At 40.0% G+C, this 57,984-nt stretch overlaps 8 protein-coding genes across 11 annotated transcripts; 4 read left to right on the top strand and 4 right to left on the bottom strand.

The window, feature by feature from the left end:
• Positions 1-14,520: 14,520 nt before the first annotated feature.
• On the top strand, positions 14,521-14,998 carry RB195_000729 (uncharacterized protein; the record flags this gene model as incomplete). Its single annotated transcript, XM_064197221.1, has 2 exons — positions 14,521-14,661; positions 14,897-14,998. The coding sequence occupies 2 exons, from the start codon at positions 14,521-14,523 to the stop codon at positions 14,996-14,998; spliced, it is 243 nt and encodes an 80-aa protein (XP_064053102.1).
• A 12,520-nt stretch (positions 14,999-27,518) lies between these two features.
• RB195_000728 (uncharacterized protein) lies at positions 27,519-27,767 on the bottom strand (the record flags this gene model as incomplete). Its single annotated transcript, XM_064197220.1, has 1 exon — positions 27,519-27,767. The coding sequence occupies one exon, from the start codon at positions 27,765-27,767 to the stop codon at positions 27,519-27,521; it is 249 nt and encodes an 82-aa protein (XP_064053101.1).
• Positions 27,768-30,750: 2,983 nt separating this feature from the next.
• Positions 30,751-38,406, bottom strand: RB195_000727 (uncharacterized protein; the record flags this gene model as incomplete). The annotated part of the gene is made up of 14 exons (XM_064197219.1): positions 30,751-30,867; positions 31,053-31,150; positions 32,245-32,375; positions 32,451-32,582; positions 32,676-32,767; positions 33,797-33,899; positions 34,582-34,738; positions 34,863-34,939; positions 35,221-35,347; positions 36,194-36,357; positions 36,429-36,550; positions 36,650-36,738; positions 36,805-36,902; positions 38,312-38,406. The coding sequence occupies 14 exons, from the start codon at positions 38,404-38,406 to the stop codon at positions 30,751-30,753; spliced, it is 1,602 nt and encodes a 533-aa protein (XP_064053100.1).
• Positions 38,407-42,480: 4,074 nt separating this feature from the next.
• RB195_000726 (uncharacterized protein) lies at positions 42,481-42,717 on the bottom strand (the record flags this gene model as incomplete). Its single annotated transcript, XM_064197218.1, has 1 exon — positions 42,481-42,717. One exon carries the CDS (start codon positions 42,715-42,717, stop codon positions 42,481-42,483), a length of 237 nt encoding a protein of 78 aa, XP_064053099.1.
• Positions 42,718-44,426: 1,709 nt separating this feature from the next.
• RB195_000725 (uncharacterized protein) lies at positions 44,427-48,856 on the bottom strand (the record flags this gene model as incomplete). Of its 3 annotated transcripts, none has more annotated exons than XM_064197216.1 (5): positions 44,427-44,534; positions 46,809-46,929; positions 47,419-47,530; positions 47,679-47,744; positions 48,778-48,856. In XM_064197216.1, the coding sequence occupies 5 exons, from the start codon at positions 48,854-48,856 to the stop codon at positions 44,427-44,429; spliced, it is 486 nt and encodes a 161-aa protein (XP_064053096.1). The 3 variants fall into 3 exon arrangements, with proteins under 3 accessions (XP_064053096.1, XP_064053097.1, XP_064053098.1); XM_064197217.1 differs by having other exon boundaries at positions 46,809-46,902; XM_064197215.1 differs by lacking the exon at positions 44,427-44,534 and adding an exon at positions 46,493-46,510.
• A 277-nt stretch (positions 48,857-49,133) lies between these two features.
• Positions 49,134-49,334, top strand: RB195_000724 (uncharacterized protein; the record flags this gene model as incomplete). Its single annotated transcript, XM_064197214.1, has 1 exon — positions 49,134-49,334. One exon carries the CDS (start codon positions 49,134-49,136, stop codon positions 49,332-49,334), a length of 201 nt encoding a protein of 66 aa, XP_064053095.1.
• Positions 49,335-49,415: 81 nt separating this feature from the next.
• RB195_000723 (uncharacterized protein) lies at positions 49,416-54,260 on the top strand (the record flags this gene model as incomplete). Of its 2 annotated transcripts, XM_064197212.1 has the most annotated exons (4): positions 49,416-50,017; positions 53,877-54,026; positions 54,083-54,164; positions 54,222-54,260. In XM_064197212.1, 4 exons carry the CDS (start codon positions 49,416-49,418, stop codon positions 54,258-54,260), a joined length of 873 nt encoding a protein of 290 aa, XP_064053093.1. The 2 variants fall into 2 exon arrangements, with proteins under 2 accessions (XP_064053093.1, XP_064053094.1); XM_064197213.1 differs by lacking the exons at positions 53,877-54,026; positions 54,083-54,164; positions 54,222-54,260 and having other exon boundaries at positions 49,416-50,021.
• Positions 54,261-54,895: 635 nt separating this feature from the next.
• Positions 54,896-55,363, top strand: RB195_000722 (uncharacterized protein; the record flags this gene model as incomplete). The annotated part of the gene is made up of 1 exon (XM_064197211.1): positions 54,896-55,363. One exon carries the CDS (start codon positions 54,896-54,898, stop codon positions 55,361-55,363), a length of 468 nt encoding a protein of 155 aa, XP_064053092.1.
• Between the last annotated feature and the right edge of the window lie 2,621 nt (positions 55,364-57,984).

Raw genomic sequence — 57,984 nt, 5'->3', positions numbered from 1 at the left:
TAATTTACATTGTAATGATGCAAAGAACGTGAAATCCTGGGAAATGGTGTATGTTTCCCACGTTGTTGCGTGCATGTGGGAATATTTCCTTGTACGCGTCAAGGAATGCAAATCCTTGACATTTTTCCAAAAAAAAATCGTATTTCTCAAAACTGGGAGAAATTTTTTTCGGAAATTCCCACTAAAATTTAATCAACGTGAAATTAATTGATAGCAAAAATTTCTCAATTTAATGAAATGAATGAGTTCATTGAAGGGTGTGTCATGCAAAGGAGAGAGTTGCGAAAAATGCACTCGGATGTTCTCTGTCCTTGAATTTTTGGAAATTCCGAAAAGTCCAACTAAAATTTAATTAACTGTAAGGGCAAAAAAAAAATTCAATTTAATGGAATGAGTGAATGAATTTGATTCAAACATTCAATTTTATACTTGTAAATTTACTTTAATTTTTTTTTTACCACGTAACCCTTTTTTACCATCTAACCACGTATCCTAACGCAAATTTCAGTTTTTCTATGCTTCAGCGCACCTCGACGACGATTCGGCCTAGTCCCCCATGGAATTGTTTTCCGGCAATTTCATTACGTCTATAATTTCGCACGAGACACTGACATACGCTTGAAGTGTGAGTCGCCAAAACTTCCCAGGAGAGACAGAGACAGACGAAGAGGCGAACCTCATGAGGACTAGTAGGTGTTCGGGAATTTAGCGCCATTAGGAAGAATTACCGACGTCACTACCAGATGGTTCTGGATACGCTGCCATATAACTTCATGATACGGTATTTTTACATATTACCGTTGTTTTTTAACCTATTTGTTGTATAAGTGTAACTAAGAGCGAGAAACTAAGCAGATACAAATTGGAAATAAGTGAGGAAAGAAGTCACAATCCTATCTTTATAGAAAAGAGCAAAAGTCAAGCTGGGTGCAGTTATGTACATGTTTCCAGAACAAATAATCCTGGCGCATGGTATGTGGTGAAAAAAATCGCTTTATATTGAGTTCGAGCAGTGAAACCGGCCACTGTGACGTTAGTGAATTAACATAAGACAGTCTCAGCAACTACTGTGGTGCGCATGCGGACGTCGAGCAGCTTACGCGTACGTAGATCGTGGAATTCATAGCAGAACCTGGCGGAGAGAATGCAATGAAGCGTTTAATGGATACAGGTACGGTGGTTACCGGATGCTCTGAGATCGTGAAAACCAGAAATTTAGCCAGGAGCCTACTCTATAGTGTCTGTAGTGTCATTGTTTGGTTGGGTTATACTCCCATACCTATTATAAACTTGGATACGTAGTTTTCCTTTAAATATACAAGTATATGTAAAAAAGTAGATGATATTAAAATAAAAAAGTGGATAAATACGTAAGTAAATATAATAAATGTACAATATTAATAATATAGTTTCTCGACACCACAATATTATTGCTGATGAAAGAACTTCATCAGCTAGAGATCCCTTTTAAGGTGTTTTTGAGCCTTTATTGGCGGACATCGAGTCGCGAGGAAAAAGGAAAGTCCCAGAAATGTCAAGCAAAAGGAAGAATAACGGATAAATGATGAAGTCACTTGGCACCACATAGCTAGTCCCACTGGGAAGCATCAAACACTTTTCCTCTATCTTTTCCAACAAAAGCAAGGATAACTACTATTCTTCTTATTTTGAGAATATTAAAGGATAAAGTGTCTGGCGTTAATCATTCCGCTTGGGATCGCCCCCACATTCATTTCAATTCAGAATCGTTCTTGAGGTTTACAAACGTGTAACTGGCCTATACAATGACTTGCGGTGGCTAGCCGATGTGTCAAGTCAGTGTTTTTATCCTCGCAGACAAGTCCGGTACCATTTTGTCGACCCCGAATGGATGAAAGGCTTGGTGAGCACCGGGGCGGATTCGAACCTCCGATCGATCGTACTGGGAGCGGAACCACTGACCGCTACACTACGCCAGCTCCCCTTTAAGAATATTAATGAGAAAAAAATAGCTGTTTCATGCGGTGATTTGTTTTTGACAAAATCGGAAACCGAAGCAAAGGCTAGATTGTTACGCCAAAGTTCATCGGTAGTCAAGAATTCGAGAAATTAAAATGATCACGTCTCGAAGAGAAGATATCACATTCTCACAACGTCAGCGAAAAAATCGAACGAAGAGAAATGGATCAGCGAACGATCGGAACAGCGATTGCGCACCGACGGACATATCAGTCGCCACAAACATTACTTGTCCGATAATCTAATTAGTATCCGTCTCCGCCCTTACGTTACGCTACCATTCACATTAGAGGTACTTCAAGAGAAGAATTCGAGAAATGGAACGGCATCAAGAAATGAGAACTTGTTTTTGGCGTACCCGCACTAGCATAGAAATGGGACTACTTTCAAAAATAAAAGGATAAGGTGCATTGCGTTGATCAATCGCTACGGGAGTGCCCCTACGCGTTCGACTTCGATTCGGACATCGTTTAAGGAGATTATGAACGCGTGTGTAGCCTTGCAATGACTTGCGGGGGCTAGCTGATGTGTCATGTAAACCTCTATCCTGCCAGTAAAGTCTGGCACCAATTTACCGACCCTGAAGGGATTGAAGGATCGGTTTGCACTAGTACGGCGGTCTCAAACCACCGATTGATCCCACAATCACTGCGGAATCATTCACTGACTGCGCTACAGCTCACATCGACTTTACACTGGCCGTGATAAGCAAAAATAACCTTTGGATGACGAGAGAAACAATTAGGAGAGCAGACAGACAGTTCGAATGTACTATTAGAGACGTAAAATTACTGAAAAACGATAATGGGGTTTATTGTAGATGTTCACAGAACGTTGGGTTAAAGGCATCATTCCATGGAACTGAGGTGGTACGGATTTCAGGTGGGGTATTCGTATACAGCATAGTAGATTATGTGGAGGAGAGTAATCCCGTCCATTTCTTCCTAATTGCCGTAAGAAAACGACCCGGAAGATACGGCTTCGGGCGTCCCGGCGCACTATTTTCTACAAGGAGTTCGACTGGAGCGCGCCAGCCTTGTGCGGCATCTTCAGGGCCGTTTTTTACGGCAATTAGTATTCGCGAATATTCCACTTGAAATCTGCACCACCTCAGATCCTTGGAGTGATGCCTTTATTTGTTCAATTGGATCGATTGACTTCATCTGGATTGTTACGGTTTCGTGGTCCTTCGTAGTTGGGAAGGTAATCTGCTGCTCAGAAAAGAAAAGACAATGTCTACCAACGCCCAAGTGATACACAGAACTACTGAAACAGTCGCTGGAAGGATGACGGAAACAGAAGTCCGAAAACTACAAGGAATGGATGTTTTGCACTGAAGCTCTGACAGTAGACATTGATTAAAAACATCGTCTGCAAAATCCCGATGTTGAATTCTTCCCATGTCGACTGGCTGGATTGACGGCGCACGGAAAAGTTTTTAAGCATTTTATTGAAAAAGAAAAAATCAAACCAAATACGAGTCTCAACAATTTCAGGGAAACCAACAAGGACCAAGGATTATCAGAAATTTAAAGCACAACAGGGGCAGTGCTCGGCTTCACTTCACAGTGAGCATAGCAAATAACAGTAATAATTAATAATTAATAATTAGTAGTAGTAGTAGTAATAATAATAATATAATTATAATAATAATAGTATAATAGCATAATAACAACAATGACTGACACGAGAAAACGAACTACCGTCCTCCGGCATCCAAGCTTTGGCTTTGCTATGTTTTTTTTAGCATGCATACGGTATCTAGTCTTTTATGGCGTTCTTTAACCTGTGACTATATTGGAGGCCATCAAGTCGCAAGGAAAAAGGAATGTTCCAGAAATGTCAAGCAAAAGGAAAAATAACGGATAAATGATGAAGTCACTTGACATTGTTCAGTCCCACTGGGAGGCATCAAACTCTTTTCCCCTATCTGTGCCAAAAAAAGCAAAGCATACTTACGAAGAACTATGTACATACACACTCAAAGGCAGCATACTACGAATCTGACGTGAAGAGGGAGCCCTCGGGAAAAGCTAGAGATGATATTATGGGATCCGGGGTGGTTCCGGTCATCTCTTCCTGATCATAGTGAACACGGCATGAAAAAAAAACGATTTTTTACGGCCATATCAGTTGCACCCTTATGCAGGCCCTGCATCCATGTGCAAGCGATTGAATCAGGATCAGTGATGTATCAGCGATGTCTTCCCACCGGGCTATTCAAATGAAACTTATAAATAGACGGCTGAGGACACCGGAAAAGAATATTTCTTGAAATACATTCCTAGGACGGTGGAAAATGGAATCGAAGCGGAACGTGTATCCAGAACAGTGCTCTAACGTAATCCGTAGGAACTAAAACGGTGCCCACGCCGTTTCCTTTTTGCGACGACTAGGGAGAGATGAGTGGAACCATCCCGGATCGTGGGATCTACAACCCTTTTCCCCGAATTCCCCACATCTCATCAGATTCGTGGTAAGCTGCCTTTAAGGAATGTATATCTATCCCATGCCTATGTAGCTAATATAAAAGTATCCGTGATTACTCCAAGCTAATAGGAACCGCAATAGAATCCATACACTCTTCGATAGAACTTCGTTTGTAGCATTTTTGATAAAGATATGAATGTGGGAACAACATATATAAAGCTTAACTTAATGGATTTGGGGTGTAACCTACTGAAGTTGTAGGGCAGAGTTTAGCCGCAGTGTAGGGTTATCGTCTGAACGTTAATTTAAATAATTATGTTTGACAATTTTGATAGTTTTTAACGGTCAGTCCTCCATAACAGTTCTGGCAAGGATAAAGTGCAAATTCAATGAGTACAAGCAGATGAGCTATGAGAAACATCTGGAACTTTCCGTTCTCTAGGCGCTTTCTAAGGCTATAATTTAAAAAAAAGAAATAGGAGAGCTCATGATTTGACCAAAGCACCCTTTTAAATGCTCTTAGCACCGTTATCAAAGAATAGAAAAACAATCTGAAGCAAAAAAAGTTTTCTGTTGGCCAAAACTGAAGAGAACTTATGACAGTGAGGTTTGGAACATTTTGTTACCAAAATGAATGAGAAAAAAGATAAGAATGTAATACACTATGCACTTTACATTTATCATATTCACAGACGAAAAAAAAAGATTTTAATAGATTAGATAGCGAACTTTTATCTAACGTTCACAGAATAGCGTGATAGTGAAATTATTTGTAATTTCATTATCACGCTATTCTGTGAACTCTGCTAAGAAAAAGTGACGGAATTAAAATCCAATGAATTTAAACTTGTATTTGGCACCATTTTCATGGCTTCAAATTGAACAAACGGCGGTGGTAAAAGTGAAGAGAATAAAAAGTTGAAAGAAAAGATAGAATTCAAGGCCATCGTTAGCAATTTGCTAATTTAGAAACACTCCAAATACATATAAAAAGATAATTGGCGTACCGTGAAAGACTTGACGTTTTCCAAGCGTTGGACCTCAGAATACAATGCCGACAGTAACTGTTTCCATCTAGGGAAAAGAAGAGAAAGAAAAAGAAAAAGGAAGGAAGAAAGAAGAAAGAAGAGGAAATTAAAACTGAGAAAAAATCAACTTGATTCGAACAGCTACCTCATTTCGAGTTTCACCGAGAAAAATCAACGTGGTGAAGTCATTTTTATTTGAAATACAAACTGTATGACGTTTTAACATTTCTTTTCTCTCGTTGAGTAGTCAGTTTAAGTTCAAATTGAATTTTAAATTAAATTGGTAAGGAAAAAATTAGATCTGATGGTTGATTATTACGTAATTAGATTAATTACCAATCATGAGACAGAAACGGTTTCACCGAATGCGACCAACCGCTTCTCGGACGACGTTTTCAACAAAAACACCCCCTCAAAACACAAAATGCGCATATAGTTGGCGACTATTTTGATCAAGCGAGTGATCGTGGTGCGTCATCGATTGGCGGTTGAGTACAGAGAAGTGAGAGTGTTTGTCGAACAGAGAAAGAGAGTGTGCTGCACCGCGTCGCGTCCACATAGTTGAACAACACACACGTCGTCGACTACATGTCATAAGAACTTGAAACCCACTCATTTTCTCAGATGCTGTGTTATTGAGCGTTATTGATTGATTGCGACATATCTAATAGGTTCGAAAATGCCTTCAACTATAGAATTGTCGTCCCACCAACTTTAAAAACTCGTACAAATATACAACTCGTGCAAAAACTTTAAAAACTCGTACAAATGGGGAAAAACGCTGAAATGATATGTGCATAGTTAAGCAGCCGAGCTCACTTTCTGTCAATGAGAGCGTTGAGCCTAATCCGAGTGCATCAGAGTGCATTGAGCCTCACACTTAATCCATCAGTCAGCTGATAAGCATTATGGAAATCTATGAATTCAGAGCAGCAAAACTTGTTTACTAGATTTACTAAGTATGTTCTGTTCCACATTTATGTCTGCTCAGATTCACCCTTGATATATTCATTTGAGGGAAAAGAAACCTCTCGAACATCTCCTCAACTTTCTTTGTATAGGGTAGACTCAAGAAAGAAAACCTCAAAACTAAAAAAGGACCAATGATTCCCATGTGTAGACGTATTTTTACGCAGGTGAACTTGAAATTAAATTTTACAAGTGCGGGAAAGGTAGAAGTTTTCTTTAAAAAAAAGAAAGAAAGTGAGGAAGAGAAGGGAGGTTTGGAGAAATTTTCACAGCTACATATATTAACACCGCAAATCAAACTACTTGTGTGAAAAATAAACAAAGATGGAGAATTTCAAAATAAAAAACTTCCACCAATAAGAAAAGTAGTGGTAAAATGTCAGATATCATACGACGAAGGTTTGCTTCTTTCAAATCGTAATATCCTTATCTCTTAAAAAATCCCTTTTTCCCTGGTTTTTCCTGATTTTCCCTTTTTAATTCACTGAAATTAAGTATCATATGAGTAGAGCGGAGCATTTTCACACTTTCCACTTCTTCATCTAACCGCGTTCTGTTTAGAGGGCATCAAAGCGAACATTTTTAAAAAGGTTTGAAAAAAACGAGGGCTGCGCTCACAAGAAAACAAAAAAAAACAGCAAAAACTCATCAAAACCTTCTTTGAAGCATGAGAATTAGTTTTTCAATTTTTTTTTTGGGAGGAACAACAATGAAGGCGTTATTAATTAATTTTCAATGGTTTTTTTTCTGCTTTCAAAATATTGAGAAAAGAGGAAGTTTTCTTGTAACTGCGATCTGCATGTTATCTGTTTTTGAAGTAAATTTTCCTGTTCATTTTCGGGGAGCAAGGACCAACGGCGTCTGGAACTTCAAGGACGCCTCCTTTTCCGTTCAGTTTCAATCCCAGTTTCAGCTTTTCTATCTTTCCGACTAATAAATGCAGAAGAAAATTTGCTCCGTTTTGCCCACTTGGAACTTCATCTTAATTATCATTATTCATTATAATTACAAATATAAAAAAAACAAGAAGCAGGAATATCAAAAAATAAAAATACTACCGTAATGCAAAAAAATTCTCTATCAAGAAAATTTCCAATATTTTATGAATACCTTTCACTTTAAGTTTTTATAACGTAGATTTCTAAGATTGGTGGGAAAGAGGGCTCAAAATTTCAACGTAGTATGTTTCTCGGTCAGTTTGAATTTTTAATTGGCCGATGCTAAAAAGAAGTGACGTAACAATTTTTTGTAGATTATTATTGTCATTTTTAAAATTTCTCCAAATCAGTGAATTGTTAATATTATATATTGTAATTTTTATTCACTTTTTGGAGAGAATAATAAATAAAGACGAAAAAGGATGGGCTACGTTCTGAAGGCAATACTGCTTTCGTCAACCATGAACAACCTTTCGAGAATGGAACGAGGAAAAAATAGAAGGAATTTGTATTTCTAAGAAATTCGTAGGGTGCACTTAGTGGAAAGTTTTCTGCGAAGTTCATTTTGCACATAAACATATAATCGTTACCGTATAGCATGACTTAGGTGCAAATGTACTTTCGAAAAGCTCCTGGAACAGCATCGAATTTGTCAGCGGTTTGGACAGCGAGGGAAATTGAGCGAGAAGTCGTGCACTCAAGCGAAATATGTAGGTCAGTGGAGTGAGTGAGGGCAACGGTGACGGTGGTTTGGCGGCGGTGAGGCGGCGGCGACGAGATTTCGCACACCTTCAATCCTTGACATCCTAAGCGCTGACGATGGACGAATGAACGAAGCTTCAAGAAACAACGTCATCGTCGTCAGTGATTGCGGGCGTGGAAAAGTTCGCCACGGTGAAATGAGGGGAAATATTTTGTCGCGCTTACGACATAATACAAAATGATGAGAACGTTGTCTGACATGGATGTTTGGGTTTTTTCATGTAACTGTGATGAAAATTGCACAAAGAACTTGAGAGAAAAGAGAAGAAATTGCAAATGCGTGGGCGAAGGCTGATTCCGATTTTCCAGCCGCGAGAAAAGTTCCTCTTTTAAAAACGGGATGCCTGGATTTGGTCTAATCCCAAAATTTTGTCGCATGTCGTTTCTCCTTAGAAAATAATAGAAAATCTCTTGACGGAAGCTTCTTCAAGAAGAAACATGTGATTTGGACATAAACAACACTCTTAAAGAACATGCTCCGAATAAATGTAAACAAAATGCAAACAAGCAAACAAACAAAACGGAACGAATGTAGACGAGTTATTGAGTAGGAATAAAACCAAGTCCATAGTATATTGAGTTTTTTTTTCAAATGTGTACAAGTAGAGTAGTACGAATAGTTCCTCTCCTCTTCGTCGAGTACGAATAGTTCCTCTCTCCTCTTCGTCCAATTTTGCCTTATTCGTTTATTAATCATGGCCATGAATAAGGTGCGAATGTATTTCACAGTGTTGATTGACATCTAGCAGAGAAAAGTTTCATAACTATGATTCAGTGCTTGGCATTGAAATGTTTTTTCGAGTTTCTCTACCAGTGCAATGAATAAAATAACGCAGTGTTGCTAATAACTCTTGAAATTATGCACCGACTTCATTCAACCTCATTTTTTTTTTGCCTTTAACAACAGCGCGGCTCAATGCTGAGCCTATCTTTTCTTGATCCCCATGCGATAATGTGATTCACCAGTTACCCACACACTTCAACGGTTATTTTTCATAATTTCCTTATTTTTCGAAGGTTTTTTGTACTAATGGGTTCATCATTGGAGGATAAAGGATTAAGTTTCTGGCGTTAATCAATCCGCTTTTGATGCGCCCCCACGCTCACTTCAATTCAGAATCATTTGAGGTTTACGAACGTGTAACTGGCCTATACAATGACTTGCGGTGGCCAGCCGATGAGTCAAGTCAGTGTTTTTATCCTCCCAGACAAGTCTGGTACCAATTTATCGACCCCGGAGGAATGAAAGGCACTGGTGAGCTCTAGGGCGGATTCGAACCTCCGATCGATCGTACAGGCAGCGAACCTCCAGCCGCTACACCACACCCGTCCAGGTTCATCATTATTTATGATTAATATTTATTTTCTTTTCAATTTTAGCTAATAAAAGTTGATTGGCGCCAGATATGTAAGAAGGCGGGCTGTAATCAACAGGTTAAGATATAACTGTTAGTGAACTAATGATTACAGTTACTACTAGTTCTTATTACTTGTTACTATGACTATCACTAATATTACTATTATTACTAATATTTGTAACAATCAGCTAAATTTAATCCTATTGAGCATTTGAGATGTGTGTTTGCAAAGCGAGTTCTCCAAACATGGGATACGCTAGCGAATGATAAGTCGTAATTTTAAAGAGTTTACAAGCATTACTCAACATAAATATCGCCACTGAATTTTTTAAAGTAACATAATAATAATTGAATAAACATAAACACAAACAAATATTATAAAAACATAACAGGACACATAACCTGTAGCATGACATTAGTTTTCACTTGAGACAGTACGGCAAAAAAAAAATCATCTGAGAAATATTGGAGAGGTGGATGGATGAGCTATTCTCTTCGTGTCCGAGAGAAATTACGTTAACGGATCGTTTATGACAATTTTTCTGTTGGGTTGTTTATATTTTTGCAATCGTATTTCACGTACTTTTTTAGTTTATTTTATGTTTCGCAAAAATATGTGACATAGTTCTCAAGAACGGTTGAAAAGCAAGTGCGATGCTGTACAAAAATCAGTGGTAAGAGTGCTCAACTTTTGTTATAAAACTACTCGCTTCACGGTATTATCGGCCCACCATTCCTAAATTTTATTACTTTATTGATTCGTCGTTCTGAAACAATAGATTTTATTCATTTATTCTTTATTCTATGCGGCGGGTGTGGTGTAGCGGTAAGAGGTTCCGCTTCCTGCACGATCGATCGGGGGTTCGAATCCGCCCTAGTGCTCACCAAGCCTTTCATCCCCCGGAGTCAATAAATGGGTACCAGTCTTGTCTGGGAGGATGAAGATACCGACTTGACGCATCGGCTAGCCACCGCAAGTCATTGTATAGGCCAGGTACACGTTCGTAAACCTCAAACGATTCTGAATTGAAGGGAACGTGGGGGCGCATCCCAAGCAGATTGATTAACGCCAGAAACTTTATCCTTTTATTCTTTATTCTGAAACAATGTCCTTAATCTTATCTACACACTGGCGGTGAAATTTCTTAAGATTAAAAATTTCTTGAACATCTTGTTTAGTGAGGATTCCCCCCTCCCCACTTCAGGCCCTGGATACCACTATTCTCATAAGGTTATTGTTATCAGTACTCTTAAAGGAGAGATTTTTTCTGCAAACGGATCAGTGACATAGTCTTATGTTTACAGTAGGTAAATACTATGGTGATTCTTCTTTGACGGCAATAAAGCAACGTGCAATGGCATCGGCATCGGATCGGCAATTTGCGTCACTGACCAACTAAAAACGGCAGTAAATTCTGAAAGATGTCAGAAGGTGAACAACAATCACACCAGAAGTACATGGAAATAAATTTGCTTCGATTCTATTCACTTGTAAATGGCTCAGTAGGGGAAAGAAGCGCGGAGGGATAGGTTCTCCATTCTCATTTGCATAGTAATTACGCAAGTACTTGTATAGTAATTAAAAATTATAGAAATGATTTTTGGCGCTGTTCTAATGTTTTGTGATGATGATTGATGTGTTTTCTTCGGAATATATGGAGGTTTTTTCAGCCGCAATTTTCTTTTTCCAATAATTTAATAGTTGCACATTTTCCATAAGATTAATTATTTTCTTCATCTATCGTACTTACGTATTAATAAGAATTGTGAGAAAAAAAACTCATAAAGCTGCTAGACTAGAAATTTATTAATGGATTATCTAATGAAATTTTCCAGAAAAATCCTTTGATGAAAGTACTGTAATGTAAAAAAAACTACTTGAAAAAAAAACTTTAAAAAAAAACTTACTGAGAAAAAAAAACCAGGTGTTCGAGAAAAAAAAAGTATAGAAGATACGATTCCTATTAATGGAAGGATAACTTCTGAGGAAGGGAGTAGATGATGTATACATTTATAATCCGTTTTTTAAATGCCTTTTCAAATGCTCGCTAATTCGAGAAGAAGATAAGAAAGAGGGTGTAAAATTTAATCAGTGTCATATGTTTACTGAGAGTGCAGATCCCAAGGACGAAGAAAAATTGCGTTACGTTCTGTCTACTCGCTTTGGAGCACGAATCGGGAAGAAGCTTTACGATGTAGAGTGCTTACAAGGTATATTCAGAATGATGCAGGAGCTCTGAACCCAAACCTGATTCCGTGAAAGAAGTTTGTTTCTGCATCTACGGAAAGGGTCAAGAGCGAAGCAGTTTGTGAAAAGCCATGAGAAGGTTACTTGCCTGGGGAAAGCATCTGCTTTATCAAAGTACTGTAGCGGCAATATGAAAGGATGTTCTCCACTTCTCAACACTGCCAGTGAAGTAGCGTTGTCGATGATTCAACCCCACCAATTTCGAGGGATCATTTCAACGTATAATTGTAGAAAAAACGCTACTCAGATCAGTATGGTTATTTCCAGAAGCAAAAAAAAGTCACTGAAATTGAAATAGCAAACTAAACTCGTTCAGAGGTTGGTGTACACGTTATCCTATCAAAGCTAGTAGTCTCCGTGGAGTTATCACGCTTCTGTTCAATCTAGAATACTTGTCATTTAGAGCCTCACCCTCAATCGTTCCATTTCGTTCTCCTATACCTTCGGCTACTACTTTTATTCGCATGCGTAGACGTGGTTGCAATGAACGTTTCAAAGATGTTATGTAACTCAAAGATGGCAGATCACGAAATGTCTGTGAAGATTCTTTCAGGTGGTTACGGGTGTGGCGCAGTCGGTAAGAGGTCCGGCCGTGACTGCAAGGGATCAGTGGTTCGAAACCCCACCGAGTGCCAACCAAGCCTTTCATCTCTTCAGGGTCGAAAAATTAGAACCAGCTTCGTCTTGGAGGATAAAAACACTGAAGAGGCCCATCGGCTGGCAACGCCATTTCATAGACGAGCTTGTGTTCATGAAACCTCAACGATTCCGAACCGTAGTCAGGAAAGCGTTGGCGCATTTCAAGCCATTAATTCACCAGAGACTTTATCCTTTGTCGTCTTTTATCCAGAAAAAACTGTTTTATCGCCCCTTCCCTCTCCCTCGACGAGTAAAATTGTAACCTCTTCGTCTGCGAGGACAGCCATACGCACTGCGCCTGGCAGCGAGCAGGGCAGACAACGTAAACAGCTTTTCGATTTCCTCGCAAACGCGATGCGTATGCCTGTTCCGGGATGTTATTAGGCCCCTCGTTGGGGAAAGTTGCGACAAGACCGTATACGATGATGTTTTTCTGGATAACTGGAGAGAATTGAGAGTGATTGCGCTCGTACTCTTGAGACGAGAAGGTCCTCCACCCGGTCTGGACGTTGTGGAAGATAAACGTGGCTGTAATGATTGCTGCGAACTTCGATCATTTTGATGTACTCAAGTCATCTGAACCATGCGAAGAATAAAATAATTTGAAATTTTTGAAAGGATCTGATAGTCAACGACATTCTTCGATGTGCAGTTCTCGGAATTCGAGAGAAGTGGGATCGATAAACTGGCTGAAAGATAGCTGAAGGTCTTGGATACAGATGGAGAACATATCATTGCTTGAAATTGGACTTTGTTGAATAAAAATCCATCCAGAAATCTCTCATTTGTAAGGAGTAACTTTTTTGCCAGACATTCGACGCACTGAATGAGCAAAAATATCAGAGTATGAATCTGAATGAATAATTGTTTGAAGTGTTAAAATGTCCTGAAGATTGGGGAAAATATGGATGAGGCCACTCAGAATATCTGCTGTCAAAATTCTGTGAACACGTACGTATGAGAATTTTACTGAAAAACTGCCTTCAACTGTTTGGTTGAGCGAAAAAAAAAACTAGACTGGAAAAGAAAAATTGGGTTAAGATGATGTCCTCCACACTTTTACAAGGGATATTAACAAAAAAAAAATAAAAGAAAGCTTATCACATCTTAAATTATTTCTCTACACCCATGTTTATCATTTATTGAATTGAATGTCCTACGACAGCACATCATATCTGGATTCCTGTACTCAATTAACGTCACGATTAAATTCCTGGCCATTGACGCAATTCATCTTCTGATAAGAACCAAAAAAAGAATCCAAAAAAATGTGTTATGTTCTTTAGTACATAGGAAATATCGTTGCAAAATCTAACAATTATCAATTGGATCTTTGGTCACGATCCATTTATTTTATTACATCGTTTTATTACATGGTTTTATTTCAGGAATAACTGCTCTTCCGTCGTTATCAGAATCTCCTTCGCCCTACGATAGCTCCAGGAATGGAATAAGAAGCTATCCTATGCTGCGTGTGAAGTTTTTTTTAAACCTGGAGTCCTAGCGCTAAAGGGTACCCAGTTCCCGAAAATCTTCAGAAGAATTTCGTAAAGTGCTCACGCTCGCATCAACAATGGTTTTTTTATTTGTTCTCTTCATTTTCCACATTCCTTTGCAAACCAGATAAAGTTTTTTCTTTCTCATCCTTCCCTTTGAAGTTTAACTTGGTCTTTTGACGATGGTCTTCGTCGTCTGTAAGTAGAGTCAAAGCGTTTTGATTTCAATCCGGAACCGTTAAAGGCATCACTCCACGAGTATGAGGTGTTCTGGCGCACTATTTTCTACAATGAGCTCGACAGGAGCACGCCAGCCTTGTGCCGCGCCGCATCTTCCGGGCCGTTTTTTACGGCAATTAGGAAGAAATGAACTGAATCACCCCCCTCTCCATAATATATTATCTCGTATACGAATACTCCACTTGAAATCCGTACCACCTTTGGGATTCGTTGGGTGATGCCTTTAAGGCTTACGAAACGAATTAGACACATTGAAAACAATAATGGGGCCAGGATGACAGCGTAGAGCAGCAAGAGCTACAGCGTGTGCAACCTAACAATGAATTGCGGCGGCCAACCGTTGACAGTGTTTTTTTTCCTTCCAGACAAGCCTAGTACTAATTTATCGAACTTGAAAGAAAGAAGAAAGGAAAGATGGAAAACTTGGCTGGCACTTGGACGCTTTCGAACCATCGATCGATCGTGCAGCCACCGCCAGACTTCTTGCCGACTGCGCTACATTCATCTTTGACGAACCATATCTTATCGAATAATGAAACAAGGAATTGGCATTGGGTAAGCCGGGCGAGTTGTTTATTCACCTCGTATCGCAGTTATCGTACAGCTGTAGCCGGACCCTCTACCGACCGCGTTGCACATGCCTACTAGTCTGTTTACTAGTGAATAAATACTATGAATAATAAATGATGGATATATATAGTAAATGATAGATTGTACTACTAAATTTTCTGAAAAGTAGAAGTGGAACTGATGGGTTCATCCATTAAAAACAGTGATGAAGTACTTTCAGGTGAGGAAAGAGTTAATTGCTGTTTCATCGACACCCACAACATCACTCATATGTTGTCGGCGGAAGTTTTTCCTAATTTTCGCAAGAAATCACCAGTCGTGACCAGATTTGACAACAATGACAACAAGAAGAATGGTATCAGATTGTGTTCGTGAAATTTTATATAAGGTTCAGAGATATCTCTGCATCTTAAATAAGGCTTTTTATTGGTATGGTCTAGTTGACTCAATTTTTCCTCACTAGGATGAACGCGAACCAGTCGTCATACGAAACCCGTTTTTTGGCATTGTGCCAAAAAAACCATGGATGGGTACCTAATCAGTTATATTGAGCTACCAGGAATAAGAAGAAAAATAAATAGCCACAAAAAATAAACAAAAAGATACGTTTTCTACTGGTGTGCCTGCGAGATTTTTTAATGGAACTTTTACTTGCCCGAGGTTTCATCTTCTTAGCCGTCCTCGAAGACCTGGGTAAAAGTTTACTGAAATAATCTCACGTTTATTCCGTCAAATCCCACACTACCCTGGGTCATTGTTCCAATATTCGTTCAAAGCACTAAAAACGGAAGCCGTATACGATGAAACTAGTCTTACGTAGTGTTCCACCGGATGTGCGGTCTCCGGTAGCACGCACATGTCGCCCCACTGTACCAACGGATGAATATTGCTGTGTAGGACCACTAGCGACGACATAACATTTAATCGATATATAGGCAGTTACAGAAAGCTCAAAACGACATGAAGCACAGTGCAGTGCTTAAGTAGCTGCGCTCGGAGCGGTGTGGTGGAGCGTAGGGCCGAGCAAGGACCCCTGCTACCACTGTTCATTGCTGTAGTTCGCGATTGTACCATTTCAATTCCAACCGCTATCTCAACCGCGCCACTTCGAGCGCAACCACTTACGCAACTACACAGTGCTTCATGTCGTTTTTTCTCGACTGCATACGTTACAGAGCGTTACAGACGACAAGTGCTCATTCGTTATCGGCAAGTATTCATTCTTATTACTCGTTGAAAGGATCTTTTCAAAGATCCATAACACCTCCAACGTCTTTCTTTCCAATATTTTTGTTAAGTGAGCCAGTATAACGCATTTGTGTTTGCAGGTAGAACCTGTGGTGTCTCGTAAACCAATAATGTATTGCAGATACATTGATGACTGTTGCATCATAACATCAACACAACCCGACATGGGTGAGTGTTTCTGAATATTCAACCAACACTCGCAGAACATAAAACACACCATAAATCTTACCCACATATCATACGTGCGGTGATTCGTAATGTGTTCAAAATCAGAAAGGCAGGAAAGAGAAGAACAGCTTCGCAGCCATTGGCACAAAATCGCATGTGAAAATGACCACACTGTGAATAACAATGTCCCTCTTTGCCTTCTCTTTATTTCTGACAGCTTCAGTGCCGCTGTTCGACGCAGCACTGTTTGAGTACAGCTCCAAAATGACCTGATCCTCCCAAATATCCCTAATGCGTACATCAACGGCCAGTTTACCGGAAACAGATTATACGAGAGATACTGTATCTGTGAAAGATGTGTTATTTGTCTGTATGCAGAAAAAAGAAACAAACGACTGTTTGCTACCGACTGCACGAATGGGGTGATATATGAGATTAAACGCTTGATATGCAATCCAACTTACATTGGGGAAACCGGAATCAGGACTCTTAGGGACAGGATTAAAAGGCATGGCAAAGAAACGGCGTGAAAGCTTTAGTTAATACCGCTTGGAAGGCATAGAACGGAAACTATTATGATGTGAAATGCGCTGCACCGGCTCACGAATCAGAAACATCGACTGGAAGACGTTGAAGAAGTTCTTGGTTTTTCAAAGGAAGTCTCCAATCAATAATATGAACGAATAATTGTAAGTAACGAATCTGTATCGTGCCATTTCTTCTGCTCTGTGATTTATAACTGCCTGACATTGGGTGTGTTGATCATATGTTATGTCGTCGCTGATGATCCTACACAGCAATACCCATTCGTTGGAACGCGGGGGGGGGGGGGGGGGGGGGAGCGACAAGCGCTTGTAATCAGCGCAAGCATCCGGTGGAACAATAAGTAAGACTATTTTCAATGTATATGGCTTCCATTTCAACTACCCTGAACAATTAGTCGAAACAATGACCCAGGATAGTGTATGACTTGAAGAAGTAAACGTGGTATTAATCCGATCAATCTCTATTTAGGCCTCTGAAGACGGCAAAAAGGCGGAAAGATCATTTTTTTTTTTTTTTTAAAACCTTTTTAAAATTTTTTAAAAAAAACATGGGGTGAAGTCGAAGATTCCAAGACATGAGAATATTTGAACTGTAAGAAAATGACTCCTTTACAGTTTTCAACGGAACACATTTTCTATCTTCGGAAAAACAAACGTTGTTATTGGCATAGCGAGAACTTCTAATTTATATCTGTGGTGGTGTAGCAAAAAATGATAACAACGGTGCTGTTGTTAGTTACGATCTGTTACGCGCTGTCTTAATATCTTCAAAGGATTTCCCAGTCGTCAGGCTTCTTGCACAGTCACAGATACGCAAACATGAGCAATTACGACAACTTTCTTCGTTAAAAAAAGGTTAAAGAACACAATTCTGGCGTAATGACAGAAAACAGAAATATGTACAACCTGGGAAGCGAAAATTCTAGAGTTTTCGCTACTAGTCCAAGATTTACAGAATTTCACAGCTGACTAGGTGTTTGTTGAGGAATGCGAGAAGTAAGTCAGCAGCAGTGTAAATGGACTCGCTGGCATTCTATGGCTCGTAGATTGAAGCGATGATTGAGGCGAGCGCATGCGGTGGTCTGCTCTCGTCTCGAAAAAACCATTAGCAGAAGGCAAAGTTCGCCGAGAACACGTCAAAGCTTATACGTTACGCCATCGCCATTTAGAACAAGCTCCCATTGGCGCTCATATAATTACGGAGGCTCGGGGAAGTAAGCGCGTACGCAATTACACAAAACGGTAGCGTTTTTCTTCTCCTCGCTAAAATATAGCATTCAAATATGCTCAACGGAAATATAGCTAATAAAAACGATTCGAAAAGGAAAATGAGCGTCTAACGATGAGAAATGCAAGTGGTGTTGAGAGCATGTGAAGTGTTTCTCTCATGAGAGGTTATTTTTCAATTATGTGAAAAGGTTTGGCTTCTAATCCTCTTTCCGCGTGCAGATGACTGAACAGAGGCCACTGAGAGAGCAAATCTGTTGAAAAAAGGCGAAGGCGAGGTCAGCACCATAAATGTCATGTCAGGAGAACAATTAGTAGCTGTTGAAGCTCCTATGTCTTCTATTTTTCCTATTTATTTTATTTTATCTTTTTTTATTTTAATAGGGATGCACAAGGATGAGGTTTCAACCTTTTATGAATAGTTCAAGGAAACAAAGAACATTCTTACTTAGAAAAAGTGGGAAAAAATAGTAGAGCAAAAATTTGTATTTTCTCGTTGTTGAGCAAGCAGCCCCATAAACTAGCCGAGGACCCAAAATAAATGGCACCTGAATGAAATCGGCTCGTCCGTCCCGAAAAGGGGCGGGACAGTGGTTCACATGGATTAACACCACGGTCTCCAGCCGAAAAGATATCGATATTCGGAATAGAAGAACCGGGGTTGAGTTGAATTAGTGGAACCAAACCAAGTTTTTCCTTTCCTTGCGGACTGCACGTGCGGTTATCGAACCGAAAAAGTTGTTTTGTTGTTAATTTACGTGCCTTCATGTATCATACATGGATTTGATAACGGTCTTACCTTACAGAAGAAAATTTTTGGCGAAAAAATTTCTCGGCTTTTAAAAAGACAAAATTAAATAAAAAATAAGAAACAAATTACAAAATTAAACAATAAATAAGAATAGGAAGTACTAAGCATAGTATGTAGTAATTATAATGTTCAATAAATAAGAAAAACAAGAAACATAGTAGTAATACATGCTGTAGAAATCACAGGCCGAATCACCTTTAGTCTCTCATTTCCTTTCATCTATACAGGCTATACCTTCCAATATTTTCAAGTATGTAAGTGTTCTTTATAAGAATATAAGTAAATGAGCGAAAGCCTTCAGCCATGGAATTGGATCCTGAATGGTGAAAATTGGCGCATTTCAGTAGAATAATGAGTGCGCTCATTAATGGATGCATAGGAAATTGTGTTTCTTGGCTGGCCAGGCTCACCACGTAGCTAAAACCACCTTATGGAGGACTTCACAGACGAGTCGAAGATCTTGGCGCACTGTTCCAATGAAATAATAAACTTTGTGCAATTTCTTGCTGTTAGCACGAATTCAAAATTCTATCCGGAAAAAAACTAACATGTGCACCTTACGATCGGATATCCTATGCAGTTTTCAGGGATTTAAATAATATATAGCGTAGGTTATTTTTGTTCGTTTTGATTTTTTTTGAAAATTTAATTATTGTTGTTTTGTTATTATTATTTTATTTTTATTCGCAGCCTTGAGAGAGTAGAAAGCTTACAAATAAGCAAAATCGTTTGATGATATTACGAAGCAAAAATTATTTCGTTTCGTACATGAAGCGTTTTCGTGGTCTCCTCGGGGGCAGTAGAGGAATGGCATTGAATAAGGATTAAGACGTTAACTACTCGTAGTCTGTATGATGATAAGTACAGAGTAATTTACAACATTTCATGGATTCATTTATTATTCACATTTCATGGACCTAAAGGTGGAATTTGGAACCGGTTTTTTTAAATTGCGCTAATTTGGAACGGCTATCTATACGTCACCACTTCGGCGGGTGGAACGAATTCGGTAAGAGGTCCTGCTCCGTCACTTTGCTAACTCTAACCTTTTGCCTATAGCAAAAGAAAATCCCCAGTAATTATTTAGTACCGGGATCAACTCTACAGCAGGAACAGTAGCAACTACAGCAAAAAAAACCCTACCAAAAGTATTACAAATAAAAGAAAACCAGCATAATCAATAACGGCAGTCTAGAACTAGGAACTTGACGGGACTAATAAAAATTCAGGACTTGTTTGAATTATAAGGATGATAAGGGCAGATAAAGAAGTGAAAAGAAGAAAAGACTTCTCTCTTTTCCTCCTGAACTTTCTTATTTTCGATTTTCCGCTAATACACCTATGTTGTTGTCTGTCCAAAAAAAAGGGGGCCAGTGTTCTGACGAGATAATCACAGGAATTTGCAAGCTTCCGCCTTACTCACATACCTCACATACTCACCAAGTGTTCAGCGTAGTTAATAGATGGCGCGACGGGGTTGGGAGGGAACGTATCGAGAAAAGCACACGAAGTGGACGCTGTAATGATGGACCAGAAGCAGGTAGCCGAGGTGTTTGTCGTCAGGATTAACGATAAGCAGCACCGGACTCAAGAAATTAGTGCCGGACAATGGAATCAAATGCAAACACGAACAGCTGAACCTGAACAGCCCAGAATATCAGCAATTTTTGGTTTGCGTGACTGTATGCATCTAAATAGGGACGAGTTTATACTACATGGTATTTCTGGGCGCAATTCTACACGAAACATTGACAGCTTCGCAGGAAAGCAGTCCAGCAATCAGTCCGCAAATCTAGGCTCCTTGGATTGACGCCAGAGTTTCAAAATGAGTCGTCTTTCGGTTTCGCAAAAACTCGCGCTATTTCTCGGACGGATTCCACGATTTGAGTGAGACATCCAAATCTTTAGCCTTTCCGATCATTCAACCATCTCTAAAACTCTTTTTAACTGAGGTGAGCACCTGGTATAGTAGCCAGATTTGGAGTCGAAAAACGGGATCAGAGACTTTTCTGTCCGGCTCCGTGAGACAACATTTTGGCCGGTTTTCGGATCAAATCGCCTATTTTAGTTTCAGAAGAGGTCAATTAACAATTCGCCCAGCTTATCCACTGTCAATACACCGTTTCGTTATGCTAAGGTCCGTCAAGGATAACTGAAACGCAATCGGTTGTTATTTAGAGCATCACTCTCAATCGGTCCATTTTGTTCTCCTATACCTTCGGCTCTTAATTTTATTCGCATACGTAGACGTGGTTGCAAACAAAGTTCTCAGAGATTTTACGTAACCTAAAGAGGGCACACCACGAAATGTTGGTGATGATTTCTCCTGGTGGGCCTGGGTGTAGCGCCGTCGGCAAGAGGGCTGACCGTGACTGCACACGACCAGTGGTTCGAAACCAAACTAGTGCCAACCAAGCCTTTCATCTCTCCATGGACGATGAATTAGAACCAGCCTTGTCTGGGAGAATACAAACATTGAATTGGCCCATCGGCTGGCCACTGCACACCATTTCTTACGCGAGAACCGAGAATCTTACATACCACGAAATTAGTGTGAGGATTTCTTCACAGGTGTAGCGCAGTCGGTAAGAGATCCAGCCGTGACTGTGCATGATTAGTGATTCGAACTGCCAACCGAGCCCTTCATCACTCCGGGACCAACAAATTGGTACTAGACTTGTCTAGGAAGATAAAAACACCGACCTGAACCATCGGCTAGCCCCTGCAAGTCATTGTAGGCATGACATGCGTCCGTAAACTTCAAACGATTCCGAATTGAGGTAAACACATTCCAAGCAAATCGATCAGTGCAGGACACTTTATCCTTATCATTTTTATTATCACATTATATCATATCATATCATTATATATTATTATTATTCATATCATTATATTATATCATCATATCATTATATATTATTATTATTTATATTATTTATTATTATTATTATTTATCCACTTTACAGTTCGTAAAGAATCGGTTCTTGCCTCAACCATATCCCCAAAATTAGCTCAGCTGTTACCTTCATTCGTCATTGTGAACCTTCTGCTTCTCCTTCTCTATGCCTGCTCCCTAATTCTGGCTCGGCACGCAACTATTCTTAACATGGACATAGAAGACATCCCTTCTGCGCATGGATTCCTGTGTTTGATAGTTTATTAGTTCTTCATTTGCATGGAGAACAGATCAGTGTTAAGAAGTTCATAAATATTCTTGCTAATCTCCCATCCACTCCGTAGGAAATAAATTTCTTGCGATGCCTTCAAGCACCATTTATCAATCAGTCCATGTCAGTCCATGAAAAATAGTTTCCAGGGATTCGGCTTGGAAAGGAGTGTTTTCCCTGTGCCCGAACTCATCGCAAAAAAAAAAAACTTCCTACCGAAAATTGCCAACAACGAACGATGCACGATGACATATAGCGTGTACAGCTGGTAGTTATCTTCGGGATAGAGAGCCTTCTATACATCTTCACTGAAAGCTTTGTTAGTAATTAGATCCCGCAGTCCCTTTTCCGACTTGTAGTCTAACAATACATTAAAACAGCCGATAATTTTGGGAAATCAAAATAGTTCACAAAATCTATGCTCTAATATTTATTTAAGTAGACAAATAAGGAAAGATCCTTGATAACATCTATTATTCCTAAATTTCATTTTCCTAATAGAAACGCAAAAATTTGAAAGGAATGTCTTGTGGATTCAATAGTATATCCCACATTTGCCAATTTTTCAAGTCACTTTCTTTATTTTTAGTTCAAAATTGCAATTAGAACTCCATTAGATTTGGTACCCAATGCGTTAATCAAGGTAACCAGAGGAAATGCTGCTGGTCTTTTCTTCCCTTTTGAAAAGTAGTTAAAGGCATCACCCCACGAATCTGAGGTGGTACGGATTTCAGGTGGAGTATTCGGATGGGAGACTACGGAGAGGGAGGTGATTCCGTCCATTTCTTGCTAATTGCCGTAAAAACTGGCCCGTAAGATACGGCTAGAGACTGCCTTTAAAAGTATGAGGTTCGTGATTCTAAAGTAGAAAGCAGAAGAAAAAACAGCAATCAAGCATTATCCACTTTCAATTATTCGAGCACTTTTCTGGCAGCAAAGCGAAGTGAAGCGTAGACAAAGAATTTTTATCGATGGACTGTTCTCTGCTCGTCTGTCTCTTCACGCAAAAAACACTAATTTTTGAAACAAATTTTAGTTTTTTCCTCTTCTTTGTTGACAGTAATCATTCACAGTAATGATTTGATGTTGCAAACTCTTCGAATCTCGTTATGAAATATTTGTCGAAAGTCATTCAAAGTAGAGGAAATTATTTAATTTAAATGATCTATTTTATTCTATTTTATTTACTTATTATTATTTTCTTTTTTTTTGAGTAATTTAACTTAATTTATTTAGAAAAAAACAAAAGAAATCGCTACGATATGTATGTTTTCTTCCGCGAGACAATTGTCAAGCTTTCCTCCAAATTTTACTCTTAGAAGAAAATTTCAGTAGATTTGTCGAAATCCAATCATTTGCAGTAGATTGCATTTAAAATTATGTACATATAGTTCAGGAAAGTCCAGTTACTAAAAAAAGAGTAATCTTTGAGGTTTTTCGATCTCCTTTCCTTTTGGTCAATGAAGGGCAGGATATTATTGATCGATAGTAATGCGTACTAATTATATTCTTTGTAGTAAAAGCAAACGTTTTGGGGGACAATAATTCTTCACCATTTCGGAAAAAAAATATTATTGCTGAAGAAAACTTTACTAACCACAATTCACATACTAATCAAGAGTAAATAAATAAATAAATAATAATGTAAATATAATACATGATACAGCAGCAGTAGATACAAGAACAGCAAGAATTCATTCGCCGATTAATCTTTTTTTTCTCAAAAGTTTTTGAAATCTATTATCCGTCACATCCAAAAAATAAATAAATAAAACAACGTTCTCGTGAAAAAAAAACCCGCCTTCACAACATATTTTGAAGTGAATAAGGGTCTTATAAGGTATTATTCTCACACTTTCAATCACAGCGTTCATTGCTGACGGTAACTATGTAGGTTTGCCCAGGTGGTCCCTAAACGGACACAGTAACTTCTCTTCCTGACACATGTCCTCGCTGCAGTTTTCTTAACGTGTTATCGCGGAGTTAACAGAAAGGATAATAAATTTCTGGACAAGATTTTTGTTTTTTACAAAAAAAAATTATGTAAGAATAAATTGATATAATTTTTTATGGTAAACCAAGAGTGAATGTTTTTGCTTTTATCTTGTCTTTTTTTCAGCTTACATGAAGACAAGAGACACCTTATTATTGTTAGCCATCTTTCGTAATTAATTTAATGAAATAAAAATAAATTCAGAATGCAAGAGCTTCAGAACTATACTTCAAATTGGAAGACACATTGATGAATTGTTAATTTATGAAGCTGAAAGGATGGCGGAAGACCTGTGACGTAAAATGCTGCAAAGCTATTCATCGTGAAGATGTATAGATGAATATCTTGAAGGGAAGCATCGGTTGCGTAAGCGACTTGTCATTGCATGGACCTGCTGCCAATACTCGTCGTTTCCATACGCGAAATATATAGATAGGAAGATTCATAGGTCGTAAAACATGGATGCACCCCTTTCCCGATTAAACTCTAACCACCTACAAATAGGAGTACTTAACTATGAGAGTATTTTCGCTCATTACTCGCGTTTTAATAAATAATTTGCTTATTCCTAATAAGAATTTGAAAAAAAGATGCAACGGCTTTCTAGAACCAACCACTGATCTGGTCGGAGCAAGAATTGGGAGAAATTCACCAACCTATGTATAAGCTGATGTCGAAGTAGCTACTTTATTGTGATGAATATTGAACGAATAATAGATCCTTCTAACACTCTGGAAGTGCTACGAAGAATAACGTAGACTAACAAAAAATTATTAGTTCATAAAAGATTCAAAGTAGAAACTGCTAATCTATAGTACTACTTCGCTACTAATATACCATGCAAGAATAATCCAGAATCCACGAATAAACTCTTCAAAAAAAAGTCTAAGCATCAATTCATTCACTAATGACAAAATCAGTACAAATCCTCTACATAGCAGTCGCCTTAGCAAGGTTTATTAAATTTCTTTCATTTGCCGCGTGTGGCCGCGTATACAAGTCTAATTGTTATCTGCACGTGGTGACATTGCTTTCACTAAACGCAATCAGGCATCTGGCTGTACGTCTTGGGAGTGTACGAGCTATATAACTCGCACTGTTATACGGCAGAAGTTTCCTATATATTGCAAGAAGGTGTTTTCGTTCAGCAGCCTGCCGTACCCCGGACGGGACGCAGAATTTTTGACAACAAACATCCGTCTCGCAACGTTGAACTGCCGAACACGGTCGAGTGAACTCCAACAAACCGCCCTATCCGGGCTTCTACGATATCATTGCGTGCCGTTAGCTGCGTTGCAAGGAACAGTCCTCAGAGATCGCACGTCGTTTTAGAGATCGTCATTATCTACTGCGGTAATGCTGATCAAAAGAAGACAGATGAACTCCAACAAACCGCTCTGTCCAGACTTCTGCGATATGCACACCATACTTAACTATGCACAGAACTTGCCCTGTTCGTGTTATTAGCGGTAGCAGATGTGAGAGATGTTCAGATATGATGTGCTAAATTCAATTCGGGATCCAACTCCTCGATCCAGTGCCTCTATTCGACCCCCACCCATCTGCGAGTTTACCTACACGCAATTCGCCCTAACATGATATACATACGAATCGGAGACATCAGCAGCACTCTGAACCGTGATGGAACAGCTCAAATGCATGCAAAAAAGCTGTTCAGATGAACGTTAGGCTACTTTTACCCGATGGCTTCTCATGACGAAGAATTTAACGCAGAGGTGGAAATGGAGTAAAACATCAGCATCTTACCCAGCTTACTGAAGTACGTAGGCTCAGAAAACCATTTTCACTTCTTTGGTTGCGTTACAAGGAAATAGGTCTGATGTTCTTCTCCAATTTGCCCTGAGAGTGTTCCCCTAGGACTCAAACTGAGAAGAACCTCCTGGTCGTATAAGAAAGTTCTCAACGGCGATAAAAGAAGATTTGAGGACACTTGGTGTTAACGGGCAGCTCGAGACATCACGTTCCACAGATTACGGAACAGCGATGGATGGATATATTCTATGCAAGCTCTAGCTGAAGGCTCGGATCTCGGATACGACGGCTGCGTTAAGCTGTAACATCCTTACGTCATTTAAGTGAGTAAGTAAGTAAGTAAAGTCATTGAACATACCATTGGTGATGTGTGAAGTAGCCGGCAGCAATTTTACTCAATTGTGAACTCAAATTCTGTGTTCTCTCATGTACTCGACTAAAATTGAGAGAAACCCAATTTGTCAATCCAATACCGCTTGATTTCTCTGAATTGCGCCATGAAAGAACTTCTGTTGGGCTTTTTTTTAATAATGCGAGCGTAAAAAGCTTCGGCCTCTGGCTGCAGCTATTCGTACCAAGCAATTTTCCTGTTCACTCAGCTGTGACTAGTGCTTTTGCTTACCAGTACACTTTCAGATCTACTAAGGGAACTTCAAAATTGTCGGATTTTTACAACATTACAGAGAATAAATCGCTGAATAGCTATGCAACTCAGCTCATCATGCACGTTTCGAACTGAAAATAGCTGGAATTGGCGCTCACGAGGACGGCTATCGACATGTATGCGAATAGGAAAATAACGGAAGCAGGACCCGGAGCGGATTTGCACGGGCTACTGAATGTGAGAAAAAGGAAATCGTTGGCTATTTCGTGTGAACATCCTCAAAAACGCATCCGCACAATCGTGAATTGAAAATTGAGAACTGAAATAAGATCCTGTGGCATTTTGTATACAAAAGTACATATGCAATAGTGCACTGAGCCGAATTAACTGCTCGATCGAAACCTCCATTTTGTCAACAGCAGCCGTCGAAAAGCCCTGCAGCATGGAATTGTCGAAAGTCTATGAGGTAACAGTTTCTGGATATGTAAGGAAAGCAGAAATCGATCGAAAAATTCGTTTCCAATGTTGGAGAGTGGCCTTTCTGATTGACTCTCACGAATGTTTTTGAAGTGTTCCAAAAAACTGCTTCTTGTAGGAAATAATTACAAATTTGAAAGCTTATTGCCGCAGACGATGGGAAAACAAAATCTGCTTTTAAAAACAAAACAGCAAACAACCGAATAGGTTGAGAGAATTGCAGGTGTAATTTTAATTGTAGGAAAAGCATTCTAAGAATTAATAGTCTTCCTCATAAACAAACTACGATTTAATGGATTGTATACTTGTATAGCGCATTTATACGCTACTACAACTACATCACCGTGATCTCGAACGGTAGCGGGCGCCAGTAATCTTCCATTGCCCGATCGCGTGCCAGAGTAGCCCATGGTTCCTCCTTCGCGTGGGACACGAGAGCACATATTTTCTTCAAGGACTTCGGAAAAATCGACCATCGGGTCGGCGGTCTCCATGCCTAATATCGCGGACCAGTCGCTCACGGCTCTGGTCCAACGGTTGTCATCAAAGCGCATCACGTGTCCGGCCCACCTTATTTACATTCCTTGGGGACGCGGCGGCGTCTCTAATCTTCGATCGCACGTAAGAGAACTTGAATCCCGTCCCTCACTTGCGTGAAACGGGATACTCCTACATCACTCTCTCAATTGCGCGTTCAATGACGCCACCCGTTTTCTCCTGCTGCGAAATGCCCAGGTTTCGAAGCATAGGTCAAAGCGGAAGTACGGTGGTGTTGAAGAGGAGCACGGAGCCGGGTGTTCCTGGTCTTCTCAGTACATCCTCGATGCTCTTACGCTCCCCAAGCCGCTCGCCTCCTCCTGCCCAGCTCGGGGGTCAGGTCGTTCATCATGTCAGTCCCGACCCAGATAAACGTAGCTGGTGCATCGGATATGTCTTCCGTTAGCGGAATGGGGCATCCGAGATCCATCCGTTCCGCATGAACATCGTCTTTTGTAGATTCAGCTGAAGACCGATGCATCCACATGTTTCGTCGAATTCGGTCAGCATCTCCCGTGTCGTCCCATTCCAACTTTCGCATTGCGTTCTCGAGGGTGGCTGTGAATATTTTGGGTGAAATTGTATCACCCTGTCGGACCCCTACTATACTACTATATTACATAATACTATAGAAATATTGGGTGGTGCGTGTAGTATAGCGGTTAGAGGTTCCGCTTCGTACACGATCGATCGGAGGTTCGAATCCCCCCAGTGCTCACCAAGCCTTTCATCCCTCCGGGGTGGATAAATTGGTACCAGACTTGTCTGGGAGGATAAAAACACTGACTTGACACATCGGCTAGCCACCGCAAGTCATTGTATAGGCCAGATACACGTTCGTAAACCTCAAACGAGTCTGAATTGAAGTGAACGTGGGGACGCATCCCAAGCGGATTGATTAACGCCAGAAACTTTATCCTTTTTTACTTTCATACAAATATCATAGCCTTGTACTTTGAATTAATTCATTCAAACTACACATATATGTGCTACAATTAATTTAGTTGTAAAAAAAGAACAAGATAGCCTGGTAAAATCTCCTCTACGTCATCTTCGGTGGATCTGCTTTTCGTTTCGAACACATGGTAGAGTTGTTCACTCCCTTTGCATCTGGAAATTCTTTTAAACGAGATATTTTCGATATTATCACAAAATAATATCGGTTCCACAATAATCTATGTTTTACACTATTTTATGTGTCAACAGAAAGGAACCTTGCAAAGTTGCAAGCACCGTATTCGAGCTGTAGTCTGCTCTTTCATGGTGTGCTGGAACGTATCGTGTATCGAAATTATCTGCGTGTATCGAAGTTGTCGTGCATTGAAAACCTCGAATTTTTAATAAAGATCAAATTTTCAAAAGTTTCGTCGAAAAATAATGTTTCACCAATGGCGTTGGTAATATAAGAGAACATAAAGTTGCAAACGTTAAATAAATCTCGAAAATCTTAATGATTTGGATTTAACATTATTTAATACAATTTAACAATCATTCTTAGATGGAAACATCTATGAAAATACTTTTTGAAAGCTATAAGCATGTTCAGTGGGTTCCAAGTACTGAACCAGATAAAATAAACCATAGAAACGTGGAATTTTAGTTAATTTCGTGCCTTTGTCTTTATTTTCAACAATTTCAGCTTTCAATCTCCTTCTAATTCTCACTTTTCAACAGCAGTTCCTAGTTCCTAATGAGAATTTTGATGAATAAAGAAAGTTCCCATTGAGTTCTTTCTGAAGTTGAGCATAGCACCTTTCAGAAGTCGTAAAAACAAAGATTTTATTTCTTTTAGATTTTTTCACGAAGTGTATATAATAGAAAAAGTAGGTAAAGGGTATGGCGTTAATCAATCTGCTCCATCAAGTTCACTTCAATTCAGAGTCGTTTGAGGTTTACGAAAGTGTAACTGGCCTAGAAAATAACTTACGGGGGCTAGCTGATGGATCGAGTCAGTGTTTTTATCCTCCCGGACAAATCTGGTACCAATTTATCGATCCAGGAAGAATGAAGGGCTTGGTGAGCACTACGGCGGATTCGAACCTCCGATCGAACGTGCAGACACAACGGAACCTCTTAAAGGCAGCATACCAAGAATCTGAGGTGGTGCGGATTTCAGGTGGAGTTTTCGTATACGGCATAGTAGATTATGGAGAGGGAGATGATTCCGTCCATTTCTTCCTAATTGCCGTAAACAACCCGGAAGATGCGCGCGTGCACAAGACTGGCGCGCTCCAATCGAAGTCCTTGTGGAAAATAGCGCTCCGGAACGCTCCAAGCCGTATCTTCCGGGCCGCTTTTTTACGGCAATTAGGAAGAATTGGACGGAATCACCTTTCTCTCTATAATCTACGATCCCGTATACGAATACTCCACCGAAAATCCGTACCACTCCAGATTCGTGGGGTGATGCCTTTAACGACTGCGCTACACCTCAGTATACAATATGTAGTATAATTCTACAGTTCCAAGCTCATGCTTTCGAATCGAAAACTTTTTTGTCATAGTTTCTAGTACTTCCCCAAGTAAAGCACGTGTGAAATCATTGGTACATGCATAATGCTTTTAGGAACGCATTGTAAAGTCTAGCTATGCGTGCTTCCTGCACCGCTGAAAACAAAAGTTCTGCAACGGTGTTACCTACGAATGGACAACAATTGTGAAATGCTTTCGGGAGGGTTAGGAAGCTAAGTCACAGTATCAAAAAGATTAATCGAAACTGTCACTTGAATGATAGTGAAATTAGACGCCTTTTCCGCTCCAAAAACCTTCGTATCTGTGCCAATCGATCGATAACCAGGAGCCGCCCTCAATTTGAACAATTCACTTGCTTCAGCAAATTTCCAACCACTTATACACTATATATTTTATTCGTAGTGTAGGCCTTGTTAAAAATGAGAGAGGAACGGCTCAGTTTCTATACACTGTAAAGGAAATAATAGCTACAGTACCAATATTAACTTTTTCGAAGCAGAAAAAACACTTTCTGGGTGAAATACACTTCTTCTTATGGATGTGATAAAATAAAAAAATGGAGTGGATTGGAAAACAAACAGTAATAACACGTTCCCTAATTTATTAGTTCGTTATCGCCAACCTTGAGACCAAAACTGCTTCACATGTACATCCATCTGCAGGAAACCATACCGTATCTGCTGATTTTGGCCCAGGCTCAGCAGATACGGTATGGTGGACGTGGCTCACCACGAATTTCATGATGATCTCCTGCGACAGTTGCTACTACTAGTGTCGTTTGCATTACTCACCGTTTTCAGATATAAATTTTTAATTCAACCGCTGAGAATCACGAATATGGACATGCGCATTCCATTTAAATGTAACAGAAACAATTATGCTTGATTAGAGGAAATCAAGGTGGGAGAAAAAAGGCGGACCTCATCCGTAAGACGAGGTAAGCAGCAAGACATACAAATAAAAACGGAGTGCGCAAAAGCAGGGTTGAGGAAATCTCGTTCAGACAAAACACCAGCATAGTATCAAACTCAGTACAAAACACATATGTATGGTTAAACAGTAAATTCTCCTGCTAATAGCGCTTTTGACTCTTCTTGTACAAATGATGCTCGTTGCGTTCTGGATGTTGGTTTCTCCTTGTCAGCACCATTTCCATCCATTTCCATTAGCTGAAAATTTGCCGTCAAACTTCCTTTCCCAATGGGTTCGGGTATGGTTGGTGCCAAATGTGTTCAACCAAGTGAGCGCGACGCGCGTCAAGCAGAGAGCTCCACACGCGTCGCGTATATCTGGTTGGACACATTCTGCGCCTACTATGTAATGTAAGGATTACTATTTTGCAATGGAGACTCACCTGCATTGGTATCGCTGTATGACTGTGTACTGTATTTTGAGCACTGGCGTGATTGCTTGTAATTGGTTGATTGCTAAGAGCAGGATTATTTAGGTGATCTGGAAGAATCGGTTATTACAATATTGCTGAAAGCTTTACAACAGTACTCGATTCCTCTTCCTCAACGATCTCCTCAAAGATCACTGTAATTTACGGTAGTTCAGCACAAATGCAAATGAATGGATCAATTTCTTACACGCAACGAATCAATTTTATGCATCTACATTCACTTTGCATTCATCTCTCCAATTTCTGACTAAACTTTGCATCGGCTCAAAAAATGACGTGGAGCAAAAATTGTGCAAGCACCCTTCTTCGCACTTTCCACCTCGTTTCCCTTTCATCCCTCTGATTATATGTGACGTGGTGTGGTGATGCAGTGAAGCGGCTCAAAAGGAATATTCGGGAAAAATCTCAGTTTTCGGATATCACCAGCAGTAGGTAAAGGCCGAAGCGTCGTCTAGAAATATTAAGTGTAAATGGGGAACGTTGTATCGAACTAAATGAATAGGTTCTTTTGTCCACTTTTCAGTGACTTGCTTAAAGGCCACATTTGAAGAATTTTCCACATTTTGTGAGTTCGTCTAAGTCGTGTAGTTTGACTTTTTCAACTACATGACTCAGACCAACTCGAATTTTCGCAGACCTCGCGCGAATTGATGTCTGTGGGTACTGCCGATGCCACAAATCCAGTAATTTGTGGAAGAATTTGCACGCTTTCCGTAGTCCTACCTATTGGTGGAGAGATCCTGATCTCGTGAACATATTTTCCTGAACGATCCCCTCAAAGCTCACTGTAATTTACGGCAGTTCAACGCAAATGAATGGATCGAAATTGTTTTATTTTATTTTACAAAATATAAAATATAAAATGTTCTTTTATTCTGTGCTTTAACAAGAAGGGAAAAGGTTTGAGATTAAGAAAAATTACGACTGAATTTCATTTTCGGAAACTTCAGCCACGGATATTGACGACGGATGATGCAAAATGAAAATATGATTCTCTCGAAGATCTCAATAGCTTTTTTTGCAACAGTTTCCCCTTTCAGGATCTGTGAAGAGTTTTTTCGACTGATTTTCTCTTCCTAACAACTTTTACACTCTAACACCTGAAAAATGGTCTCAGAAAATCAAAAAGCACAAGCTCACGCACGAATGTCTTCTCTGATTTGCCGAATGAGTTCATCGGTATCCGCTTCTACTAGGCTATCCTTAGTCAAATGATGGATAATTCCTGCACCAAAACCATCACCCAATACATTCACGGAGGTACGGATGCGATCACTGGAATTCGAAGTTTAAATTCAAATATATAAACTTTATTTTAGGGTGGAGGCATGACGAAAATTTTGAACTAACAGCAACCAGTCGACAGTAAGCAGCAAACTGAGATCCTTTGCCGGAAGACCAACAGTGGTCAAAACGATTACAATCGTGTCGAGACCAGCCGGCACGGAACCGGATCCAATTGATGCTACGGTAGTGGTTACACTGGAAAATCAGAACCCTCCTAAACTTAGGCTAAAAGAAAATTGATGACTAAAAAAATTAAGTGGGAAATACTCGAATCCGATCAATAAGCACCTAATTGTCAATAATTCCAGGAGTGTAAGTTTGATATTGTGAAGTTGAGCAATAAAGATGACGGCAACTGCCTCGTAAAGAGCGGTTCCATCCTGAAAATACGTACACCTTGAGTCCATTACTGAAGTAACCACTTGAAGCACTGATCTCACTAAGAAATTCTGGAAATAAACTATGTAGGAATTATTTTCTGCATAAGAGAGCGGCTTTTTTCTGTAGTTGGAGGGTATTCTGGAACAATAGTTTGACTAACAAGTCCTCAAGATGGAATGGCTCCTCTTATCTGAATCTGATGGCTGACCTATCAACAAGAATGTGTTTATAAACAATCATGTTGTAAACAAAACAAGCGGAATATCTCTGACCTAATTTCATCAGTCACAAAAGAGAATAACTGCATACTTAAAATTCGGTCAAAAGGAACCCATGAAAAGTTTTTACAGACCCTAACTCTTCCTTTAGCCAGTCATATTACTTATGGAAGAGCTTAAGGTTATTGCTATAGAAATTTTATAGACTGGGCATTATCTTGAATACTTTTCCAGTTAAAACCAGAATATCACAAAACTGACAATGTTTTGATCTCTTTATGAAAGGAACGGGGGGCGTAAATAACGAGAATTGCGGGCGTAAGTAACAAGTATGATTGTAATCACGCTCAATTCCCAATTATTCTGAAAAAGGGCGTGGGAAACGGTCTTGTCGACCGAACTTTCATACAAGACATCTAGCAACGGGTCACGTATGCTTACTTGCCAAGTCTTCCTGCGTATGGGAGCGACAATGTCAGTGGCGTATCCAGTGTCCGCTCGCTCACCTTCGCGGCACGTTTCTGTGCTTCTAAGTCCTTCATGCCTCGGAAAATTCGATCATTTCCCACGCCTCTTTTCAAGACATATAGGAGGAATTGGACATAATAGCGTTCATACTTTTCATTTACACGCCTAAGGGTTCCTATGCCTTCGTGAGAGTACCAACATTGTCAGTTTCGTGATGTGGTGCGTTTGGGACCATATCACCATGTCAAAAGAAAAGAAAATAAGCGATTAATGTTTCATGTTTCCTAGACACGTCATCATAAAAACATTTTTTGACAAGTGGTAAGTATTAAATCTACTCACCATAGTAATGGTCGCACCAAGGGGAAGAACGAAACGAGTAACTCTCCTGTCGATCTTCAAATTTTCTTCCAAAGCTCGAAAAGTGACAGGTAATGTGGCTCCGCTGGAATTTTCAATTCAGATTACATAAGTGAAATACGTGTTGTTATTCCGGGGTACGAAGAACTGTTTCTCAAGGCCAAAAAATTGTTCAATAAAACGAGAGGTGCCAATTTTTGTCTTTTCCCCTAGTTAGAATTTTATCAAGCATACCAGTTCGAACTTCTCGATTTTTTTAAACCTTGCCCTTTAATCTCACTATTTCTAACTAACTATCCAACTCAGCAATCTAAAGCGCCGACGAGACTAGAATCTAAAGCTAAAAACCAAGTACTCGGATTGAAATTGTAAGGCTAGTCGTTCAAAAGCATCAATGTCTGTAATTCATTCCCATTCCATTTCCTGCAAAGAAGTTCACGTCTTCTTCAGAGTTCGCGGGTTCAAAATAGAACCATCAGAACGTAATCTTACTATAACAAGGGTCAAACTCGGATAATCTTAAAGATATGATCATTATATATAACAAAGAGGATTTTTCTGTAGACGAAAAAATTCCCTCTGCCAAATTTAAACTAAACTAAAATCCACCAAGCAGCTAAAATGCATGTAAAACTAGGAACAGCATTGAAATAGAGCTACCAGAAAAATATGCAGATATTTCATATTTCATTTCTAAAATTTCTTCCTCTAAAAATTTTATTGAGGATATTAGTAGAATATATATTCAGTAAAAAGATTTGATATACCTGGAAGCAGTCCCGAAAGCAGTAGCCAACGCCTGAAGCATTCCAGTCATATAGGCGAATGGACTTTTTCTAGTCACCACGAAATACAATAACGGAAGTGTGAGTAACGAATGGATCATTAAGCCGCAAATTACGGTCACTACGTACATTGCAAGAGCTAAAAAAGGGTTTAATGTGAACAGATTTTCTGAGAAATTGGAAATAAAATTACAATTGCAAATCACAAAAATTTTATTAATTAAATAAAATTAAAATAAGTAAAGACATTGAAGAAAACTAACCTTGTGCAGTTTCTGTCAGATTATCAATGTCGACTATGTTCTTGCAAACCAGAGATAGGATTCCAATTGGATAACACCTATTAAGGTCATTTTAATATTTTCTTGAAGAAAATATATTTTTCACGTTTCGCGTAGGGAAAGCTGTCGCATTTCAAGCAAAATGAAACTGTGAATGTCAGAAAATGTTTTTTTTTTCAGAAAGCTTAATTTCTTAAGATCATTTTTCATCACATCACTAACTTTCTTGAAATTTGTAGCCGGGGAATGAAAGTAAAAGGAGAAATGAGAGAATTTTCCACTTTTCACCGAGTCCGTGATCTTATACAAATTGTTCCAAACGAATCTAAGTAGGGTTTACCACATTAGTGCCGAAATCCATCTCATGATAATAGCATCAAGTACGATAAAGAAGTTGATCATTAGCCTTGCTTGATCTCCAAGAATACTTAGAATAACACCGAATCCACTGCAGAACACAATCAAACCTGGAGAGGAAAGATGTTAAGAGCAGAAAATTAACAAGAAGTTCATGAACCACTATGCAAAAACAAGAAGACGCCATCAACAATCGCTTCTAGAAAATGAAAGTAAAAAGAGTGCATAGTTCATAGAATTCTGTAGTGAGGCTCGAAAAGTCCGAGAAAATATTCCTTGATTTCTTTTTGGCATTCATATTATGAAACCTGCATGTTAAAGGCAGCATATCACGAATCTGAGGTGGTGAGGGAATCCGCGGTGAAAGCCATAGATGGATTTGTAGATTGGGGGATTCAGGTTGGTTCCACTCACCTCTCCCTGATCCCCGTAAGAAACGGCTTGGAAGAGAACGTTTTGAAGACGATTTCAGTCGCAACGAGCACGAGCCGAATCCATGTGCGAGCGGTTGAAGATCAGTGATGTCTTCTCGCCAGCCAGTTGAAGCGAACCCAATGATTAGATTGCTTGGGGGATCGGAACGTGTAGAGGTGCGTTCTCACGTAACTCGTAGGAACTAAAGCGGTTCTCAGACCAATTTTTGCAACAATTAGGAAGAGATAAGCAGAACTCCGAAACCAGCGATCTACAACCCTTTTCCATAGCTTTTCCATCGGATTCTCTCACCGCGTCAAATTCGTTAGATGCTGCCTTTGAGACCGTACGTTTTTCAGTCGTGTTCATCGGAGAGGTTCTCCATATCAACATACGTATGGTTTGACTACCACAGACTTGTTGAGGAAGTTAGGAATTGTAGTGGAATCACTACTAAAATCTTTTTTTTTCATCTTTTCTGATAGTAAATACGTTGAAAAATACGATGGATGCCCTATTTTGCAATCCACATGAACGCTTACCCAAAACATTCATTTCGTTAGTGTAGGTCAACTGAGGTTTTTGCAGAATTACTTCCGTAACATTAGCGGTCCCATTCATACGTTGGACCCTAGGCTTAATCGGTACATAGTAGGTTTGAACTTGCTGGAACGTTGCCTGTATAATGTTCTCTGGGAACATATTCCTGAAAATATTTCTTCAACTAAGGTACAGGAACAGAAACAGCAGTACCACCAGAACAACGAAGCTGTGCACCTGATTTGATCAAGAAACGTGTCCAAAGTGGAAAGTGCTGTGTTCTCCAGGGTTCCCTCACCGAGTGAGTGAATGAGAGCAGGATCTCCGGGATGGATGGAGGAGACCAGGATGATTCCTGTCTGGAAACAGTAATTTTGCGCACAACAGATTTGTTGCTATGAACATCACACAATTGGACAGTCGGGTAAAAAAATAGAATTTCATGGGGGAGTACTCACGAACGTGGACAGGAACGTAGTGATCATGTAGTAAATGACTGTGACAATGCCGATTCTTCGTGCATCCCGCGCTCGAACTTGTGCCAGAGCTAAATTTTGTACCCGACGCAATGTTTCTTCAAGGAGTGAATTTCACATAATCATCTGGAATGTACCTGATATCACAGAAGAGATAATGAGCGGTAGAATCATCATCTCAACGATCTGCATGAAGATTTCACCCGGAAAACCGATCAGACTAATTGTATCATTGCTGGAAAAATGGATCTATGCGTGCTGACACAATTTATTGTTTTTGTGTTCGCTGTCAATGAATGTTTCCAACCGATTGAGCACAATACGTCTGCCGCGACGCCTACTTCTTATCTGTTTCACACACACCGTCCTTCTTTCCTCTACCCTCCTCGTATGTGGAGATGCACCGTGATCACCCAGTTGAATGCATTTGGGACCAACTATAAATGGGAGCGATGTCGCTCGAATCCGTCTCAATCGCAGCTGCACTTCCGATTAAGCTTCAGGAATTTTCGCAAGAAAACTACGCAGAACATGTGCGATATTTGTAACGACCAGTAACAATGACGTGTCATATTTCTAAGCAGCTCTTGATACCATGGCTACTTGCCCTCACCACTTTTTCACATTCCTTTGAAATGGACCGAAAACCTTGTCTCTAAGCTTACGAGTAGAATCCTGGATTACTTTCAAGTCGTAGAAAACGCGGCTATTTACAGGTTACCCTGTGTAGTCGGGTCAAAACGACTCTAAGTCTATTGCAGCCGAGTAAACAGTTGCCCCAAACTTCAGGTCGTTTTAACCCGACTACAGCACTCTTCTCTTTCAAAAAAAAATTAGTAACGAAGGCGTACAGCTGAAGGATGGATATGTGTTAAATGCCCTAGAATGAATATTTGTGCTTTGCTGCCTAATTTAGACATGGATCTGCCTTGAGGAGAGAGTCTACGGATATCGTGAGCTGGTTAAAAATGAAGTGACAGTGAACATAAATTTGTCCGAAGCGAATCTCCAGTTGAACCTTAGAATTCTTCTTTTCTCCAGTGAGTTTTCACGCAACTACAGCTTGAGAATATATTACTACAAAAATATCACCTCCGGATTCAACAATTCATGGAAATCGTGGAATGAGTATTCATCAAATTTCGTTGGCCAAACAATAAATAGTATGCATTGAGGAGAAGCGTATGACCAAAATGATGCAATTGATAGACGCAAATCTCATTAATTTTTGCTTAATTTCTCAATTTTCATTTTATGCCTCAGACCATTGGCTTCTAATGTATGTAGAAGGAAGCACGATGAACTTGAGAAAATATTATTGGAATTATCGCAAAACTATGACGCCGAATTCATTCAACCAGGTGAGCGCCATGTGCCTTCGACGAAGGGGGATGCGTTGCTGCAGACCCGCCTGAACGTCATCAGTTACAGGCCCTTCTTCTTTGACAGGTAGCGGTTCATTATCAAATAACGATTTGCGATCCTTCAAAGGTTGCACGGCCTCTATTAAGAAGGACAAAATTCCGAACACAGCTCACTTTACTATACAGTTATTACTTGGTTTTTAACCAAACTAAGGTATAAACGACAGATTACGAACATAGAAATCAACAGAACAAAATTTGTCCGAAGATATTTGTGTACCTGGGATTGAAAGGACGAATCACAAAGCCAATGACTACTCCTAGAACGACAGACTCGATGGTGAGCACAAGTAGGAGGTCCTTTTTCAGTCCCATTGCCCTTTAACCCAAAATGGGCTTGAAATCTGAAATAACAGGATGCTGATAACAAGGAAGTCTTCAACAATATCCGAAACCAAATAATAAAGAAAACAAATGAAAAGGAAGCAAGCATTTCAGGATTTAAAATTTTCTTTTGCTCGCTTTCATTTTCTTCAGTATAGAAGTGTTATATACATTGAATATAGTGCGCCAAAATAGCATAGTCGTGATTAATCACTACTGAGAAACATGTCCAAGTTCTAATTATAATTTCCCTAAAACCCTAAAATACATCTTCAATCATCCAGTGATTATTTTTTACATTCCTTCTGTTCTCTTATTTAATAAGTAGCTGAGAGGGGATCAGTTGAATTCGCTCAAAAATGAGGATCGACCTTCGACCGAAATTGTGATACCTCACCACAATTCTTGCATTTCATAAATAATATCGTTAAAAAAAACTTTTTCAGCATTTCCTATAATTCCCAATTTTTGATGCAGCTGAAAAGTTTTTGAAAACTGTATGAAGTACGTCTTGTTTTCTTACAGAAATAGTGACTAGATGTTTATACAGCGGTTATAAAAAAAAAGAAAAACTTGTTCTCTCTTTTCTTCAATGGATATTCGCTAAGGCTGCTTTCTATGACAGTCGTCGCGACGACGCGACGACGCGCATGATACTGTAGCTTTTTTACGACCTTCAAGTATATAAACGTCGGCGCTAGGTACTTAGAGTTCTCAGTTATATCTCGGAAACATCTTTTCATTCTTCTGATTTGTAACGCATTCGCATTTCAAATTTCATCAATCTCATTTTCTCTCGTTCCTGAAAACAAATAAATCTGAAACTATTCGTCGGCCTCACGCATCCAAAAAAGCAATACCATCAACCTCTTTCAGGCGTCTGCCTTAGCCTATCATCTTACTCCACCTAACATATTCCTACAATCACATCGTGAGTATATTGCTGCAGTCGTGCACTAAAGTCACAACCTAAGAAGGGTCCGAAGGGCCGTGGAGGAGCACATTCGAGAGGATGTGATGTATCGGAGGGTAGCTCCGACATCTTTACGGAAGGAGTCAGGCATTGGAGCGGACTCTGGCCACGCGCTCATACGGTTCCGAAGGGCTAGGTGACGAATGGCTTAGTTCAGCGCAAGCCTCTCCGAATCCAGGAAGTCGTATATAGTTCTCACCCGCCGACGTCTACCGATTTTCCTCCGAGTGGAGCCGAGGAATGACAGAAAACGTTATCGCCAATTATTGTATTTCAAACATATGGGAAGAAGCAACAATGGAACAGCAGTTCTTTAGTCGACTGGACGTAAAGCACCTATTGGTTCAGCGACAAATTACAGTCCGACCAAAACGTGCTTACCAGTTGCGAAACGATCGAGGTATAACTCGGGTTAAAACGACATGGAACATGGTGTATTTGCGTACGCGCTCGAAACGGCGCGGTGGAGGCAGCAGTTGGAATCGAGGTGGGCCCATTGCAAACTGCAGCGATGGATGGTGGAGGGAAGTTTTCCCGTACGCTCCTGAGCGCTGCGCTCCACCGTATCCCCACGAGAGAAGGCACGCGAAGCCTGCTACAACTTTTCCGAAGTGTGTCTTTCATTCTTTCACCAGTGAGATAATGGAAGAGAATATAGATATGGAAAAGATCTATACTCTCTTTCATCTTCTTCTTCATGAGCTCCTGGAGCCGATCCTATAGACAGTGAAAATCTGTTCCAAAAACGGGTGATCTCCAAGATTGAACTCGTCGCCATGTAAGTTAATGTACATATGTTTAGCGTAACCTTCGTAAAATGAAAGTTACACTAAAAGTAAGTGCATTAATGATAGTAATTACTGCAGGTACTTGTTTTCAGTTTCGTCTTCAAACTGTGTAAAAAAAATAGTTTGTGGATTGAAGACGTTCCAGAACTCAAACTCAACACCAAGACTAGATGGTAACGCTCATTGCTTAGTTTGTGAATATGCCTAAGTGTCCGAATAACAATTTACCGAGATGGACAACGTAGAAGGAACAACACTACGAAACTTGGATTTCACTTTTAGATTTGACACGGATGGAGATAGAAACGCGAAGCTATTTGCATAACAAGGTAGTAGTTAGATGTGAAGATAATTTTGTCTTTGAAAGGTCCTAGAACATTCAATTGGAACCGTACACCACTGAATTGTTTATATCGTAAACAAAAAGGTTAACAGTAAAACTCAAAAATAATCATGAGTACATCTGGTTGAACCGAACAAACGAGTACTTCACAAGAGAACACAGTGACTAGAAGAAAAGATTACAGATGAAACAATCAAAATGGCAGTGGTCTTTTCAGCAACCGCGTACCTTCGTCATACAACTGGTCGAGAGGTGAGGATCAGCCATAAGTAGCATAATATCGACGCACAACGAATTTCAATAGAGAGTCAACTGTACATACGTTGTCACACTGATCACTAAGATCACATTTTGTGGTGTTTTGAGCATTATCAATTGGAAGTCACCTGAAAAAAAACGTCCATTATTTCACCACTAGTTCTTGGTATTTTACAACGAAAATCTACTTAGTTGTGAATATGGTGCACGAGAAGAAACTTTCAGAGTGGAAAGAGTGCTTTAATCACAAGATTTCCTCCACATCGTGTCATTTCTTATTGAAGGTTAACGTCGTCGGCTATGCATCCCACACTGCACCTCCACGTACGGTACCATCTGTCGAAAGAAATTGTTTAGACAAAATGCTTACCTCTTCTTAGCACCATTAGCTCATCAGTACTGCTACGTAATCCCATAGATTATCAATTCTCTGTTTTCTTAGACCCCTCAAATTGTATTCCTCCTAAGTTACAATTATTCTTTACTAGCAACGAACTCATCGAATCACACGGCAGAACCCTTTCCTCCACCTTTCTTCCAAACAATAGCGATTCCATTCTGGTTGTGTGCCACTATGGAACAACGATAGGATAGTATTGGAAAGATAGAGTTATGGGTGTTGATCACGAGCGTGAGCGCAATCACGCTCAATTCCCCTTAATACCAAAAGAAACTGTCTTATCGATCGAAATTCCCTAACAACGTGTCACGCCACGTCTGTGGGCGAGTGGAAAACCATCTGGTGATGCTGTCCTTTCCGCTTTCAGACGTGGTACGCATGTCTGCGCTCGCGCGTTTGACACGTTGTTAGGTGCTGCGTGGGTGATTCGAAGTGCAAGCCCGTTTTCTAGACATTTTTAAGGACGATTAAGAGGGGTTAGGTGTGGTCGTATTCGCCCATGTTCGACTGTCTTTGAATCTCGGCATGTTGAAACGTAGTGGTCGTATTCATTCCAGTCATCCAAATACACCCCTATCACTACTTCTTCATTTAAAAAATCTTAAAATAATCATATTTGAGGTGTGCCGCCCTTAAAAGGTGGGATGTCAAGTAAGCCGCTAGAATTACTTAAGTATCGAAAGCATAATGTATTAGGCTGGACAGAAAGTCTTGTTACCATTTGTCATTTTTTTATTTTTTTTACTCAGTATAAAATAGAAACTAATCAATAATATAATCACCATTATTCAGAATAAGTGGTAGTCTAAGGGGAAATAGGGGAGATGGGACACCATGTCCCAGCCTAACTCCTCCAGTTTTTCACGTGTCTCCTTAGCTACATATAGCCTAGCGTTATCGTGGAAGAGGTGCACCGAAGCTCGTCTCGGCTTCTAGAGCTGACTAGCGTATATAGAACCGGCGACGGTGTGGGCTTGTGAGAGCAGCTCATAAAAGAACAATCCCCTTGAATCCTAGAAACAACAAAGGAGACACTTCTTGGGGTGGAGGTCCGGTTTGGCTCGCGTTGGCGTGTCTTCTCCTCGAGAACCACACGGTATGGTGCGCGTTAGCTCTAGAGGACCCAATTCTCATCTTCAATAATAAGATCTTGGGAAACTCTTTCGGATGCGGGCGAAGAAGGAGAGATTGACATATGGATACCAGGGTAAACCGGGTGGCATCCGTCAAAGTGTGAAGGATACATCGAGCCAGCGCTTTTCTGTAGCCGAAGGCCTGGAAGCGACTGACGACTCTTGAATGGCTACATCCAAGTCTCTTCGCAAGACTGCAAGGTGTTAATTTCCGGATCCTCTTTGACAGCGTCGAGAATGGCAGAGTCTTCGACAGTGTGGGGCGTCCCGATTGGGGCTTCTTTTCGAAAAGAGTGTCTCCGCTTGCGAAGCGAGCGAACCAGTCCTGATGGTAGTGGTGCCCTCGTCCAATCCGCTGTTGATGTTGCGGGCTGTTGCCGTTGCTCCAATGTCACCACGCCATTCATAGAAGATGATAGCTCGAAGTTGCTATTGCGCAATTGATCGTGATCAAAGTTAAGGAAAGCCCCCGGCTATATATAACTATTGTGGAGAGGCTTCGAGAATTTTCTACAACTACAACATTGTGCAACATGGACTCCGCCCAAAAATGGAAAGTTCTGGAAATTTCGAAAAATGGGTGACAAGCCTTTCTGTCCGGCCTAACAGCTCAGGTGGTTGTACTGTATGTATTACAGTACTGCATGTACTGTGAGTTGGAAACCATAGTTAACATAGCTACATAAATAAAATAAAAAACTGGTTGAAGTAGTCGGAACAAAAATTCAGGTAGTAACAAGGCTCAACATATGAAAACATGTAGGATTTGAAAGTGTGAAACATTATTCATTGGGTAGTACCCGTGTTCGACTGTCCTTAAATCTTGGCATGATTTAATATGCAGCTTTGATAATTGGCTTAATAAGCTTTGATAGCTAATAAACAAGATCAGTACTAATCTTGGCTACAGCTCAACCAAATCAGTCACAGCTCCTTTAAACGGGTCAGACATTTGAGTGTATGCCCCGGAAACATGCAATTCATACAGCCTGCACAATTATATTGTGCAGGATTCTCGTACTCGTATACTGAGGAAATGGACGGAATCACTCTCCACGTAACCTACGACCCCGAATAGACTTAACGCACCTGAAACCCTTTTAATCGCTTCCCGCGAACGCTAGAAATATTAAATATTAACTCTTCCTCTTACGGAAGTATACGTTCTGTAGTTTTGATCTACCTCAGTCGTTTTCTACAGCGTTAAGCCATTAAATCTGTTTTTATGCGCGTTTCTTCAATACTAGTATGCCTAGTGGTGCAATATATATATATATATATATATATATATATATATATATGTATATATATTATATATATATATATATAACTCCTTACACGTTTTTAAATTGTAATCCTAAGTTTATACGTTATTATACGTCAATATATGCGCGAAAAATAAATTCCATAACATTTTAATTGTTTGTAGATAACAACTTTTTGATTGTTATCTGTTTCTTCTGTTCTAATTTCTTCATAATTTGGTATTTCCTCTGCTGGACTTGTTCGCAAAAGGCCGGCCAACCGAATTATGGTGCCTGCAATCTCTCCAATTCGAAAGATTGCAGACGCACCAGAATCGACTCATCTCTCCGCGGCAACCTTACACACTAGGCTGAATCCGCGAAATTACAATTGTTACGTCGAGTGTAACATGGGAATTATTCTAATAAGAAGCGAAAGGGAAGAATAATAATAATAGCGCCTTTCAAAGTTTAAATCGGACGCGAAAATTAATTGTATGAAATAGTATCGCGACTCCAAATTCAAAGATACTAGCAAGCAATCATGGGTTAATACTGCAACAGCAACCAGATGGAAGGCGTATCTCTCAGATAACAATACAAAATTTATTACCATACCTACCAGCAACATGCAGTGCAAACAAACATCGTTTCTTTATAACATTTATTCATGCAAAGCACAAACAAAACCAAGCGGGTCGGCGATCAAAAAACGTTTGTGCTGAGCATGAGCAGCGCTTCCTCTCCTGTCCAAGATGCACAGCTTCAAGATTTGAAACCGCGAGAAACACTGCGGCTTCAATGTTGCTCCGAATTAGCATATATTCCTTGGATAGTTCCGTCCTACTACTATAGTTGGTTACCTGCAACTCTCAGATCAGAGTAATACTTGGTGTTTGCCGCCTCTCCATGACGCTTTGTCTTAATTCCGTTTGGCCCAACACATGTAATCTTTCAGCTTCGTGTTCAGCATGAAACTTCTAAAGTACAACAATAAATTATCGGTAGAAAGAGAAAATCAAACCACAATTAACCAAGGAACAAGGTTAATAACTAGCACTTTTTCGTTAGAGATGACCACTTTTCACCAATAATGTCCTTTTAAATCTAACGGTGTACCGTTCATTCAACAGACTTCGTCGGAGTCAGTCAGTATTCATAGCGGTGATGCTTGCTGTTATAATTGAAAAGATTATCGTCTGTCAAGTGATATGCTATAACCGTTGTTCTTCAACCTCCTATTCCAAAATACCGCATTCTCGAAAGTGGAGGCGAACATTTTTAAAAATACCGCTCTTTCTACATGTCGCCATTCTGGATTTGCAAAACACTGATCAAAAACTTATAATGACGGCTTCTACTCATTCCACCCAAAACCTTTGGAAGCAGAAGAGCAGAAATTTTCCATATTGGTTATATTTTAATTTTATATGAAAGGAGGTTTAAAGCGTTGTTTTCAGGAATGACAACGAAAGTGCAGAACCTACTTCACAAATTCTGGAATAAGAAATTTCAAAAGGCTTCACGGAGAGGTGTCATTTTACCACATCAGGGAGAGAATTTGCGGGTTGAAATCAAATTGGCGCCTTCGTGAATTTCGTTTTTTGTGGTTACGAAGAGGTGTTGGAGGAATGAGAAGTCCTTCCTGGGCTTCTAAGTTGTGTTACGAACCTGTCTTCTCTTCGCATCCGCACAATGTCGTCCAATATTATAGATTCGGGATCTTGGTTTGGAACAAACATAAAGAATAAGAGCAGCGTTCAGCAGCCGATAAGCCAGAATGGTTGATGTTATTCGTGATCCCCAATCACGGCTTCTATATCGTAACAGTGTCCAAAACAAGGATCAACCAGATGACACCAATGTCATTGACCCCGATGATCATGTTATTTTCGGTGGCATAACTGCTTGTATCGGTCACGAGTGCGTTAGACAACGCTTTGCCCACTCATCACTTCGTCTGTTCTTTGCACCTATCACTGTCTGCACTAATATAATAAAAAATTCCACCGAACTACCGTCTGTTCAAATAGGGTATAGAAAACCCATGTCTCTAATGCTTACTCTATAGTATGGTGCACGGTGCATGAGAACGACTAGTCGGTTTAAAGGCAGCATTCCACGAATCTGGGGTGGTACAAATTTCAGGTGAAGTATTGGTATACAAGGTCGTAGATTATGGAAAGGGGGTGGCTCCGCTCATCTCTCCCCGCATCACTGCAATCAGCCGCCTCCGGAATGCTATTCTGTACGACACCATCCATTGCAACGTTGCGCTCCCCCACTTGCGATTATTCGAGAGTCCATTCAGACGTCCCGATGGGCAATCTATTGCCTCTTCACTTTTTTTCTTTTTTCTTCTCGCTGTTTTAGTGTTTTTTTTTATTTCTCTTGTAATTCTTCTGTTCCTTCGTTGTCATGCATGCGTTTTCGGTTGCTTCTTTTCGCCTTTTCGCTTCTTTTCTTCCTTTACCCTGTTAACTGTTTTCAATCGGTGCTAATGCTTTCTTCTTGCTTCTTTTCCCTTTTTTCGTCCTTACACTTTCGTTTTTCGTTGTTTTCGCCTTTCCTTCATCTATTCCTTTTCAGGTACTGTCGCCGTTCTGTCTCCGCCAACTATTATTTTGGTGTTCAATAATTATCATTAATTATTATTAATTATTCGATAGTCAGATTAAAAAGGCATTGCTGATTAAGTTGTTTCTTACCTCTTTATCCAGTACTTTTTCAAAAGTAGGATGTTCAGTTATGCACGCGGGAGATACTTCTGATAGTCTCTGTTGCATTCTCTCGATGACTTGTTTCCCTGCCCGATCTTCAGAAACGTCGACATCTTGAATCTCAAGGCAACACATTCTCCCTTATTGTTGCAAAGTTCTCGCACTTCGTACATATATACCATCCTCGCGTTTCCAGCCTTTCTTCGCCTAGCCTCCTTTCAAGAAGTAGACAGTAGCTTAATGTAGATAGATTAGCTAATGTTTTCTCTCTGTTGTTCACAATATGTAATGGGATGGTCTCGAAGTGCACCATTTTGTTCTGTGTGTTTTTCTTCCTCAGAGATACAACATGTGATAGCTGGTGCTCATAATGCGTAATAGGATGATCTTGAGGAAATAAGTAATGTGTGTATATAACTGTGAATAAGTGATAAAATTTGTTTTCCTACTCCTGTTATTTCTTCTGCCTGTATAAGTGGTTCTGTGAGAGCTAATATCACGCATTTTTCTTGTTTCGCTTTCTCTCTATCTCACCTGCTGTCCTTCTCCTTCTTCCATAGTTCTTTTGAAAACTTCATCCTTGCAAAAACGGCATCGACTACTTCTGGTTCTGGATTTTCCATGATGACTGGACAGGGAATACCACTGTCTCCATCTCAAAAAGTTAGAAATTAGGTAGTTATGGAAAGTTCCGTGAGAAACGTGCAAGAGCAACAAAATCAGAGTCGTACGAGTTCTAGTTATCCACCAAAAGGTGAGTGGGCGAATTTTCATGAGATTCATGTTTGTCGTGAAGGACAAGCTCTCCAATAATTGAATACACGCCAGACAGATAATGCCAAGATACAAGGTTTATTATTAGAAGAATAAATTAGAATGCGATTTATGAGAATACTGGTGTAAAATTCGAATTTTGTGATTTGTCTATGTATTATGCTATTGCTGTCAGGTGTTTGATCCCACAAACGTAAGCAAGCACTTATTTGAGAAGCAACGTCACTACAATTCTGTAATAACATCACAAATAGGAAAGAGAAATGAAAGAGGTGAACAGATTCGATCCAAAGAAGCGAAATGTCCTCCCCGTAATACGTTTCCACACAGAGGACGTAAAAGAATGGAGCACTGAAAAACTGGAACTCACTTGTCGTGGAAAATAACTCTGCACAAAAACCATGATATCACAAAGGAAAAGAAATAATCATAGAGGTTGAATACCAAAATAATAGTTGGTGGAGTCAGAATGGCGATAGTACCTGGAAAGGAATAGATGAAGGGAAGGAGAAAAGAACGAAAAAAACGAAAGTGTAAGGATGGAAGAGGGAAAAGAAGCAGGAAGAAACCCTTAGCACCGATTGAAACATTGTGAAAATACAATAAGCAATCAAAAATAATGTTGCTTACTTTCAAAAGCGGCTAGAATAGAGAATATCAGAATTAGAGTGGATGGAGGCGGGAGGAGGACCGTACCTGAGAAGGAATTGATGGAGGAAAGGCGAAAACAACGAAGAGAGGAAAGTGGAAAGACGAAAGGAGGATAAAGAAGCAAGAAGAAAGGATTAGCACTAATTGACAGCAATTGACATTGTGAAGATACGCATAAGCAATCATAAAGTGATTGCTTTCGACTTTCAAATCAGGAAGATGCGGCTAGATAAAAGAATAACTGAATAATAGGCGGAGGCAAAAGGAGGACCGTAACTAAAAAAAAGAATGCGTAGAGCAGAACTGAAAAGAACAACAAAAAGAAAGCAGAAAGGCGAAAGGGAAAAGTAGAAAAAAGAAAGCACAGAGACACAGAGTGAAAACAATAAACACGGTGAAAATACAAATAAGCAATCATGAAGAAGTGTTGCTTACACTCAAATCACAAAGCGCATGCACGACAACGCAGGAACAGAAGAATTACAAGAGAAAGCAAAAAAAACCCGCAAAAACAACGAGAAGAAACAAGAAAAAAGTGAAGAGGCAATAGATTGCTCATCGGGGCATCCGACTGGATTCTCGACAAATTGCAGGGCGGTCTCATCTAAATCCACTTAAACGGCTGCGCGGACGGTCGCGTCGCGGCGCGCTGACCCGCAGCCACTGCCTGCCAGATCAGCAGCCCTTCACAAGCGTGAGGGCCTTTAGTGCTAAAAAGCACTCGTAGCTATTTGACGTGAGGTAAGTAAGTGAAATTGATAACTTCTACCTTCGCTACATTACCCCTACATTACGCTACATTACTGCTACGTTACCTTTTCTAGCTTTAAGTGCCTGCTTACTAAAGTAAGTTATTTCTAGATATGTATTCTATGTTGTGACTTCTTTCTCACTTAAGTAGTCTTTATTTCTTGACATGTGCTTGCATGGAGTTGTTTCTGGCAGGAACGTTAATGAATCGTGGATTCTAGAACTAACGGCTGGCACAATCCTCTGTTAATGCATGTAGTTGAAAATTGAGTTTCTTTTATGAGTTGTTGCCATATGCGCACACATTTTCACTGATGTTTATCTCTACCCTTTAAAGATTGCATTCCACCTATCTCTCTTTCTTCGTTGCTGAAATCATTCCATTTCTCCTCTGAACTGCCCAGCATTGTTTTCCAAATAATTGTTTTTAATTTACCTTAGTTAGCAGACATTTGACACGACTTGAAAAAGGCCTTCGACTCAGTTGAGACGGAAGCGGTCGTGGAAGCCTTGGACAACCAAGGCGTCCCTACTCAGTACATAAAGGCACTTCGAGAGTTGTACAGTAAGTTCACGACCGGAATTTCGCCATTCTACAAGAATATCATCACTGACGTGAAGAGGGGGGTCCGACAGGTTGATACAATTTCACCCAAAATATTCACAGCCACCCTCGAGAATGCAATGCGAAAGTTGGAATGGAACGACATGGGAGTGAAGGTTGATGGTCGGCAGCTGCACCATTTGCGCTTTGCTGATGACATCGTACTGATACCGCCTAGCATCAGCCAAGCGGAACGAATGCTGACCGAATTCGACGAAACATGTGGATGCATCGGTCTTCAGCTGAATCTACAAAAGACGATGTTCGAGCGGAACGGATGAGTCTCGGATGCCCCATTCACGCTCAACGGAACAAACATATCCGAATGCACCAGCTACGTTTATCTGGGTCGGGAACTGAACATGATGAACGACCTGACTCCCGAGCTGGGCAGGAGGATACGAGCGGCTTGGGTAGCGTACAAGAGCATCGAGGATGTAGTGAAGAAGACCAGGAACACCCGGCTCCGTGCTCACCTCTTCAACACCACCGTACTTCCTGCTTTGACCTATGCTTCGGAAACCTGGGCATTTCGCAAGCAGGAAGAAAACGCGGTGAGCGTCATTGAACGCGCAATTGAGAGAGTGATGCTAGGAGTATCCCGTTTCACGCAAGTGAGGGACGGGATTCGAAGTTCTCTCCTACGTCAGCGATCGAAGATTAGAGACGCCGCCGCGTCTCCCAAGGAATGTAAAATAAGGTGGGCCGGACACGTGATGCGCTTTAATGACAACCGTTGGACCAAAGCCATGAGCGACTGGGTTCCCTGCGATATTAAGCGCGCTACAGGAAGACCGCCGACCCGATGGTCAGATTTCTTCACGAAGTCCTTCAAGGAAAAATATGATGCTCTTCGTGTCCCACGCGAAAGGAGGAACCACTGGGCTACTCTGGCACACGATCGGGACAAATGGAAGAATTACTGGTGCCCGCTCGACCAGTTCGAAGATCAACGGGAGTCAAGGTAATCAAGGTAGCAGACATTTAAACCTAGAATAGGAAATGAAACAGGTGCAGCGAAGGTGGAAGTTATCACTTTCACCCATTTACCTCAGATCGAATAGCTACGAGTGGCCTTTAACACTAAAGGCCCTCATGCTTTTGAAGGGCCGGCGATTTGGCAGAAGTGGCAGCAGGCCAGCGCGCCGCGGCGAGACCGTCCGCGCAGCCGTCTAAGTAGACTTAGATGGCACCGAGGGCGAGGGCGGAGCGCAAGGGTGACACGTTGCAATAGATGGCGTCGTACAGAATAGCATTCTGGAGGCGGCTGTTTGCAGTGATCCAGGGAGAGATGAGCGGAGCCACCCTCTCTCCATAATCTACAACTCCGTGTACCAATACTCCACCTGAAATTTGTACCACCCCATATTTGTGGTATGCTGCCTTTAACTAAGAAAGCGTTCAACAAATCAACTGGGCGCAAATGTTTGAGTTTTGCAGACATGTGCACCGTGAACACTCGAACTGAAGCAATTTTTAATACGTGACCTTTTACAAAACTGAACTTCAGCGATAAAGCAAAGATACCATTGAGACCCTGCGACTTTTAAGAGGGAAATCTTAACTATTCGCTCCCGAACGACGGCGTAGTGGACGTCTCGAGCTCTAGCAAAATATCATTGACTTTGTCTTCAAGGCCGTACAGCCTCCCTGAAGAGGATGAAGAGTTCATTGACTCTGGTAGACTACTAATCATCATGTTCCACTAACGTTTGTCAGCTTCCAACTGTTCAGCAAAATCTAAAGTTTTTCAGAAAGTACTGCTAACACTTCGTTTGTAACAAAGCCTTTGTTTCGCTCAGCAATAGAGCTGGCCAGGTCTTTTGCTGAAATTCCAGTGTAGTTGGATTCTGTTGTTTGAGAACATTCTGCCGTCCTCGCCTCAGTACCCGAGGTGGCCTGCGAAGAGAAGCCTGTTTTCTTGCGATGTGGATTGATTTAGTTGGCATGATTAGATCTATGTTTGATCTATCAAACAGATAAGGACAACACCAATTGATCACTGCAGCAAGCAAAAAGGAAACTACTGAGCAGCGAGACGGATCAAGAATGAATCTATGAAGTCGTTAGGTGTGCAGAGTGGATCATATCGATCGAACTCGAGATCGAGGTAATCCTAATGGGGAAGGAAACAAGGTTTTGTCAATGAGATCAAATATGGCAGAAATCGTCGAAAGAGTCAATATCATCGTGATATCCTCACAAAACCAGCGACCACAGCAATCAATCAGCGGTGTGCTGTCTCCGAAAACACAGCCTTTATATTACGGGACAGATTTGTCGTGTAAATAGAATCTAACGATGAATTTCAAGTACAAATCCACTTCTTTACCTGCACGAGTCGTATAAGATGCCACTGTGAAAACGATGCCAATGTTACACAGATACCAATGTCCAGAAAAATCTTCGTATCATCTAAGAAACTCCTCAGCATTACAAATAGATACACGCTCTTATAACCTCACAAAGGAATACGAAAATGTGATGGCTATAACTGAGGAGGGAGAGTTCGTACTCACATTAGGTTCCAAAATACTGGTAAAAAATCGTGAGTGGGAAAATTGCGATATCCTCATAATTACCTTCACAGATTGCTACAACTGTGAACATGGAGCTAGACTAATTACAGAGTGTCACTAGCAGCTGGAGATCAGAGTTTGCTGAAGACATCAGTTGCTCGCAGAACGTTCGAGTTTACCATTCGTTGCGGGCCAATGAATGACAGGACAACTTTGCTAGCTTTCGATCATGCTGTTGTCAAAGAAACATGCACAACGGATTGTTCAGAGAATTTCGACGTTAGAGGCGTGCTAAACTATCACATTTATAATATTCTATATTTATATTTACTTATATTATTTTCAGCAGTTTTAGAGTAGTTAGATTCCATATTAGCTAAGGTGACGTCAGCTAATAAAGGGCTGAAATTGTCTCGTTGGGGAACTTCTTGTTTTTATTTAAATACTGATCCTCCAAAATTGCAGTAGTCATTCTTTAAGAGATAGTAAGTGTTGTATGTAATATCCTTGATATAATAATATCTATAGCTTTGGTAGGAGGTTTCATTAGTATAAAACGCTTTGGTTCCTTTAACTGCATATAAGATTTGTTACAATTTCTATAACATAGATTCAAAAATTTAGCATAATTTTTAAACTAGTAAACATATTTGTAAAGTCAGCTGAAAAGATCTTTAGATTATTACCTTTAATATTACACAAGTCTTGCGAATATTTATGTTCTCTATACACTTATGGTGTGATTTCTAGGTAAATAAATTGTCTTGTAGTTAATAAAGTGTCTCTTAAGATACTTAAAAATTGTATGTAATTCAATGGCCAGAGGTTTCGAGCTACTATTATGTGCGCTTGTAATGTATCTAAGCTTAATTGGGTTTTTATGCAATTTAGGTATTGCATGAATGTTGGGTAAAGTCCCATTCATATTAATTTTTAATTTATTCTTTAGACAGAAGAACGTATGCTTTAATATTATTGCAATTTTATTACCTTGAGGAAGATTTTCAGAAACACTATTCAAAGCCATTGTGTTTTATGATGTTGTTAGTATTTTCATAATGAAATCCCATTTCTATCATGAGTATATTTGTGTAATATTTTTTCTACAAATTATACCATAATTACTGGCTTGATCCAAAAGACGGAAAACAAAATTGTTTTGGCAGTCAAGTATTTTATATAGAATATGTTCTATATTATCTTCTAAATTATATCTACTTAGTAGTGGCCTAATTCTTTTTCTGAACTCTGTTTGTAAATATATTTTAATTATATTTCCTGAAGTTTTATATCTTTTTTCACTTCTTAAATTCAGAAATCGAAGGATTGTCAACAGAAGCAGTAAAAGGCGTTTTGAATTACGAGAATCGTGTACCTGTTGATTACGAAGCATGTCCATATCAGGTGAATGTTTCGTAACATGGATGGGGGCTGTTCCTTTGTAGCCGTAAGTTATTTGAGTGATATTTGGCATTGCCGTGAGTACATCACGAGATAGGTCAGTGTGGCATAGGGAGATTTCATATTAGTTTGTGCGGGTGCGGACTCTTGGGATTTTGACCCTTACCGAATAGTAGGTGGTTCAGTGAATCTTTATTGCCAAAGACGACCGCACAGTACCAATGAAGGTGAGGTGTATCTGATACACATAATGCAAGATGTATTACAAGCGGGACACGCCCATAACTACTTGAGTTGATATGTTGATACTTATACTTATTCAATTTTTCTGTTTCTAGATTCTGCCATGGTAATTCTTTTATTTTTAATACTCTTAAAACCGCTACCATATATACTGAGACTCTCCGAATACCTAGAAACTGTAGTTTTTATTCTGATTTTATAGACAGATTACAGATAAAGCGCAAGCTTCTGAGCACTTTAAAATATGACAAGAACATTATTATTCATGCTATCTTTCAATGCTTTACTAAGAACAAACATATCATTAATAAGCATCCTGAACTATATAGAATACGTAGCTTTAAAAGATTTACTAACGCGCTTGTATCTAGTCTGTTTTTATAATCTCTTTAACCTAACACTCACTCATGTATTGATCCATTTTGACACCCTAACTGGCTATAAATAGCAGGCTCTATATCAATTCCGCATTCTGTTCACTCTTCCCTACTAAAGAGCCTTGAGAGTGAATAGCGCTTACTATTCCTACTTATTCTCTACTTCCTATTCTATATTCTACTCCTTCTAGGGGCAGAGGCAAAGCGGAACTCTATTCCTATGCTGAAATATTATATGTGAATGTCGTATTTTAATATTCGTGTAATAAGAATGTCGTTACAGGATGTCGAACAACATATTGATGCGAAGAAATCGATATGACGAGTCTCTTCACTCTCGGGTGATGAATGAGTGGGTGCGTATTATAAACTTACCACTTAATATGAAGAAGGATTTTAATCACCTGCTAGATGATATACTAGAAATTCTAAGGTGAGTTTGAATTAATGGAAATAGAAGGATAGATATGATTGAGCATATATGACTAGGTTCGATAAACAGGAGGGCGATCCTTATCCTCTTTCATGGCCACGTCCGGCCGGGATTGGCCGCGAAAGATTTGCAATAGTAGTGAGTGGTAATGAGTAACTGTATGAACTATAATAATCTCAAATGAACAATATCTAGGCGAAAATGTCCCATACATTTTTGGATTTGGTTTTCTAAGAGCGGGAAGGAAATACTAAGGAATCACAACACCAATCATGGGACAAAGATATTATTCATTCAAGAAGAAACACAGAAAGTCAATGAAATGACTAGATTGTGGTAAGGATATTATACAATGAGGAGTCATTAACTAATAGACATATTTAAGCATCTATCTGAGGTCAAAAATAAACAATTGTATTAAGCGAAAGGAGTTAAACCAATAGAAATGAGGATACGCAAAAAAAGAATTGAGCTAGAAGAATCAGGAACGGTAAGAAAAGAGGTCTTAATTTGAAGATAGGGATGAATAAATGAATTTACTTCTACCTATACTGGTTATACGTCTTAATCTGGATTACGAGGATTGAAAAGAAATATAATAAAATAAAACTATAATATAATATAATAAATAATAATATAATAAAACCTATAATAAAACATTGAAAATATCATTAAAATTTGTGAAAGAAGATATAAAACTTTAGGAAATATAATTAAAATTCGCATATATTTACAAACAGAGTTCAGAAAGAGAATTGAGCCTCTACTAGATAGATACATTTATTCAAAATATTACGCGTATACGCGAGATATTCAACGCGAGATATATATACGCGAGATATTCAAAATATCGCGATCCAATGGCGAGGATGGTGCAGGCCACCAAGATTGGCTTATGTCTCCGTTGCTTGAAAATGGCGCATGGAGATGGTCGCGAGGTGAAGTGTGGAAATCGTGGCCTCGGCCACAAATTTCTACTTTGCCACAACAGGAGCCCTAAGCAGCCTGCGAAGTGCCCCCACAGAAATTGCAAAGATCGCCGCCAACCAACATCTCCGACACCGAAACCAGCCACCGCCCACCAGCGACAGCGCCACCAGCCAACCAAAATCATCGCCAGCCAGCCTTCGCGCACCAGCGTCACTACAGCGACCGCCATTCAATATCACCTGCAACGCCACCAGCCAGCCCACCAACAATGCCAGCTCGTCATCACGCCACCGAAGCCGCTCGTCGAGAAAAAGGAGTTCAAACCCTTGAGAATAATCAAATTCCTTTTATGTCCAACGTTTAGTTGCACATGTGTTTCCTGTCTCTCCTCAATGCAATTCAAGTAGTTATGGGCGTGTCCCGCTTGTAATACATCTTGCATTATGTGTATCAGATACACCTCACCTTCATTGGTACTGTGCGGTCGTCTTTGGCAATAAAGATTCACTGAACCACCTACTATTCGGTAAGGGTCAAAATCCCAAGAGTCCGCACCCACACAAACTAATATGAAATCTCCTCTCCCTATGCCACACTGACCTATCTCGTGATGTACTCACGGCAATGCCAAATATCACTCAAATAACTTACGGCTACAAAGGAACAGCCCCCATCCATGTTACGAAACATTCACCTGATATGGACATGCTTCGTAATCAACAGGTACACGATTCTCGAAATTCAAAACGCCTTCTACTGCTTCTGTTGGCAATCCTTCGATTTCTAAATTTAAGGGAACTTTCACTTGCGGTCACGTCATCCAAACGTTGAAATTTCCCAAAAACGCTGTTTTTAAACAGGTCTATTGCTAGTTTCCGGAACAGTTGTGATTATGCGAGAGGCGTGGTATAAAGTACCGTTCGCTGTTATGGTTATTTTCGTGTTATAACGACTTGTACCATCCAATAGTGCGGCAGACAACGCTCTACCCACTCTTTCATTCCATCACATTGCTGACAACTGCTCTGCTCATCTATATTCATATAATAAATGCATTCCACTGAACCACTGTTTTTGGTCTGTTCAATTAGGGTGATAAAATCCCTAAGTCCCTAGTCACCCACTTACATAGTTTGCACATTAAACGAGAGGGAGAAGAAAGAGACATGTTTCTAACCCCCTATCTAACTATTTAGAGAAGTGAGTCAGAAAACAGTTAAAAATGCATTAACTCGAAAGTACTAAGAAAATTACACCTATAGCACTATTAATATTGTGACGGCCGTATGCATTGATCAAAACGCGGCGACTATCATTTCGCGCTCTGTTGCGTTAATTTTAATGGACATTCTCGCAAAATTCTTTCTTTTGTTTCCTGGCATGCAGATAAGTTCATTCTCTCGTTTACTGAACACAACAAGAGTTAATTGATGATAATAAATTGTCCGAACGATTTCAAACCACAAATTTCATCTTTCGCTCCCTAAATTATGGGGAATTACAACAAAAGGAGGCAAGGGCGCTCTATGGGCGATTATGAAGCTGAAAGGAAACGTTGGCGAAAATTCGCCTTGTATTGAAAATGAATGAGAGCGAATATGAGTTCTTAAATTGTGAGAAGAGAGCCAATGAGTGAAGAGTACTTGAATTAGATCTAAAAAAATATACTATTGAGATATTTCAGCAATACTCACTGTATTTACTGATAATAACTCCCCGATCCTCAAAACCTATTCCCAGTAACGTCAAAACGTGCACAGCAGCCAAAAGATTAGGAATAGTACTCAAGAGGGCAATTGCTATTCCGAAAATCACACCACAGAGAAATTACATACATTTCACTTTAAAGACCACGAACGCCACGAATCTGAGGTGGTACGGATTTCAGGTGGAGTATTCGTATGCGGGATTATAGATTATGGAGAGAAGTGTGATTCCGTCCATTTCTTCCTAATCGCCGTAAAAAACGGTGCGGAAGATACTTACTACTACAAGTTCGACGCTACTTTCTACTACAAGTTCGACTGGAGCGCGCCAGCCCAGTGCACGTGCCGCACCTTTTTTTACGGCAATTCGGAAGAAATGGACGGAATCACCCCCTCCCCATAATCTACTATGCCGTATACGAATACTCCACCCGAAATCTGTACCAACACGGATTCGTGGGGTGATGTCTTTAACTTCATTGGATTAATTCCTACTGCATTAGGGTTCTACTCAATAGAACCTTAATTTGCAATCATTGAATCAAGGAATAGGAACGTTCTACGGAATCCTGAACATGTCACCTCTTTGAACCTATAACCGTTAATCATTTTACTTTCTTTCATTTCATTGCAGTTCCCGCTACTGAGTTTATTCCAGTGGTTTGACAATTCATTACGTTTGCCCGGTAGTTGGCTCGAAAATGGACTTCTCTAACAACGCTTCTTCTCATCCCTACAAGTCGAGTCGATGAACTGGTACCAGACTTATCCGGAAGGGTAAAACACTATCTTGGTACATCGCTAAACGCCCGCAAGTCATTGTATATGTACTCTGCATATTCATACTTCTGTCAGAGTTTTTGTGTAATAATTGACAAATAACAGCAACGAATTCAGTACCTGAAAAACGGTAGTATTCACATCCTAAGTCGGTCACCCCATCGTAGTTCTCCTCCCTCAACTCTCCTATTATTTGTGGAAGTCATGAAGCGACAAAGAACAGCTTATTAAAGACATCACCCACGAATCTGAGGTGGTACGGATTTCAGGTGAAATATTCGTATACGGCATAGTAGATTATGGGGAAGGGGGTGATTCTGTCTATCTCTTCCTAATTGCCGTAAAAAACGGCCCGGAAGGTGCGGCGAGTGCACAAGGCTGGCGCCTCCTTGTAGAAAATAGCTCGCAGGAACGCTCGATGTCGTATCTTCAGGGCCGTTTTTTACGGCAATTAGGAAGAAATAGACGGAATCAGCCTTCTCTTCATAATCTACGATCCCGTATACGAATACTCCACCTGAAATCCGTACCACCTCAGATTA

Source organism: Necator americanus, chromosome IV, assembly GCF_031761385.1.
Source record: "Necator americanus strain Aroian chromosome IV, whole genome shotgun sequence".
In the NCBI taxonomy this organism is placed as follows: Eukaryota; Metazoa; Nematoda; class Chromadorea; order Rhabditida; family Ancylostomatidae; genus Necator; species Necator americanus.
The sequence above is the reverse complement of the archived record's forward strand: the minus strand, read 5'-3'. Positions and strand labels throughout refer to the sequence as shown.